The sequence below is a fragment of the Neolamprologus brichardi genome, chromosome 2 (assembly GCF_056152115.1).
Source record: "Neolamprologus brichardi isolate AB-2024 chromosome 2, ASM5615211v1, whole genome shotgun sequence".
NCBI classification, from domain to species: Eukaryota; Metazoa; Chordata; class Actinopteri; order Cichliformes; family Cichlidae; genus Neolamprologus; species Neolamprologus brichardi.
In genome coordinates, this window is record NC_142105.1 from 6,521,657 (window position 1) to 6,593,745 (window position 72,089).

Genomic DNA, 72,089 nt, shown 5'->3' on the forward strand with positions numbered 1-72,089 from the left:
TTCTAGTTCCTAAAGACCCCAAAGCGCTATACACAACCTGTCATCCACCCATTCACACACTGGAGATGGCAAGCTACATTGTAGCCACAGCCACCCTGGGGCGCACTGACAGAGGCGAGGCTGCCGGACACTGGCGCCACCGGGCCCTCTGACCACCACCAGTAGGCAACGGTGACCGAGACTATCCAAGCTGGGGCTCACACCCGCAACCTTCCGATTACAAGGCAAACTCCCAACTCTTGAGCCACGATCGCCCCAGCCATCAACTAGCAATTAGATAGATGGCGTACTCAGAAATTAATTTTCAAAAAATGTAAAAACCAGAAATAATAAGCTTCTTGCTCATTTTCAACTTCCATATTCTTCCAATTTCCTAAAATATTTTCTAACTTATGGTTTTATTCACTTTCTTAATGAAATACTGGCTGTAAACCTTTGAAATTAATGATATTGTGGTTGAGCTCAGATGAGAATAACACAGAGCAGACACACACAATACATATGCAGTCCATACCTCTACTGTAGTATAGGTTGTGCAAAAATGAATGCCATATTGTCTGTACTTTTATTTTACTCAAGAGTAAGTGTCCCCAGTATATGACCAAAATCTGATGAGCTTTTGTAAGCAGTTCAAAACCTAAACCATATAAGAAATAGATGAAAACAAGGTTATTTTGATATCTACACATACCAGAATATAAGCAATAACAATCTATGGTCAGACATTATCCCATGAAATGCCACTCAGCAAAGATGCCTTCAGTATCTGTCAGTTCCCAGTGGTGTGACAGCTTCAAGACAAATAATGGCTGATGTTCAAATGTCAGTAAGATGTCAAATCAGTCGATCTGATGCGGTTTGGGAGTCACCATCGATAAGGCTGGTGTTAAGAAATTCTGGACAATTTCAGCTTCAGAGGACAGTGACACAAAGTGAACTGAACACTCTGGCAGGCCGTGTCGACTGCAATGGCCCAAGTTCTGCCTGAATTCATACATTCTTTATGAATTTGTTATTGAAAAGTCTCATTATGTTCATCACAGATATATTGGGACCAATGTTTCTTTACCCAATATTGCGTACAGTACAAGAGAGATTATTTAAGAAGGCGCTTCATTAGATTACATCCACACACAGCAATGAGTTGTTTTATTAGCTTTCTGCTGTTGTTTACAGCATAAATAGGTTAGGTGCGCAATTGTGTGAAAATGTGATGTGGATCATCTTGATAGGGCTGTTGAGTGGTGTTATTGCAGTCTGCAGTCTCTGGGAACACTCGGGAAATGATGCTCCTTCTGTCAGGACTGCAAAACCCCTCTGCCTTTGGATCATGGGTAATTACGGAAACTCTGCTGACTCAGGAGACACACAAACCTATATGAGCCCTACACACGAGAAAACCGCTCACGTATCGGCACAGGCACACAGACGAGCTCGTGTTAAATTTCAAAGACTTACTATAGATTGATTGCGTTGCTCCTGCACAGACTGGAGATGGGAGTTTCAGCTCAACCAAGATTTCTTGGATAGAAAAAAACTTTGTGGATACTTGATCATAACCACACGGTGTCACATTTTACTAGAGCAGGTACCCCTTTAGTGTCACTTAATCATCATAGTCCTGCAAGTGAATCCTTTGCAGCATCTGAAATGTTTGTATCGTCTCTGGAAGAGGGGCTTCTAGATCTTCTTTAAAAAATGAGTTTTGATGGCTTAACCTAACCAAACATTCATTCAAAATAGCAAAAATAATAGTCTTTAAGCACCTGAACACATGTACTATGGTGAAAGCACTGCAATTTATGCCACTTCCTCCCACTCTTCCATCCTAATGTATACTTTTGTGCACTTTTATATTCTTCCTCTGTTGCAAGTTTAGTATTCTGAAGCACTAACTTACACACTGAAACTTGAAATGTGATAAGAATAACCACAAGCCACATGTAGGTATGTGATTTGAGTGTTTGAATCTGTTGAAACGATCTTTAATTTCAGATGTATAGCAGTTGAAAACACCTCACTCATAAGTTTTGTCTGGCTGCTTAAACAACAGCTTTGGATTTTATAGTTAATGCTGATGAACTTCTATGTACGTGATACTTGCTCTTGGTTGGTAAAACTGTGCCAGTGATCATTAAAAAAAATGGCCAACTATTTTCTCTGCAAAAACAGACTACAGCATTTGAGCTGAGGCTCATTTGTCGCTCGAGCAGCAGGAATTACTGTAAGACTTTTCAGTGTTACACACTGTATAAGAAAAAAAATCTCCTTTTGTTTCCCAGAGTGAGTTTGACTCGCTGAAGATATTCGTATTATATATAAAAAAGGGGGAAAGATAAATAGTATCAACCTATTTTGTTATCTAGCTAGCCAGTGCTGCTTTTTTCCATTAAATGTATAATATATATATATTATTTACACGTGAAATCATCTTTGAGGAGCCAAATATATCCTCACAAAAGTATAATTGTTCTTCAGTATTTCTTGTTGCCTTTTGCTTTGGGTTCATGTGAGTAGTAACCCCTTTCTTTGAATCTGCCTATTAGCTTTTACAGTAACTCAGATAACATTTAGTTTAAGTCCTTGCCTGCTCAATATGCTAGAAATACTAACTATTGGGCAAATTTAAGATAAAGGACTGTTTGTCTTCGCTGACAGCCACCCATGGATCTCATAATGTTTCAGAGAGGAAAAAAAGAAAAATGCTTTCTCTGAGATAAAATAATTCCCAGGTTTATTAGCCTCTGGAAATTGGCTTCAGTGGGAGGTGGGAAAACAAATCATTTCAATATATACCCGGGTGTCCTAATGTTCATTTCAATGCTGTCACTTAGAAGGGAGGAGGGACAGATAGCAGGCATTGTGCTGCTGACAGGATTGGCTTTGTGTGTGATGAATGGGGCTGTCACAGACGGTGACAGGTTTGTGTTCAATACATGTGGATGTACAATACGCTCTGCATCCCATGACAAGCTGGGAGGCTTTTTGTCCCGATAATCTCCATATCGCTTCATTTCTGGCTGCTTATGGCGGATGTGGTCACTGAGGGGTGTGTCATGGCTGCTGCACACAGACTGTCGATTCTCTGGAAGCAAAAATGGGACACCAAGTTGACTGATGTGTTAAAGTGTTTTGGTGGGTTTTTTTCATTGTTCTTTCCTTTTATTTTTTAAGGCAAGGAGATTATATGGAAAATGCAGATTAAAATTTTGGGGTCTACAAACCTTTCTAAGGTCCTATTCATGATTGACACTAACATTTTTAAGGCGAACTAGTCATAAATGTGCAGCCTGTAAGTGCGGGTCTAAATACACCCAAGGAAATTACAAGATAAGCCTTTTTTGGAGGTTGAAAATGAGCAATGAAATATCTCACTTAAACACAGAGATCCCATCACATGTATTTAAAAGCATCATTTGCAAAACGAAATTTGAGGATACATATTTCCATCTCTTAAATATATTTGCCTTGACTCTATAACATGTAGAAACTGATTTATGAATTTTATATAAGTCAGTGTTTACAGGCAGTATTTTACATTTGCAAATTTGAACAGAAAAATACTGCCTAAACTACTGTTTAAAATACTAAAACTGAAGTAAGGTTTGATGACTTCATCACGATTGCAATTTATTGTGATATAGCACATACTGCAACCTGTCATCCAGGTTTGCATCCATGAGGCAAAAAGTTATCGGTAATACGCAGCCCACATGTGGCTTATAAACATCTCTTAGAGGTGAGACATTCTAAGGCAGAGCACACCGGCCATAAATCACAGGTCAAACTAAAGTTTAGAAGCCAAATCCCATCACAGGTTTCCATTTGAGACTCATGCATCTACATCTGGACACCTTTGTGTAAGCATAGTAATTACTGAGATTTCTTAGCACTTTACTCGTTAACATATAAAAAGCAAAATAGCAATAGAATAAACCTCAGTTATATTGCTTTATTTTTAATTATCTACTCATTGTTTAAGGGCAGTATCATTCCAAAGGCAGGTAGTGGTGGTCTGACCCCTTTTTTTAACAAGAGAATAAGGGCTGATAACAATTTCAGAGCTTACTCTTCCTTCCACCTGGCTTCTCTACTGGATTCAGATTCATAATAAAGTTGCGTTTCTTTTGCTGATCTTGGAGCTGCTCATCCTCCTCTTCCTCACAAGAAATATTTAATCTGTTATACTAAAAATATTTGAAAAAAGAAAGAAATTGTATTTGGAAATGTTTACCATAGATATCAGCTGTATGTGAGAGATGTTTAATTTGTTTTTAGTTGGTTAACTGTACAGTAATCGGGAATTGTTAATCAGAAAAAACGGCCCAAAACCAAATCGTTTTATGAAGTGAGTCAAAAAAGAGCCTGCAACAACCACAAAGCTAATGGAATCAGTTATCCTGTAGCCGGGCATAAGACTCAAGGTGACGACAGTGACAACATGGAAAATGTGGTAAGACTTTAATAACAGACATAAAATAAAGCAGAGAAATTTATTAAAATGGCTCTACTGCAGGAAATAAAATCATAGAGGAAATGAGTGGGTGTGAGTGGGAGGGTGAATGCATGCATTTCTGTCTACCTACAATTTGTTATCGTTCAGACAGACAGTGTTGGGGTAATGAGGAGGTGAGTGAACTTTTGGCTGAACGTCATGCTGAAAACACTTAAGACTTCAAGCCTGAAACTCTGTGTGAAAATGTATTGTTTTATATTGTAAATTGTTATTTAAAAGTCAAACTAAACTTTCACTTCAGCTGTTCATGTTGGGCGTGAGATTGTGGTCCACACGCTCATTGCCTAAAATATACCAGACAATGGTTTAGCTTTTCAGAGTTAAGCCCCTCTTGGTTGTGCTTTTGAAAAGAGAACTGAAGCACAGATGTGAGACAGTTCTTTTTCCTTTCCATGTATTCGTTTCTCATAGTTTGCAAGTGACTGTGAGCCCTTTTCTTAATATTTATGAACATCTCTGACAGAGTAAATTATGGGCACAGATTGGGCCAAGACCTCGCTTAGAGTTTTCACTCCCTTAATATTTATCCTTCCCAACATTTTTTTTTCCTATTGCTATTTTTCCTGTTTTCCTGTCCATTACAATACCTCAGCTTCAGGAAAAACGTAAGCCAAAGAGTTCTATGAAACAAAAATTATGGAAAACAGCAATGGACAATTAATTTTCCCAAGTGGCCACATGAGAATCTGGGACCGTTGTGGAGAACCACACCAATAAGCTTATAAAGAGATAAACTCTGCTTATGTATGATTTGCTGTGAAGCTTAGTTTTGTTTAATATTCATAAAAAGATCAACTTTTCTCTCAAATCATTATAATATCCAACAGTGTTTTACTTATTTATTTACTTTTGTTACTGTGCTGCATTTTTCCATTAACCATAGTAATTAGTCATTATCAGTACAGGAGCTCCAGTGAGCTGTAGAGCTGAGGCTTTCCCCAGAGTGGCTGATGTCAGCATAGCTCTAACTAAAGACAGGTTTTATCACTTAGTCGTTGGGTTTGCTTTTCAACTTCTTATACATTATCATGATTTAAATATCTCGGGGAATAAAAGGAATGTCTTCCAAGAGAAGCAGCTTCAATTTAAATCTTCTATGAAAAATAGGAAGCAATAATAATGATTTAACAGCTGGCTGGAAACATCCAGGCATGTTCCAGTGGTGCTCCTCTGTACATTTTAATAGCTTATAATTCACTTATCTGGACACATTCATGATTCTATGAAGCGCATCACAATTGAGCCAGACAACAACGTGCTTGGTAATAATTCTCAGAGTTTGTTTTATCTTGCTGTGTGAGAGGTAGTTTTTGCATCAAGACAATTCATATTTCACATTAGGTCTTAATCACAGGCATTGAGGCTATACGTTCTTCTTTTAAAAGAACTAAAGTTTCTGGCAGTCAGATTACCCTTTGGCAGTATCTTAATCCTCGTGGTTCTCCAGGTAGGTAAAGCAAACATGAAATGTAAGAAAAAAGATCTTTTACACATGTTGCCTTCTCGTGTAAGTCTAATCTAAGATCAGAAAATGAATTACAACCTGGTTTTGTGTGCTTTTTAAATCACTGCAACTGCACTTCAAATGCATCATATTGTATAGGACATGATTTTACAAGTAGGGAAATGTATGATATAAGAAGTCAATCAGCAAACAAAGGTTGCACTGACTTTTTGTTCTACATTTATATATTTATATATGTTTCTCAGACCATCAATGACAACACAACATGCCAAAGCTTTATTTAAGTACATAGTACAACAAAGTGTGCAAAAGAAAACCAGTGAGGAAAAAGTACTGGACTTTGCCTTATTCATGCAATGAGGCAATGTTGAGAGGTAAAAGCATGCTGATATTAACACAATTGGGTGTTTTTGATGTAGAGACAAATTTAATTTACTTCAAATATACTCCACCTACTGTATTTTATTTGAGAATGCCCACCAACACTAATTTAATACCAGAAATATTTAATTTCTGAACACTTCCCATCATATCCCTGACATCTGAATATTGATACTGTATGTGTAAATAAGCCGTTTCACCTTTAACCTTAATTTTAAACATAGGATAACACAAACTCAGTCTAATGTGACGATTGATGATGTGGCTGGGACCGCATTCATATCTATCATGTACACTGGAAATGATCTCACATTCTGATAAGAAGCCAAATTAGATTTTATACATACATACATATATATATATATATATATATATATATATATATATATATATATATATATATATATATATATATATATATATATATATACAAATAGCTGGACAATCGGGTACTCTGGAAGTTTGAGAGCCTTCGACTGTAAACTGATACAACAGTGACTTCAAGAATCACTGGTAAATGTTACTGTGGTTTTGTAGGCCAATACTGATTGATGGTTTGGGATTATAGCTCCCTTTATCCAGTGTTTCTTGCCACCAGTATATTTACTATCTTTGGATCCATTTCACATTCAAAGTGTTTATTCTCATTAAAGTAGAAAATCAATGGAAGTAACAACTACTCACATGTACAGTATTTGACATGACACAGGATGATCCAGAAAAACACGTTTTTGTTTTTGCAGGTATGTTCAAGAAAAGACCTTCAACACTGAAATATGTGAAAACAAATGTAAAAATAATACTTATAGAATATCAGATCAGAGTTCTGACTGATAACGTTTTTTTTCAGCAAACATATTCAACTTTCTTCTAACCCCTGCATTTTTTTAGGTTCAGATACAACAGTCTGGCGTCAGATTATTAATGTGGTTTTAAGTGAAAGCACTCATTGTGTTTTTCATGCAATCCAATTAAGTATCATAAGTCTTAAATGTGCAAGTTGTATCCGATGTGCACATTTTTTACTTTACTTCCCAACACCTAATGCACAGAAACTTGAGACACAGCGCATGTCTCTACAAAGTTTCCCTCTCAGCACTGGATATGTACTTATCCTAAATATTGTTTGACCTTCCCGGTGCCCAGCTATTACTCTCTTGTGAGTCCTCGTCACCCCTCCCAGCCCTTTCCATCCCCTCCTTTTTTTTCCACAGTTGGATTTTTTGTTGCATTAATCCCACAGATCAGGTGGGTTTTGTCAACGTGTTAAACTTTAATACCTTGGGTCATTTATCTTTACGGCCAAACTCGAGGTCTGTCAGCGACCAGACGAGCTATTTCCTCATTTGGTTCGGGAGCAAAGTGGCGCTGGAGAGAGCAAAGGAGGGGGAGAAGGGGTGGCAGTGGTGATGGAGTGAAGTGTATTGGGGGGGGGGTTGTAGCTCACCACTTAATGAAATCCTCATGTGAGGAGGGAGAGGAAGACTTGTGGTGGGGTAAAGGGGTGATCTTGGAGGTCGAGGCGCCACGCCATATCGAGAAAATGACGCCCCTCCAGAGAGGTGGCGTCACTTATTCATTTATTTTTTTCTTGTTTTGAGGAGCAACTCTGGCTTGTAAAGAGCACTGGACGATGTGCCCCTCATTACAGACTGGGCGCTGCATCAGGGACCCGCCAGGCGCCCAAGTGGACATGGATAGAATTGCAAGTGATTAATTTGCCGAAGGTTCCCCTGGAACTTGGTGTACTCACACAAGTATTTGTCTTCATTTGCCAAGATATGTACAGTGACATGAGAAGATAGGCCTTCAGAGTCCTGGATGCCATGTTTTGTTTTGGGTTTTTTTTCTTTCATAATGGAATACAAAAGTTCAAGGCCAAAAAAAAAAGGGGAAAAAGGAAAGGAAAAAAAAACACAGGCACACACTGTATGATCATTTGTTGCTTGTTCTTTGCTTAACTGTCAGTCGTGTTCATGAGCTACAGAAAAACCAACCCTTTTCTTGGTCCATTTAACAGCTAAAACGATGGAACTAATGGACTAATAATGAGTGTCATTATGCTAAAACACACATTTTGTTTTGTGGTCTGTGCAGATGCAAATGAAATGTCAGTGCCATATTTCACTTCTGTAATTGAACAGGTAATTACAAAACCTGCAGATACAAAATACTGAGAAAAACATGAACATGTATGCATGTCTGTTATTCTTGTTGCTACTGAATGTCAGTTACAGGAAGAGGCTTAGGACAATACTTGGATTTCTGCTTTGATTACCTTGGAAATGTGGTCTGACCTTCATCTGAGTGACAATTATAGACAACGACATTCTGAATTAATTAACAGCATACATACAGTTTTATTCAAAAAAAAAAACAAAAAAAAACCCTCTTCTGAAACTATGTCCAATTAAGAAGATGAGATTAGAAGTGTGGGTTGTATACTGCCCATCCATACAAAGACATACAAAGTCTGCTCTTCTGAAGACAGCATGGATAATGTGACCCATGCCATGTCGTGACCTCCGACCAATTGCGGCACATTTCTGCTTCTCCCTCAGCCTTGTTCTGCTGGAGGTTTTTTCCTGCTAAAGTGGAGTTGTTCCTTCCCACTGTCACCAAGTGCTTGCTCAAAGGGTCTCTTTGATAGTTGGGTTTTCACTGTATTGTTTTAGGGAATTTACCTTACAGTGTAAAGTGCCTTGAGGTGACTGTAGTTGTGATTTGGCATTACATAAATAAATTCAGAATGCTTTGATCAAATCAACATTCACACAACCTTTAAAGAGGCATTGTAGACATGCAGAAATCTGGAAAAGACTGCAGATGCACTTCTGAAGATCTCGATGTGCTAACCACAAAAGGACACCTTGTCTAGAAATGCTACTCTCCCTAAGAGAGGCCAATCTTCAAAGAATATACCAAACACAATTCTAAATAGGGGTTAAAAAAAACCCAAAGTGTAACAAGAAAACATCTACAGATAGCTCTGCAATTTATTAAACTATCCATATTGTATGTCCACTAAGGAAAACACTGAATAAAAATGGTGGTATTGGAAAGAAACCTGTTCAAACACACAAACACAGACAGCGAGAGAGAAAGTATGTAAAAATACATGACATTATGTTTGCAGGAAAATAAAAATAAATAAATAAAAAACACTGCACACCTATCCCAAGTCACATTTCAGCTGTGAAGCATAATAAATGTGAGCACTTGCTCTGATACATTGAGGTCTTGACACTTTGCGGCAGTGAACGATGAATTAAAAACATCATGGCAGCCCTGGCTGGCTGATGCATCATGAGAATAACCAAGTAAATCAAGAACAGAGTTGCTGAAAACACACACACAAAAACGTGCTTTAGAAATGTCCCAGTCAGTCCTGACCTTAACCCGATGCTGCGGGATGACCCCAAGAGGGCTGTTTAATCAAGACATCCCACAAATATTGATAATACTGAAAAATGTCTGCTGAACAAATGATCCTGCAACGTTCCCTCTGTGTTGGGAAAGTATTTTGAACAGCTACAGGAAATGCCTTATGTAGGTTGTTACTGCTAAAGTTACAGCATTTAAGAGTTCACTTATTTTTTTTGTAGCCTGCACTGTGAATGATTACTCTGTGTATTCTGCAATGGCATGGAAAGTACAAGAGTTTGTGTGTTATTGGTTTTAAATCAGGGTCCGATAGCACTTTGTCAGTAATCAATACTGGAATTCTGGCAGTTCTGGATTCACAGTTCTTTTCTGTTTGTGTGTTTTAATCTTGTTTTAATGAGCTACTCTTAATTTTGAAAACAAATTTTAAAAAATGAAAAGATTATTTTAAATTCTCACATTAACTGAAAGATGCTGTTAGTCTTACTTTTGCAAAATGTATGCATAATTTAAAATAAACAAAGAATATTACACTGTTACTCTCAAATAAAATGTTGTAGGTTGCAATGAAGCAATTGTCAAATTAGAGTCATCTTACCCAGCTTCCCAGAAGAGAGCCACCTTACTTTTCAGGAGGTCATTAATCATCATGAGGCAAATTTATAGCAAACATGAAGAGGTTTCAATGACAGCAAGTTCAATGACTGATGCAATTCTGAGCTGATTTTGTTAAGAACGTATGTGATTTTCACTTTTTTTGCATGGTGCCAAGCTGCAGTTTAAACTGTTCTGTATACCAAAGGTTATGAAGGTCTTAACTCTGCTATCCTCTTGGCTTGTTTAGCGTTCATGCTGTGGTCGCTCCTGATCACAGAGCAACTGAGTGGCAGAATCTCATCACCGTCTATAAATAGATCTGGCCACGTGAACCATGTGAGTGTCTGTATGTGTGTTGACAAAATACTGAATTACTCTACAACATATCCAGTAACTTTTATCTGATAATTTCCTGGAAAACATTTTCAGATTACATTAAAAATAGATTGCTGGTTATAATATGCTTAAATGCAAGATTTCCTGAACAAAACTGTAAAAGTAATATTTGTATATTTGTATAAGTGTGATTTAAAAATTCTGCAATAAACATGAACAATTAATGAGAATAAGCAGCTTTCATATATAAATGTAAACCCACATTTGACACTATTAAAACTGCAATAATCATAATTATAATAATAATAGTAATATAGTTTGTATCACTGGCAGTTCTAAGTGCTCATCCGTGGGCGACATATCAAAACATCAACAATGTAAATCTCATGTTTCATATCAGATTGCATGCTCTGTACTTCCAGTCAGCAGGCTAATTACACAGTAATGAAGCTAGTCAAACAGGACAAACATTCACCCGTAATGCTGTAATCCTGCCTGAACCTTCTTGTCATCCTTCTTTATGATCTTAAATGGGCCCCAGTGGGCCATTAGAGGGCAACTAGGACGACCACAGTCAACTCCCATGAGAGGGTTGGGGGCGGAGAGGGGGGGCGGCGGGCTCAGGCCATGAAGTAGCTTTGTGTTTAAATGTGTTGGAGAGCTTGGAAATGCTTATGTTTATTTGAAAATCTCAGCAGCCTGCAGGGAATGTCAGTGATGCTACCATATAATGCATAACAGTCACGGGAGGTGACTTGTTGATGGTAGATCAACACAACATGCTCAGCAGAAACCAACTTCAATCACTTAATCCATCTATGATGAAAGCAGGTGTTTTATGTTCATGGTGTGAGGACTGTGATCTCTTCATCAATCATTGCAATAACAGCAGCATCTTGTTCACGGTGTCTGTGACTCAGTTATTACCCATTAATGTTACCAGTTAGAGATTAGTGGAATTTATTATGTTTAATTTAAAAGGATGTTCTAATTTTATTCTACCTGAGCTTGATGTCTGGGCCACCTCACAATTCAGAAGTTGTCCCCACTATAATTCATCGCATTTATTGCATACTTCAACTACTTTTTAAGAAAAAAGGGCAAACATTTTCTACTTGGATAGGTACTAAGTTCTGGTCAAAACAAGAATTTTGTTTTTGTTTTGGGGAATTATAATAATATTAAATATTAATATTAAATGATGTTTGTGACATTTCAAAAGCAAATCATGAAAAAAAAAGAAAATTGAATAAATGATGATGAAAACAGTAATTATTTTCATCATCTTTGCCAGATGGCATAAGTAGGAGACGTTTAAGGCAATAATATCAAACAGTTTGAAGCAAAATTGCTGTTGAAAATGTTTAAAGTTAGCAAAGAAGTCATGAAACCAATACAACGATCTAAAATCTGCCAGCAGTGGGTGCTTCATTGTGTACAAACTGTTACCTGCAGACTGATTCTTATCATAAGAGTCAAAACTGCTCTGTCACCAGTTATTGTTCCAATGTCTCTCTTCAGAAATACAACCAACAGCTTTCAAAATAATATATTAAGACACAACCCTGAGGATAAAAGCTTTAATGTATGGTCTTGGATTGAGACTGCTGACCAATGAGAACTGACAACGTCACAGCGCAAAAGGACGCGTCACTTCCAAACAGAGTGAAGCTGCTGTGAAGGTGAACACCTGTGCGTCTCCGCTGCCGATTGAGTTGTCAGACCGTAACGGTGCGTTCAAGGACAGCTTAGAAAGCAGACACTCCTGCACTGACACCATAACAACACCGTCACCCACGAGTTGGCCTGATACTTGATGTTTTGGGCGAGAGCGAGGCAGGTGCACGACACCATCGTCACTACGCAAATAAAAATAAGTAAAAACTAATAATTAAAAAATAAATAATCCAATAATAAATAAAATAAATAAAAAATGTAATTCATTATTATCCATTTGCATTGGTGTTTTTATTATTTTGCATTCTGCCCACGCATCGTTTAAAACAGCCAACGAAGATATTTTCCTTTCTGACCAGAAGCTATTAGTATGGCTGTGGGTGGGAGAAAACTGAATCTATAAAAGGTGCCACACATGATCCACTTAATTTGGTATCACACCGACGTAACGTGGAAACTCATCAACACGCGCCTTCATCAGGCTTTTCAGTCAGCCGCACAGTGTGTTTTACAGTGGAAACAGTCCAGTTAAGAATGGAAACAAACACACCCACAGCGCCCCGAGCAGCCTTCTCCTGTATCATGTTATACTGAGAGGCGTTTACAGCTGTTTTGTTTCCTAATACAGGACGACATGCTGCGCTGTAAGAGCTGCCTCTTTACGACAACATTAAAGCCTCCACGGCCTTTGCAAATAGAAATTATTACTATTTTAATTTCTTCAAGGAACAGATTTACCGCAGTTATCGACAGTGACCTTAAAAACATCAGAATGGGTTTGAAATGTCTGTTTGGTTCTGTGTTTATAGTGTTTATAGTGACATTAAACTAAGTTGTTATTTTTATCAACAATAAAAAGATATTTTATAACATTTCTGTGGATTAGTGGGGTGGGCATAAATCGTTTTAAAATTATTAGTTTGATAGTTAACAAAATTAACTTAACGATAATAAATTTTTACTTTAAAAATATTTTAATTAGAATGCAATAAAGAAACAAACGTGTCTTTGGAACCTGTGCATGTTAAACGTGAATATCTACTTCAAAATTAGTTTTTCTTGTAAATGTTTATTATTTAATTCTAGAATGAGCAAAATGTGCTTTACTCCATAATTAACAGTGTTTTCGAAATCGAAAGAAGTGCATTCATATTTATCCTTTGCTTCGAGACTTTTTTTTATTCCTTTTGTGAAACACCTGAGTTGCAGCGCTGAAGATGCACGGCCTCTTGCAAGGGGAGAAAAGACTGTCGGTAACGCGTTACAGCACTGTAACAAATTACATTGTCGCTATTATTTTTTGCAGTTGTTGCATTTGTCATCGCCTTCTTTGAGTCTCCAGTGGAGCCTGAATTGCATCCCCTGATATTCGCCCTGGACCGCAGTGAATTAATTTGGTGATTAATGACAGAAAGGTTGGCCTTTACCGGGAGGGAGTTCTCACACTGCTTTGAATTTATCGAGTTAATGGGTGACACAAACACGCTTGGCCCTTCTGATAGTACATCTGTGATTCCTAAAGATAAGAAGAAAAAACGAAATGTGACGCAGTACTACCATTCAGTAAACAGCTCCTCACAAAAAGAAGCTTCTTAAATGATTTTTTTAAAGCATTTAACGCGCAATATTTTAGAGAGCGATAACCTAGGAGGCAAAAATCGAAGCGAATCATCCAATTAAATCCCTCAAGAGCTGATGATTGATGGTGTCAGCTGTTCTGCTTCTAATTAACGTTTAAATTAAGCCAGAGGAGGGGAATATGTTTCGGACCAACTTCACTTGAGAACTGAAAGCCAACTGAACCAATAGTGGAAAGGTCTCAGGGTTATTTAGGCTTAAACCCAATTTAAGGTTAATCATGTACAGAAGTCCGGATCTGAGCGGAGCTCAGAGGAGGTCCATCTTTGTGAAGAGCATATAACTACACCTCAAGTAGATTTTTTTGCCCCTTTTATAACTATGTTTAATAGATGATAGGACTAATAAATATGATACAATGCCGAGATGTTTTTAAATGATTTTGAATATTAAAAATGTAAAGAGAGTTTTGCTAAAACAAAACATATATTTAAAAGTACTCGCCCATTGCTATAAAATTAAACCTTTTTTTCTTTTTCTTTTTTGCACAGCAAAATAAAACAAGGTTAGCTTCTAACTTCCTTAAATATCAACCTAATTTTGAATTCAAGTCTGAAGTGTCAGGTTAAATCGCCTTCTTTGTGATATTAATATCTTTTCAGGTACCAGCACTTTCTCCAAAACCGTGCACATTTCTGTCCAAATTCCCTAACTGAATTTATCCCCACCAACTCCTGCTCGTTATGGAGAAATATGTATTCAAAGCAGTCACAAAGGGTGGACCTCCAAGGCAGATAATAGAATTTCCTGCTGTTTTATAGCTCTGTCCCTAAACCAATGTCACCATATGCTCCTGTTGGCACACGATTCTCCGCAGTGGCTTCCTGGGCGGCAGGCTTTACCCAGTGGGGTCACAAAAATATGACTGTATTGTAAAAATGTTTCTCCAGCGCTTGTAATATTCAGCCCCCGGCCGCTTTCAGCAGGTGGTGCTCGAATTCTAATACAACTGCTAAAATATGGTCTGCATTGTTTATTTATCATGAGAAGCTTTTGTTGCGTTTTGCATAAAGAAATGCCCATTAAAGTTGCGCTTGATTCAAGGTGGTATAGTTTTAATGTAAGATACACAATTCTGTATCTTAATATCTGAAAAATGCTAATTTAATTCAGCCGACAAGTCTCATGTAATTCATCTAAACGAATATATTATCCAAATCATGACAAAGACCACCGAACCTTAAATAAAACAAGGTGTGTCCCTCTGATCAGACGTACCTGCTGCTCTCCCATGCGTCCCACGCGTCCTCCTTTCTCTCTCTTTTCTCTCTTTACATCCTAAGCCTCCTTCAGTGAAATTCACATTCTCCGTCCTCAGACTCTGAGCCACAGCACGGCGTCACCTTTATTATTCGCTTGTTTCACGGTACAGCATTAAATTACACTGGAACTCTGGGTTTTACCTGCAGGGAAATACCGGAGCACGTGTGGCATTACCAAAGAGAAACAAAAGAACTTAATCGACAAAACCGAATAAACAACTGAGTCCAGAAATGAAGCTGACTTTCTCTGTTCTTTCATCCTCGAATCTGTCCACAAAATGAAAAGATTTTGTAGCAGACGTGTTTTCCCCAGAGACTTCAGCACATTACTATTTTTACATTTATTTTTAAAATATAATGACAATATTTACTCTCAGATTCCTTATTTCCTGTCGTTAAAAATAATGAATAAAATAAAAATCCAAAAAATATTCTATCGTGGTTCTGTTGCATTTTAATATATCCCATAACCGAGTCCCTCAATGTGCTCATTGTGTCTATTTTTAACTCAAATTTCAGTCCAACAAGGCGTCTGTATAACACATTACGCAAAACGTTATATGCGTAATTACGCACAAAAGTGACAGAACGACTAAATTCACATGACGGCAAGAGATTGTTGCTGGTTCTTTCTTCCTCCAGACTTTTCAATAATGCAGAAATGCTGGTGGCTCTATTCTAATGGCTTTTAACTCTCCCTTTTTTAGGAGAATACTCCAGCAGAGGGAAACAGATGCATAAACATTTCAGGGCATCTTTCTCCTCGGCAGCAACAGACTCCTCCTATTCCCCACGTCCAATTAGTTATTATGGTCCGGCCCTTTAAGACGCAGCAGCGGGTCAGCAAGTAGTGTAGTGTTTCTCTAATTGAACTTCGCCCAATCAACAATAACTCGTTAGCAGTCGCTTTCTTTTTCTCTCTGCCTGTGAAAGCTTTCTTGCCTTGCAGGGTTTCACCCCCTCCAGCCGGTTACTTCCAAAAGATCTACATGGAACTTGGCAGAGGAACTGGGACTCTGAAGGGAATATAGTCCGGCTGCCTTTACAACTACGCCCGAAGCATGGTTATTTTGGAGGAAGGCTCTTACACGAGCTAAGTTGCAGCATTCGTTTCAAAATATTGTGGAGGTCTACGAGAGCACCAGAGGTAAACTTGTGGACGCTTAAATCTGCCATTTGAATGAAATAATCAACTTTCCTGAAAGCAGCACTTCTTCGGGACTGCGATGACCTCCAGTAAAGACATGAAAGCAGGTTCTGTGTTGCAGTCCGGCGGCGAGGAGAGGAGGCGGGCTCCATTGGACCAGCTGCCGCCGCCGGCCAACTCCAACAAACCGTTAACGCCTTTCAGTATTGAGGATATCCTTAACAAACCCTCCGTGAAGAAGTCGGTCGCAAGTATCTGTCCGCCCAGAGTGCTTGAAAAAGTGACGGGCTCCAACTCAGCGAGGAACGGGATCACCACTCCGTCCTCGCCGCTGTGCGCGCTGGAGGAGCTGGCCAGCAAAACGTTTAAGGGTCTGGAAGTCAGCGTTATCCAGGCAGCGGAAGGTAAAAACTTTCTTGACCCAATTTTGAATTTTCGGGAAGGCAGGATAAGCATTCAAACTAGGTTTTAAGGGGCACGAGTACAGTAAATGCGGGATTCAGAACTAAGGTCACTGCTAGCTGGGTTTGTTTTGACTTTTTAATACAGACATGCTAGGACAGCTGTATGGGAATGCGTGTAGAATTCAAGATAAGGAAAATGACACGGAACATTTACGCATGCAAATATGCGTGCATATCATACATAAACTGATGTAAGTGGGTAATCTTTTGAATATGCTCGTGTGTGTTGTCAAAACATCAAGTAGCCACTATGGCCTGCTGCATGCAGCGCTGCGTTGGATTAAATAAACAGATTTTTTTTTCTTTTTACAACTGACGCTATTTTACATCCTGATTCCTGATGTAGGCCTGCAGCAGAAATACGTAAGCATAGCCATTCTTAGTCAACTCACTTATTTTTTTGCTTGGCTAATAATATGGTGGGAATTGAAAGATTAATTTCCAGTGCAAATTTACTTCTTTTTTTTTTACACAGTATTTAAACCACTCCAAAATGATCGCATCAGTGGTTACTTTGACTCTGCAGGGTAAAATTTAAATGTCCTCGTTAGAAATTAAGTGTGATAAATAGTTTGCTACAAGGAAAATGTCAAAAGCAAGCCCGCAGAGCGTGGTCAGGCCTGTTCTGCACTGCCCTCTGTTGCTGTTGGAGTTTAAGGGTAAGTGACTCTTGCGGCTATTTCATCCCTCTTGTTTTTCTTCTCCCACTCACCCAAGGTCGTGAGCATGTAAATGCTTTTGGACAGAGGCAGACGTCTAAGAAGAGGAGAAAGTCGCGGACAGCCTTCACGAACCACCAGATTTACGAATTGGAGAAGAGGTTTTTGTACCAGAAGTACCTTTCTCCGGCCGACCGTGACCAAATCGCGCAGCAGTTGGGACTCTCCAACGCGCAGGTCATCACCTGGTTTCAGAATCGCAGAGCTAAACTCAAGAGGGATCTGGAGGAGATGAAAGCAGATGTCGAGTCGCTCAAGAAAATCACCCCACAGACCCTGCAGAAGCTTGTCACCATGGACAACATCGAGGACGCCCAGAGTGGGGGCCCCGGGGCCAGATCGCCCAGTATCTCCCCGACTTCTCAAGGACACCGGGCCTTCCCACAGTCCCCCTCCTCGTCAAGAGACCAAACCACGGATGAATTCTCGGAGGATGACGAGGAAATCGAGGTGGACGATTGACAGTCAGGGGGGTCTGTGATTCATAAGCAGCAACAACAACAAAATTTCAAAAGGGGACATTTTTCTTGCCAAACTTTTGCACGGATATTGACAAGAGGAGAATACACACATATATAAACATTTCGGGAAAGTTTTTCCTCCCCCATTTTTCTTTTCCTCTTCATGTTAATTTATTATTGGAACTTGTAAAGCCTTCCGGGTCTGTCATTTAAGTTTCACCACAAAAAAATCTGAGGAATCCCTGCTATTCTTTCAGACAGACCAAATTGTTATGGTACAGGAAGACTGATAATTGTATAGACTAAACATTTAAGTATACATTTTATTATTTCGTGATTCAAGGGGGTGGAAAAGTTGTGCAATTATTTTTGCCATTTATTCGCCTTTTTTAATAAAATTAATCGGACGTGACAAATATTTAAATCACACCCCCTATGATTTTTTTAAGCAAATAAACCCCAACTTGTAGGTTCATCCTACCTTAAGAATAGACTTATTTTTTTGTCCTGAGAGAAAAGTGTGTCTGCAAGCTTGGAGGCCTATTCGCAGCGCAAAGAAGGCGTCCATCGCTATCGACTGCAAACTTTTACACGCTCTGAATTCTGTATATAGATCAAACATCCTATGCGATAATTTTATTGTAACATTCTATTTAATCAGCATCTATGTAAATAAAGGTTATATGGTATTTCAAGAAGCTTTCGGCGCTGTTGGATGTGTGATTGTGCACATGAGCCCAAATTTAAAAAATAAACCAGAGCGTTAACTGAAATAAACGGGGTTTGATTTTACATTTTAGAGGGAGGAAAATGGGCCATAATCCCTGTTTTCTATAAAGAAATCTTCTATCATAAAGACGCACTAAATAGAATTGAAACAGCCTCTGGATTTGCTTTGAGAGTTTAAGAAGACACATAAAACATTCACCCTAGAATTTGCTTCGCTTGGTAAAAACGGGACTTTCTGAATAATTGACCTCTGCTTTCAAGCCTGAAGTGCCATGACTTCAATTAGCAGCCGTCCACCGCCTTTATTCTCATTCTCTCCACCGGCTTTGAATACATCTTGTCGCAAGAAGGTCCCGGTCTGGCTGCGGTGTTAAGAAAAGCTTGCCTCCACCCCTGCGCCATATGTTTTCTTCCTCCTTCTATGAATCGTCTTTAACACAACTAGTGGACATGATTGATTAGGTTAACCCGCCTTTGCCTTGCATAAAACAGCTTCCACCGAGCCGTGGGCAATAATGGCACGCATCTGCCACTCTTGACTCGGGTTTGTTTGGAGAAAAGGAGAAGAAGGCACCAATGAATAGCAAATGGGTTAGTGTGAGGATCCTAATGAATAAACCTCAATGGGAGGCAGTGGAAATGCGACGTGCTGCTGCTGCTGCCAGCCGACCATTTGCAACAGTTTTGTAGCCACACCAAAAGTTTGGTGAATGTGCGTTAGTGAGGGAGGGGAGGTGGCTGCTGCTGTAGTTTATATAATGACAGAACGTAATTTATCTTAAACTGAGTTTTCCTTAAGCTTATGTTCAACATAAAAACCGTCCTGCAGGATTTTTAAAATCGCTTTTCCGCGCTTCCCTTTAAAATATTTTCGAGTTTGTTTTTTTTTTCAATTTAGAAACCTAATCAGATAAGCGTATTCAAATGTATGATTTTTAACCGAAATTAATTTAAAATGCTCTTAATAATTCAGAAGAAAAATCTGATAATTCGCATTCAGTTTATCGAACATGAAATAAGGAAAATAAAAATGAATTTAACAACCTTTAAAATTAAATTTTAAAGAATAAAACATTTTACAAAATAAACGTAAAAGGTATCACATCGTTTATTTATTTATTTAATTTATTGCTAAGAAGAACAGACTGAAAAATGTTTTCTTATTTGAGACAATTGTCTTTTATTTTTAATTGTCCGTTATTAGAAAAACTCACTTCAATCAAAAAAAAGTGAAACTGAGGGAAAACTAAAGGGCTTGTTAGGACCGAGTTTTTTCTTCTCTTCTTTTGGGCGGGCAGATAAACACAGCAGACTGGCAAACACAATAGAAGTAATCGGCTGGAATCGTGGAGGTTGAAAAGTCAAGTAGGCCTTTTGTTATAAAGACACTCTGGACTGGCAGCAGGAACAACGCAGGGGATGGAGCCTTAAATAAAAGTCAGTGTAAAATGGATAAAGCTCCCAATAGGATTAACCTCCTGATAAAGCTACAACATTTTCTTTATAAATAACTCCCATTTTTGAAAACTTCAATTTATTGTGATTTTTACTGAGCTTATAACAACCGCTTTAATTATTAATCAGATAAATCTCTACAATCCTTTATTTTTTTGTTACAAAGTATCAATTTCATTAATTAAAACTTGGTTTAGAAATAATAATTAACATGTTTAATTGAATTGCTGTATGAATAGCTGTTTTTCTTTGTATGATAACGTATACCATCTATTTGACTCTTTTCTTCAAAATGACTTTAAAACACAGATGGTCCTGTGCATCAAGAGACAGCAGGCACTTGGCTTTCAAAGTCACTGGGTCACGTTTAGATGCACATTTATAATTTAGTATAAAGAGGACCAAAAAACCCAGAGACAACCTGTAATGTGGTTAAAAGCTCCAACAGAGAACTGGAAACATATATTTTGGCGGTATGGTCACAGCTTTAGAAGATTATCGTTTTGTTTGCAACATAAGAGTACCCTGAAGAGACATCCTCACGGGTGGAAAATCACGTGTGTGTGTGTTTGTTGGGGAGGGGGATTTTTTTTTTTTTTTTATAGTAACGTTTAGATGTTATCAAGCTTAATGTAAAAAACATGCAAAATACTTTTTTCCCTCAAGCTCCACCATGAGAAATTCCAGTGATTCTTTACTCAACAGCTGCCTTACTACAGGTTACTGACCTCCACACTTGGAAAATTGTTCTCCCCTTGATGAAGATGAGGATTTCTTCAATATGAACTCTAAAGTTATTTCCAACCTTTGCCCTTTAAGACACGTGAACGCTGATGTCTGTCCACATCTAGCACAGAACAAAAATATCCTAGATGTTATCTATGCAATATTACTGTTATTTTTTTTCTTAATATAAATGTCCAAACAAGATCTTTACGAAACCCCATCGAGCAGCCCAGCAAACTGTTGCTTAAATGGTTTGGCAGCAACACCACAGCGTACTTAGAAAGAGTAGAGACAGAAGGCTTGTATGTATTATCAGATCATGTCAGGTTATCAGAGACTTTGCTTTCACTCAGGACAAGATCACACACATCAAAGCTAGTCCGATGCCTGAAAAGCACCAAGTGTGCCATCTAGTGCCCATCTGGGAGGATTCGCTTTGCAAGAAGGGCAAAACAGCCACAGAATGTGACAGAGATAAAACTCAGTGCAAAGATAAAACTCCCTCAGTTTTCCCCAAAAGCCACGTGGAAAAATATCCATGTGTTATAGAAAGAAGTGGAAAAAAGAGGAAGTGGTTTTACATTCTGTTATACCGAAGAGAAAATTCACTGGACTCACTGAACATATGAAGGTCACCATAAGAAGCGCTGCAGTGACTCTGAAAACAGCAGTTTGATTGAAACGGGGGAGCTTTCTAAAGCACTTATCTCCAGTTTGGGATGTGAACCACAGATTTGTAACAGAGTGTGGGAGCATGGTGCTTCATAGATAGGGGCATTTATCAGGTATGCAGGACCTAACGAAAGCTTTTGCTGGTTTCAGGGATTGTTTGAGACCATATAATCTCAGGATGCGTCGCCACAAATTTCATGATTTTTAAAAATCCGTATATTGCAGGAATCCTAACTTATGAGTTGAAATGTTTAACTGCTAAGAAAAAACAACAACAACAAAAAGTTGTAACTAAGTGACTTTGAGGACAAACACTTTAAGGTTCAGACTTTTCATATTACTGAATTACTTCATAATTTTCCTGACCTGCTTCGTAAATAAAAGCAAACAATTCATGTGGATGACTGGAAAACACACACGCACACACACACACACACACACACACACACACACACACAAACAGTTGCATAAGCAGTGAGCTTAAATGTGCATGTAGGGATAATCCTGAGTAATCTACACACTGACATGTTTACAGAGAACTACCATGCAGGGGAGGGATAGTAGTTGTTTCCAAGGCGCTGAATATCGCTCAGATTACAGTAAGGTCAATTATAAAAATGGAAAAGACATGGCATGGCTGTAAATCTAGCCTGAGCAGGCCTGTGAGAGAGGAAACCAAGTGGTCTGTGTCAACACAGAAGCAGCTACATGGCTGAGATAGGAGACGCATATTCACACTTCCTAATATTAGGAGTCACAGGTTTCTGACTCGACAAAAAAACTACTGCTGTAGGGCGTGAGCGACTATTAAAAACACGATCTTTGAAACAATCATACACCCAACTTTTCTGTGAGAGGCCCTAGAAAAACTGAAAATGCAAAAACCAGTGCGAAATGTGCTGCGCTCTGCAAACAAACTTAGAAGATGTTTTATTTCAGAGATAAACTACCTGCAGAAGCATGAACAGTTTTCTCATGGAAGATGGGGAAATAGTCCAGATGTGTAAAGCATGGCAGACGTATTCGGGGCTGTATCTGCAGCCAAAACAGATTTTACTTTAATCACGAAAGTGGGGGAAAAAGCTAAGGAATCTGATTTTGTTTTTCACATTTGCTCTTTATATCTTCTGCACATCATTTATTTTGCTAGTAGTCATTTAAAGTTTAAAACTTAGACTAAAAAAAATAAATAAATCATGAAAAACATCCAATAACTTCATGGCAAAACAAGTAATGATTATATATATTTTTAATGTAAACATAGGGAAATAATTTGTGTTCAATTTTGAAATTAAACGAAACACTGCACTCACTGTGCCAACACATGGCTGCAGTTAAGCTATTTGTTGACAAGTTTTAATAATAAGGCACACAACGCCGCCCCCCCCCCCCCCCCCCCCCCCCCCCACCAAACTGGATCATAACTCACACGTAGCTTATTGAATAATTTCTTGCAGCTTTTATCAAGATATTAAATAAACCTGCAATGAGCACCAATGTCTTTGTATTCTGTCCACTACCCTCCATTCAGCCTGTCAGGTGATGTGTACAATAAATAATGAATTAGACACCGAGAACCTTTTGTGTATGCAGGCCTTATGCTGATGGAAACATCTACCCAGTCATTAACACAAGCTCATTTTTCCATTTAAAATTTTATTTTCAAAAATACAAAACAAGGAAAATAAGTATATGTACACAAACACTATTAAAATAGAATATGTATTGTACAAAATATGTACAGCTTTTGTCCAACTGAAAAACAAGTCCTATCTGGTTCTTTTGTCCTTGATGGTGTAGTGAAGAACTAATGGCTGGGCCTAAAGGGAAAAGATATTGCAGTATTTAAAGTGAGATATACATAATCATACACATCTTGCACAGATAACGCAAAACCTATCCCACTACTTCCAGACTGAGTGTTTTATTCAATTGAAACAGATTGTTATTTTTCAAGCTATGACTGGAATTTTTTATTATACATCTTAAAATTGTCTCCTTATTTACCAACTGAATTCTAGTACAAAGGAATTGTTCGGGTGTAAAGAAATGTGTGGCATTTATCTGTGCTAGCTGACAGTGGGTGCACTGTACCTTGCCAAACCAGTGTGAGAGCCATAACCGCTTCATGGTCATGTGATCTGGCAGAAACTCGTTATTGAACAGCATCTGGACCTGTAGGGAGGCCATACAAACAGATGTGAAGAAAAACTTGATATAGACTTCTATTACTTCTTTCTTCACTGAAAACATGATTGGGCAGCTTTGTGTTAATGACACTGCCACTGTCATGGACTAAACTACATAATAATAAACATAATAGCACATTTGTTTGACATTAAATTCAATTAATAATGTTGATACTATAATAATACAATAATGTCGCTGCACAATAGCCTGCTTCCTGTAAATTGCCTATAGTTGATATATTGGTTTAATATGATTCGTTTCACAGAAAAAGCACTTTCAAGCTGAAGAAGCACTATGACTGACAAAGTGCACACACAAATCCAGCATCGGCAAATGCCTTTAGTAGTGCAAAGTGTGTCCAGGCTTTATTAAGTCTATATGTGATGGAAAGAATACAAATCTATTTTGATCCTTCTGCAGCACACATGAGGAAAATACAGCCTGAGAGCTGGAACTGACAGAGCAAGTCAGCTAAGGTCCTAACAGTAAAACACTATATTAATGTTATTATTACTGCATATAATACAGCCCTCTTTGGAAGATTAACCAACATTTTAATTAGCTCTTTTTTTCTGTCTGAGAATCTAAAACCTATCTCAGTGAAACACAAGAAAACAAAATGGGCAAGAAAGAACGGACAAAGATAAACACAGAAATGTTATGAATGCACCACAATGACACCCACAAACAAAACATTCAAGTAAGGACGAGCAGAAACATTAATAGGTAGAGTGGTGATTTATAATGTAAAGATAAAATGATCTTAATGGAAATTAAATTAAGTCTGACTTAACCATTTTGACACAAATAAAGGTAAACAGTAAGTTCTTTACTTCTTAAACAAGGATGCAGCTTTGTTGTGTCTGTTGGGTTTACCAAGATGTGACACAGTTTGACACATTTAAACTGAAACATGTGGTATGTCGTTAATTATTAGTAGCGCAAATGCAAACAGGAAAAAAGCCCTTAAAGGCAGCGGTCCCCAACCCCCGAGCCTCGGACCGGTACCGGTCCGTGAGTCGTTTGGTACCGGGCCGCAAGAGTTGAGGCTCAGGTGTGAAATGTATAGTTTTCAGGGTTTTTATCGGTTTTCAGCGTTATTTTGTTATCGTTTTTCCTGGGTCTTTTCACGTGTGTTATGAATAAATTTTCTTTTTTTCGGTACCGGTACTAGTTTTATTTTGTTGTATTTATCCGCGACACCTTAAAGGCTGGTCCGTGAAAATATTGTCGGGCATAAACCGGCCTGTGGCGCAAAAAAGGTTGGGGACCGCTGCTTTAAGGTATGTAGTCCTGGGGTGAAATTCTAGCTATTCTTAGAGAAATTCACTGAATTTTTTTAGTCTGAAATTGACAAACGTGTCTAATAAAGATTAAAAATTAATTGTAATTAAGGGCCAGGATAAGTTGACCCTGTAAAAAAATCATGAGGGATCAAGAGTGGGGTTGGTTAGACAGATCAATTATTTTACACAGTAATTAAAACAAATATTTTTTTTGTATCAGGGAAGAACAAAAATGCTGGGAAATAATATTGTAATGTTCCAGTTTGATGAAATAAAAGAGTATGGCTGACTTACCTGGTGTTTTTCTACGTTTAATCGATGACAAAGCACTTTCCGTAGGTGCCTCACTTCTGCTCGAACAGAACAGCGAACAAACTTCTGCTGCGGAGATAAAGTCAAACAGTGCACTGTAAAACTTCAGACAAGCAATATAATGAGTCATTAACATGTTCAAACTGAAAATAATTCAAATAAATTATGGCCAGCTGCACATTTATTTTACTGCATAGCCTCCTATAACCCCAGGGGAGATGTTCAGTTCTTGTTTATTCTGACGGTAAATATGTCAAATTTATACCTTTTTCTTAAAAAACAAACAAACTGTAAAACTGATAAACTGGGCTCAGTTAAACTTCTGGACTTCAACACTCACACTTTGTATTGATGGAGGAACTGTTGCAGGGTTGAGTCAAAGTTTTATACCAATAGTTATAAAAAGTATTTATAGTTTTGTCTGTAAAGCTAGAAAAGCATGCCTCTGTCTTAACAGTGGTCTTAAATTCTGTCCTTAAAATAATAAAATGTTTATAATATCAACATTTGTACAGTATCACCCACTCTAACAGTGTTTTGTTACAAAAGCACATTTCAAGTATTAAGGAAATATAAACTAAGATAAATTAGATGGGAGTGAAACACCAGGGTGTGGCTTATTCGTGTTACAATTAGATTTACAGTGAAGAAAAATTCTGCTTCCTGCTCGACATTTTCCAGTCCCGACTGACTTATTCGACACTCTTAAGCCACGGTGCTAAACTTACTTATCCCCACGAAAGCAGGGTGAGTTTTACTGTTCTTTTTGTAGAACTCCGAAATTTGCTTGAATTATTTCACGTCTCAGTAAAAAAAACCAAAAAACAACGCAGACTACGACTGCAAATGCAGAGTAGTGAGAAAGTGGTCAGGGTGAAGTACAACTGAATATAGTCACTAATTTTTTAAATACTAAAAGTTGAGATGAAATGCCTAAACAACAAAGCCCAAATTTGCCTTATTATGAAATTGAACCCATGCAAAATCAAAATTAACTTTCCCAATCAAACTCCTCTTAAGTGGAAGAGTTTAGGAAATGGGCATGGCTTTGGTATCACATGAACGTCTGTGACACAATGGTGCCCTCTGCTGGAGAAACAAATCATTGCACTTTTGATGATTTACAGCAGCGGTCCCCAACCCCTGGGCCAGGAGAGTTGAGGCTCGGGTGTGAAATTTATGGGTTTCAGGGGTTTTGTCGGTTTTTGCCATAATTTTTTATCGTTAACTCGGTTTACCCGGGTCTTTTCCTGTGTGTTATGAATAAATCTTTTTTTTGTACCAGTACTGGTTTTATTTTCTTATATTTATCTGCGACACCTGAAAGGCCGGCCCGTGACATAAACCGATCCGTGGCACAAAAAAGGTTGGGGACCGATGATGTACAGCATGTTTGGATTAAATGGATTCCCTAACAATCCTTATACCCAACCTGAACTGGACAAGTTCCATTTTACTTTTTACTTATCTGTCCTTCAATAAATTTGTCAATCAAAATTAATCCATTAAACCAAAATATGGAAATGTTTAGTAGGCAACATTTCCACCAATATATTTTTCTTTTTTCCATGTTTCATATTGTCGAAATACTGTACAATAGACATTTGGCTGCTACATTTCGTTAATAAGTATATTTCATTGCTTATTTATATATTCTGTATTTATATATGTATAATAATAATAATACATTTTATTTAAGAAAGTGCCTTTCAAAACACTCAAGGACACTGTACACAACCAAAAACAACAACAAACATAACAATTATGTATGTATAAATTTAAATATATATATGTATATATGTAAAATTTGTTGTTGTAATGTACAGAAGCAAAAGTAGAAAAAAAAACCTGTCTGTCCAAATATATATGGACCTGTCTATATACAGTACGCTTAGTACAAGTTTTGGCTTTCCAACAAAAGGAAATCCCCTGAAATGAAATAAGAACATTTCACCATTTCTGTAAGTGTGGGTTTCAATTTACTGCATAAAATAATCGTTTTTTTGCTTGTAAAGTTGAGCATTCCAGGTTTGAGAAACACTGTCCGAAATATATAGAGCAAAGATCCATTGAAGCCATTCTAGTAGCAGCCTTCATTTTCCATGAATCCAAACGGTTTGGCCCAAAGAATAGATGACATAACGACGGGTAAGTGGTTGTGCACTTAGAGAGCGAAAACTTGACAAGTATACATTAATAGATCTGGTCCCCAAAGCAATTTAAAACAATGTATTAGTTCCAACTATTTAATGATACACTTCTTTGTGATGTTTGAGTTAACACAGCTTGTTTGACATAAGGACCTCAACACTAACCACTGCAAACATTACCCAACAGCTTAAGCCTCCGCTTTCAATACGTGGGCCAAAGATACTACGAAAATCCACTTATTGAGAAAGAAGCAGTTTGGTTGGGAAATAAAGAATGATTATATGCCTCACTGGTGTATTTCTCCCACTTATCCCTGTCTCTCTGTGAGTGTGATGTTTCATCAGCAGCCAGACAAACCAGACCTTCTATGTCCGCACTTGTCACTGTGCCATGTATTTGCTGTACAGTTAAGTGTGGAAATAACTTGTAAAAGCTTAAAAAATAAATGTGCCCCAGAGACATGCTTGAAAGAGGCCACTTTAAAAACAATAATAAACACTTAACAATCTCACAAAGTAAAAAGACTTGCTGGTGTACGTTTATGGTACTCTATCAGGGCTTATTAGTGACTTACCTGAAGAGTAAGCTTTGTTTTATCTTTTTTTTCAGCTAGTGATGAACTGAAACACAAGAAATAAAGAGCTTTGAAACATGCATGCTTTGTTAAAACAGGTTTATCTTGAACCTCATAGCTTACAACATGCAGACTAATATAATCACCTTCATATTTACATTCTATCAGCCTTATCTCAAATAAATATTTTATAAAAGTACACACAGATCACTTTAAGATAATCCATTACAGGCAAAAGTACAGCCTACCTTAACCTTTCTAAACACAGCGAAACCTGCTCGTCGTATCTGTAGAAGTGAGCTTTTGAGTGGTCAAAGCTTGTGTAAGGTACTGTAGCATCTGGTACACCATCTAGACAGAAAAGACAATCACAGCAAAAATTGGAGTGTTAAAATGTGCTGCAGTAAATGTCTCAGAGTTGATTTTAAGCCTCAAAGTGTGATTTAAACATTTTCTGACTTAAATTGCACTCAATGTTGGAGTTATTTGACAAAATGTATTCCATCATTGTTGATTTAACTCTTAAAAGAGAAAATTCCAAATTCTGAAACTCTGCACAGAGGTTGGTTAAAAATGTTAACTCTGTCATCGGTTAACTTAATAGCTTTAACTCTGTATAGAGTTAATTTTGAACTCAAGTTAAGCCCAGCCCTCCCAGACACCCCCAGTGCGGGCATTTTTCTTCATCAGTTGGAGCCTCATGGAAGAACAGTACTGATTTTGCACCTGCATGCAGTTCTACAGGGTAAGTAGAATTAAGTCAAACTTACAAAGATAGTTAGAAACTGGTGCTATAAAATGTATTTTGTGCATTTAAAAGATTTAAACAAAGAAAATATGCTAAGTATTGGCGCTGGCAATAAACAGGTAATGCAAACTGTTAATAGCCTCTAACTATCAATGTTACAGATCACATTCAAGCTGTTAGTGATGAAAAAAAAACAAAGTAAACTGTTCAGGCTGGCATTAATGCCCCTCTATTGTTTGATGTTTTGTGGAACTGCAGTTGCAATGCAGTTTGACATCAAAAGAACTGCAAAAAAATAAAAATAAAGGCAACATGCTGTTAACAGTATTCACCGATCATGGTGAGATACACTAAAAAGTATAATCAAGCACTTTATATTCAATTGAACAAATGATTTGACATTTTCCTTTTCTTTAGTGTTTCCTGACCTGTCTTCTGCTTCTGAGTTGCCTGACTCCAACTCAAGCTTCAGCTCACGTGCCTCAACTATAATCGTAGATGAGGTCCCATGCAAGAGATGCAGAATTAACAATACTGCTGCAGTATCTGCTAAACAGGTTGCTACAAAGCTTGACACTTGTGCTTTGTTTTTTCCTCTCAAGTTCCTAGAAAGATTCCTTATTGCCAGGTTTTTCCTCAATGTTCATTTTTCTCTTTTTGTTTGTTTTTTCATTTTTAATAGTTAATTGAAACTGTCTTAGGAAGCAAGTTTGGTGGTGACGAAGTAAATACAGGAATACCAACAACAACAAACACCATGAAGGATGCCACAAGATGACAAATGGTTAACATACTTGTGGCTCACATGATTGATAGTCATGGGTATGTATTCAGTGTATGTTGTGTTCTTTATAGTTGTGCCAAATAAATGCATACTAACTGACTAAATTTAAAAAACTTTAAAACTTCTTGTGTATCTCTAAAAATTGATCTACTTTTTACAACTTTCAACTTTAACTTTCCCTGTTTTCATTGTAAAACAGATCAGTACATTTGATGAAATTGTATTAATTTTGTGTCTTTTCATCTTCAGCCTTTGAACAAGAAATGTTATCGCTGTTGTTGTTGTTGTTACATCTCCTTCCACCACCAGGAGGACAAAGGTCCAAAAATCAGCGCAAGTGATGTAAGTCAGAGACTTGTAGTCTTTCATGAGGTAATTATATCATGAAATTTCAATAATATGTCTTTGAGCAATCTCTTCTACATTTATTGATTTATTTCTGTATTTGGACATCATTTCTGCGAATAATTTTCAGTTTCCTTATGTCAACCCAAGTCATGCTGCAGTCTGGAAGAGCATCTCTGCAATCAACGAGGTTGTCAACCATACCCCCTCGCTGTCAGGCATCAGAAGAGCAAGACTGACACCTTCTACATCACAATGGATAAGCATCTCATTCCATGCCAGGCAGCCACTCACTCGGAGCATTTGATGAACTTTTCAAAGCACATTTTGTGTTTAATTTGTCCCAAGATAATATGAAGCTGGACTTGTTATTTCCAGTGCAGTGGAAGAAGACATGCCTGTCTTTTGCCAAACAAGTGATTTACTTTTGGTTGAGATGACATCTTTTTATGTGAAACAAGTTGTTTACAGAGTGTTTTGATAACCATCTATATGCATTCAGAGTTGTACATACCGAGGAGAGATGCATAGTGAAAATGTCAGATATAAAGTTTTATAAACCTTTTGATATGCAAAGGTCATACAATGTTTCATATTATACAGTGCACATTGTACCCTCTTAACAATTTTTTGACGACAAAATAAATGTCCTGTTTGGGAAAATTTATTGTGTGCAATATAATTTTTTCTCAGAATTTAATTTTAACACAAACAGAAAGCCTGACACTATAGGGAGTGAAGCCAACACTAACCAGAAGGTTAAAAATTGTATCTCAGCAGAGTCACTTATTCACTCTCTAAAGTGTTACTTTAATTCTGTTTTGAGAGTTAAAACATGAACTCTGGCACAGTGTTAAATATTTTAACTATTTCAAAAATGTTGATTTAACTCTAAAGAGTGTGGAGCTATATAAACCCTGAAAAAGTGTTGAAAATGACTCTGTGAGAGTTCATTTAACACTGGTCTTTTTGCTGTGTGCAGTTTGACTCAGGGCAGACAATCACCACCTCTGTCACTAACTGACTATGGTGCTCAGGACTTGCAAAAAAGCATAACTGCTTGAAATGTGATGATAACCTTGAAAAAGAATTTGCAGCTGTGGCCAGTGTGGCATAATTCTGTCCAGTACATCAGTCAAAAGGTAAGATTTGTGTTATTAAGATAAACATCAGTCTCATAGTCACTCATTAACTAATTCAAAACCACTGCATTATTTGATAACAGCTGGGTCAATATGGCATGATTTGCATTCAACCAATCAATGCACTGGATTCCAGATAGTGTCTTTTTGTATAATGCAGACAGATGCAAGAATAAAATGAAGACTTACCATCTCCAGCAGGCTGAATGACTCTCTCTAATCCACGCGACTGATAAAATTCCTTTATTCTTTTGTCTTCACCTAAGCAAAAACAAAGGATTTTACTAAGAAAATCATTCAAATGTGAAAGGCAGCAACTCATAAGAACAGCCTACATCTGTTAAAAACTTCATTCTGTTAAAGGATGCTTTCATTTGGTTATTACTCCAGCATTCACTTGCTTGGCAGGTGCAAAACAAGCACACGTGCCTTGCAAAACTAACCGACTCCAACTATAACTAACAAATAGTAGAGAGCAGTTTTGTTTACATACTTTCTTGTAATCCAGGCACCAGTTTGTAGACAATGTCTTGCATCACTCGATCCAATTTGAGGTTGAGTAACGGCTGTGTTTCATGAATTTTGATGTTGCACATTGGACAATATTTGCTTGTTTGCAAATACTTTACGATACAACTTTTACAGACTGTAGAGGAAAAAAAGAAACAGAGATATTTGCTTCACATTATGCTGATAACAGACAGTTTAATAGTGCCTGTGAAACGGCATTAAGGCTGTTGGCAGCAAATGATATTAGAATAAATGATCATTTGGCTCTGTTAACACTCACAGGTGTGTAAACACTCTGTTATTGTTGTGGCATCTATGAAGTAGCCTGCACAAAGGTAGCAGACAATGTGTTCGTTCAGGTCCTTGATCTTCAACTTCACTTCCTCCTGTGGAGACAAAAAGAAAGTGTTTTGACAAGCTGGCTACTTTGTAGAGGTGGGAATCACCATACATCCCACGATACGATATTATTGCAATTTTTTAAAATATTTTGCGATATTCAGATTCTGTACATAAAGGTAAACTTTATCAATATTCATTTTATCTAATAACAAAGTCTCACACTCAGTCTTTCTCTCATTTCAGTCAGTTTTATTGTTGACAAACTGAACAGTTTGTATTACAGTCTAGTCCAACTTAACTGAACGCAACCATCTGGTACAATTATAGCTATTCTGAACTATGCAGTTTATGAAAACTATGCAGCCCCTTCAGCAACTGAAGAATTTGAAAGTAAATTAAAACAAAATATAATTTTACATTAAATAAAAAAGTTTTAAACTTAATTAAAATAAAACATGTCTTAAATTAAAATAAGTAAACTGTCATGTTTATTGCTGCCAAAAAAAAAGTTAAACACATTTGGACAGTGAAGGAATGTCAGGATTCTTGCTCTGAAAAAGGATCAACATGCTCTGAAGTCAGAGCACAAAAACCTTTTTTGTAACAAAATATCAATTTCTGCTGGTCTAGCAGGTCATATGGCAGCAACACGACATTTAGGCATGCAGACATGGTCAACAGAGTCTGCTAAATTTAAACCCCAGTATCAGAATGGAGGGGGAAAATGACTTAAAGTGATTTTCAATATGGCATGCTTCTTGGTGCCAAAAGGACTGGACTGAGTATTTTGCTACTCTATTGGGATTTTCACACACAAACATCTCTAGGGTTTATAGACAATGTTCCGAAAAAGAGAAAATGCCTCAGACTGCTTTGACAATGAATCACTCATGAAACCAAGGTATGCAGAAGAGCATCTCTGAACATGTCAAACCTTGAAGCAGATAGGCTACACCAACAGATGGCCACACTGGTGCCACTATTTTCAGCTAAGAGCAGGATATAAAACTGGACATTGTGTAACTAACACAAAAGTATGAATCCATCCTGCCTGTATCAATGGTTTAGGCTGGATGTGGTCCAGTAGGAAAAGGCCCTATGTCACAAAGTACAAATCTTTGCTTATTATGTATGTATGAATTATTATGTATGTATGAATTGTGTCATTTATGGGAAATATTTAAAGTCAAAATACAAGTACATAAAACTGTAAAGATTCTTACAAAAACACTGCTTTTATGCATTTATGTCACAACATTGATGTCTAATTTCTTTGAATGTAATAGTTATTGTGATACCCGTAGTAGAATTATACTTACAAAACAGTAAGGGTATAATTCCAGTGAAAACACTGCTGTGAAATATAGCCAAAGGGCACATGGCCAGTGTTTAACAAAACAAATAAACCACAGATTCATTTGAGTTGTTGGTCTGATGAAGGCTGTTCCATAGTTTAGGCACTACATGTACAAAAATCAAAATTATGATTGCCTCTGGATTTAAACTAAGAACATGGAAAAATAGGGAACAGCTTAGAAGCCTTGATGAGATGAGAGAAGGACTGCTGGCAAAAGCAAGCAAAAGGCCATAAAAAGAAACTCTGCATTTAAATAACAAGAGCTATGGATGATGGATGGATGAAGGCACTATCAAACTAGAAAGCTTATTTAAAAATCTGAATGAGCTGGGATTTTCACAAGATAAGGGTAACAGACTATTAAGGACAACTTTGTAGTGCAGTGTATTCCCCTCTTTCTAAAGGAACAACAGAAACCAAATGAAAATGTCCCCTACAGCACAATTCCTGTGGAGTCATAGTATGCGGTCACTGCAGAGGTCGAGCATTCAGACTTGTACTGTTTTTATATCCATGCGCACAATGGGCCTTTGAATGGTGATTCTGCACTTAAACCCAGTTGATCTACATACAGTTTTTGTGGGTTTTGCTATATTTTTAGCAGACATTTTTTTAAAGTTTCAGTAAATTTAATATTTAAAAAAAATCTTAGAAAGGTGCAGTACTGAAGATTTTCTTTGGCTTTCTAAAGGCTCTTTAGTGGGTGCCATTTTTTTAAATGTATGAAAACTCGGAGTTTAAAGCTGAATTTAACAAGAACTTTTTTACAACTCATCCCTGTAGACAAGTGTCTGTGTTTTGCTCAAGTAGTCAAACATGAAAACGGGTTTGTCCAGCTCAGAGAGGTGCTGCGCTAAGCTGACCCTGACCTTTGACCTCTGTGGGAAAGACCCACGAACCGAACAAAAACAAAATAAAGTTTTCCTACTAGTGGCGCCGGTGAATATTGATACAAAACATGGGTTAAACTCAAACAATGGGGGACATTTTGATAGAAAAGTGGAATGATGTTTGTCACATTTTTGCACAGATTTGGTGGAAACTACGGGCAGCATCGCGATGAAACATTGAAAATCGAGTAAAAGCAACGAAGCGTTCTCTTACTAACAACTGCGTGCGATCAAATCAACCACAAACCAACGGCAGTTCGAAACAAGAGAGCCGTTACTTCGTTACACAACGAGAAAGAACCCACGGAGTGCAACGATCGTTACCGCCCCACTTCACTCACAGGAGGCTTGAATTAAATGTAAAAAAAAAAAACAACTTGAACTGAGAATAAGTGCTAAATGTGTGCTCTGGAAAAAGCAAAATATCAGTTAGTTGACAAGGTTTCAGCACGCTGCTCTACAAAACAACACGATCGCACTCATGCCCTCTACGCATGCTCAAGCACGTCTCTCCTCGCAGCGCTTCAGCAGCATCGCTCTCCTCTCTCTCCATCAGCGCCGCGGAGGCGACAACGATCTGCCGCTAATACGTGGGATTAAGTCCCCCCTGCTACACTTCGACGCTCGGTACCTTCCCCCCTCTGTGAGGGTGAGCTCAAGTAACACCATTACTCACCTCGTTTCGCAGTGGGTCCAGTTTGTAAACGGACTGTAGCTGATTTCGTAGCCGCATCGCTATGGCCATCGGACCTTGCTCCGCCATCTTTGGGACTTATGCTAAGTTCCGGGTAAACCGGAAGTGGCTGTGGTGGTGTTAAGTTGAGGCGCGGAGCTGCGAAATGAAAAAAAAAAGGAATAGGAGAAAAACGAATTTTAAATAAGGACAATAAAAGAATAATGACTTATAGAACGAGTGGGAGCAAACTCCGATTTTTTTCCCAATGGAAACGTAAAAAAACCACAATTGTTATGAAAAAATGTTATTTAAATAAGGGCGTGAGAGTGTGGGAAAAGGCTTAAAAAACTAAAGAATAATACTAAATAGATAATAAAATGGTGAAATACGTGGCTGAAAGTAAACTAGTCATCTGAAAGTAATAGATTAAATGGTCACCAAATGTTAGCTAAACTGTCAGAAAGATGTGTACACTCACTGGCAACTTTATTAAGTACACTTTTTAGTACTAAATTGGACTCCCTTTAACCTTCGGAACGGCCTTAACTCTTTTTGTCACAGTCAAAATGCTACCGGAAACATTAGAGATTAGAGATCTTAGAGACTGTTGTACATACTGACATAATAACATCTGAGAGTTGCCGCAGATTTGTGAGCTGCACATTCTTAGTGTTACTCTCCCATTCCACCTAATCTGAATAGTGCTTTTGGATTAAGATTTAGTAATAGTGGAGTCCATATGGGTACAGTTACAGCAACAGTATTCAGGAAGGCTGGGGCAATTATATTGTGTTTAATTGGTATTAAGGAGGTTAAGGTTTGCCTAGAAAATATCCCTCACAGCATTACACCACTACTACCAGCCTGAACCATTGATACAATGGCAGATCAATGCTTTCATGTTGTTTATGCCAAATTCTGACTCTACCATCTCAATTGAGACTTAATTTCTCAGTTGAGTTCAATTCACCTCATCAGGCCAGACAACATTATTCCAGTCTTCTGTTGTCCAGTTTTGGTGAGTCCATGCATATTGTAGCCTCAGTTTCCTGTTCTTAGCTAACAGGGGTGACACCTGGTGTGGTGTTCTGGTGCTGTAGCCTAACTGCTTCAAGTTTTGATGTGCTGTACATTCAGAGATACATACCTTTGTTGTAGCAAATGGTTATTTGAGTCACTGTTTCCTTCCCATCAACTCAGCATTCTGCCCATTCTCCTTTGGCCTCTGACATTTTCACCCAGAGAATTCCAACTCACTGGATATTTTCTCTTTTTTAGACCATCCATCCATTCGCTTCCACTTATCCTTTTCAGGGTTGCGGGGGGCGCTGGAGCCTATCCCAGCTGTCATAGGGCGAGAGGCGGGGTACACCCTGGACAGGTCGCCAGTCTGTCGCAGGGCTACAGACTTTTTTTCTTTTTCTTTTTTTGGCCATTGTGTAAGAAAATCTCAGTTGACTGGCAGCTTCTGAAATACTCACACTAGACTGTCAAATTTAAATAATCTTTCTTCCCCTTTCTTATGTTCTGTTTGAACTAATGTAGGTGAGCTTGACCATCTCTACATCTCTAAATGCATTGAAATTCATTGAAATTCAAATATCTAACCAGTTGGCTGATTAGATATGTGTACCTAATGAAGTGACCAGTGAGTATTTGTGTTATTATGAAGTTAAAGGTTACAGAAAATGGTTGTAATTATGATTAATTAAAATGAGTTGAAATAGTCAAGCAATGGACACATGGTAATGGAAAAAGAGGCTAGTAACATTTTTAGCTAAACATAAGCGATACATGTCTAGAACATCCAGGATCTGTCTCTAAATGGTAGTAGGAGTGTAATGTTTAGTAAACTTTGTCACCAAGATAACAGAAATGGACGTTCATGTTAAAATCCTCACAGATCATTTTAAGTCAAACCCACCTGTAGCGAGGGTCTTTGTCCACTAACTGTAGAGGTGCTCGAAGGCTCTTGATCCCAGACTGAGTGGCTCAAAACTCGACAGACCTCCCTTAATTGAGGGAAACTGCCATAAGCAAGCATTAAATAAAGCATATAAAGAGTAGTTAAAGTAAAACTCTCCTGTATGCATTGTGTTTGACTTAATGGTCAAACACAGTACACCAAAAACCATCTTTAAAATGACACTAGTCTCTCTGGTGATTTAAAATGTGTGTATGGCTAAGTCAAATTTTTACTTAAAGATTCTGATCAGTTGTCACTAGAATCGCAAAATATTTAACATTAAAAGTGTATTAACAGCGTAAAAATTTCCACCAACTAAGATCAGTTACAAAGGGAGCTGCTGTTAACCAAAGCGGTTCTAGATATGCTTGGGTTTGGCCAGTAAGGATACTTAAAGAAAGATAGAAATGGAGGAGTAATTACCCTCAACTCAGCTTATTTTGCACTATTGCCTCACAGCAAAAAGATCCTCTGGGTTTGAATCCACCAACTAGCTGAAGCCTTTCTGTGTGGAGTTTGCATGCACTCTCCTGTATCTCTGTATGGGTTGTCTCAGGGTACTCAGGCTTCTTCCCACAGTCCAAAGACATGTGGGGATTAGGTTAACTGATGATTCTAAATTGTCAATAAGTGTGAACGACAGTGTGAATGTTTGTCTGTCTTTCTGTGTTAGCACTGTGACAGACTGGCGACCTGTCCAGGGATAGTCTTCGAGCTCAGTCTATTCATTCATAAGTTAGTCTCCACTTTTGGCAATAGAGGGTGCTGCAGTCACACAATTGATTTAGTTGTCTGCAGGCTTTCAGGTCTTCTGATTTGCTGCTGATTAAATAGATCTCTGTCTATTTAACATCACATATGTAAATGTCATTTATACATTCAGAGTTATTGAAGCTTCTGAAAAGATGTCTTTGTATCTGGCAGATTGACTTAGGGGGTCCTGACTCTTGAGTTGGTCTATATAAAGTATTGACACAAACAGCCTTGGTAACTTAGTCAAGTTAGTACATTAAATTACTGTGTTTTCTGAGTTAGTGTTTTATTGATTGGACACGGGAATGTACTTGATAACAGAATCACGAAGACTGCAGTTTTTTATGCAGCCATGTATCGTATGTAGTTAGTAGTTGGGACATTTCAAGCCTGCCTTTGGATTGACATGGGGGAAAGTTTGATATGGTGGTACAATACCTTAAGGCGTCCCAGGAGAAAAGTTGAAGTGTGGGGAAAACACCACAGTCTCATGTGTTAAACCACAATCAACAGCTACATGCAGAACACGGTAGGTCTTGTAACCTGAATCCTCTGACTGCAGTACTCAGGCATCGTGGAGGGTGGGCTGATACCACCACTGCAGACAAAAATTTGTACTTAATGCTCACTGAGGAAATTAGTTTGGAAACCTTTATGCCATGAACTTACACAACAGCTAAAGTGAGTGTAATTGGCTTTACTTGTCTGATATTTCTAGTGGTAACCCTTTTATTTGGGAGAGCTTGTGAGTGAAGTGCTTGAACTCCTAGACAGTTAGGGGGCTGAATGGGTATTTCTCTTCCCTTGCTGAACAACATTCATCAAGGGTCTCTTGAGAAAAGAAGTGAACCATCAGCTCAGTGCCCCAGCGGCAGAGAACTGTGGTTGCCCTGGGCAGCTCCCAGACCTAAATGTGTGTGAATATGAAGCAGAGTATTGAAATGAATGAGTATAGGCTCAGCAAACATTTTCAAAGATTATCGTGTGGCTTATGTATTTGTTATTTAAATCAATAGATTATATTGTGTTATGGTGTATTTTTGGTATTTCTCTTGGGTTTCACAGTGGAGAGACATTGCATGCTTGTATATATGTAATGAAGCTGAGGTTTTGTTAGTCAGACATTGGCTAAAACCAGATTGTTTTTCCAAAAATCACTTACAATTATTTACTTATGGTTAAAAGCAAAGTAATAGCTTTGTGGAAAAAATAATTTTCAAACAAAAATGAACTCTGGGCTGTGGCAAAGATGCCTTTAAATTAGTGTGTACCCTTTAAAAATAACAGTCGTCTTCTTGGCATTATACGTGGAGGTCTGCCTGATCCCTCCCAGAGGGCTTCCAACCTGTGGACCACCCAAAGCTGCGGTCCTAGACAAAGACTTGCCCCTCATTCATCCTTTTGTAATTTCTCAGTGCAATGGAATGAGTGGCAAGTTTGTGTTATTCCTTACAAACTCAGTGACTCCATGGCAGTTGAAATGGCTATGTGCAAGTCATTTATTTTGACTATCGGGACTGTGTTTTTTGTAGCTGTTTAAAAATACTCGGATTTGATGTAACCCATTTAAAATTTTGGTATTTTAAAAGATGGTACAAAAAAATTTAATGGCTAATGATCACAATCCCATAATATTGGTCTTTAATATAAAATTCTACAAGGCTGTTTCCTTTTCCAGTCATTGTTTTCTTAGTCAAACTTGTAGTACCTTGCAGGGATTTTATTCAACAGATAATAAGACAAGCACTTGTCAGCAAGGTCCAAATCAGATCAGTCACTATAAATTGGAAATTACAAAAGGCACAAGTAATATATTTTCATTCTTGTACAGAACAGCTGTGATCAGTGTCGCTTCACTGAACATTCATAGTCGAGCCTTGTGTCCCATGCTGGCTGCCATTTCCTCTTGCCATGTAACGTCTTATCTGCTAGGTCTGCAAGGTCACTGCTTATCTGATTGACAAAGCTCTGACTCCACACAATATCCAAATAACCCGAGGGCCTGGAGGCACAGTAAGATCACAGCATGGCCAAATCTACTAGTCGGAAGAGTGAAAGCAAGTCAGAGAAGAGGCAGAAAAACCAACAAGGAGGAAGAGGATCAAGATAAATCAAAGGCTTTAATTTAATGTCATTACTTCATGTCAGAATCATGGAAAATGAATCCCCCTTTTTCATGGTGTGTCCATAATCTGACAGTTATTTCAATAGTCCTTCACTTGTGTTGGAAATGATTAGTTTATCTGAGGGATCAAACACCTGCCAAGAATACAAAGGCGCTGCTATTATGAAGAATTTGAGGATTATTTGCAATTAAATAAATCAGACAGATAACAGGAAACCTCTTTGTCTGTCCTTGAGTCTGATGTTAACTGTCACTCCTCCTAATTCAATCATCCTTGAGGATACTCCTTTAAACCACAGAGCTCTAAATCAAATGAAAACCCACAGAGAAGCTCGAGATTCTGTTTACCTCTGTCCAGGACACACTGTGCTAAAACTACTCTGCAGTAGGAATCTGTGTTCTACCAGGCCAAAAGGAGGCCCCCATCTTTCCTCTACCCCTCGTTCTCTCTGTCTCCCCCCCCTCTCTCTCCCTCAGAGCAATCAGAGCATGCAGGGGTGGACTTCAGCTTTTGTCTCCTTTGCTCTAGCAATTGGCCACCAAGTGGCAAGCTAATGATGAGAGCCCTTTTGGAATTACTCCAGAGCAGTACTGCTTGTGCTGCTTGATGGGCGAGGGCATAATGAATGATGTAGGGCAAGCCCTTAGGCCTCCCCCTGGCACAAAACCTGCAATATCACAATTTGAATCATTTTAAACACTGAAAAAAAAGAAATACATGCACAGGAATGTGGCTCAGTGTGAAAAATGTTATGATGTCACAGAAATGTGCAGCAGGCACTGTGGCCTAAAGTATGTGTGTGCATTTGATTGTAAAATTATTTGATTTCATCTAAGTTGTGGATACTTTTCATAAATTTTATTTATATTTGTCTGCCTCTACAGTCAGTTTATCTAACTCTAAGATCTGTCTAAGATAAAAAGCGAAACTGGCTTTTAACCAAGCATGTAAAACAGCATAAAAGGGAATTAGATAGAAAAAAATGAAGGTAGAAGATATAATAAACATGCAATTCATAAAGCAAGGAAAATAATCTTTAAATTCTATCTATCTATCTATCTATCTATCTATCTATCTATCTATCTATCTATCTATCTATCTATCTATCTATCTATCTATCTATCTATCTATCTATCTATCTATCTATCTGTCTATCTATCTATCTATCTATCTATCTATCTATCTATCTATCTGTCTATCTATCTATCTATCTATCTATCTATCTATCTGTCTATCTATCTATCTATCTATCTATCTATCTATCTATCTGTCTATCTATCTATCTATCTATCTATCTATCTATCTATCTATCTATCTGTCTATCTATCTATCTATCTATCTATCTAATGGAAGGACAGGCCCCTGCACGGTATGTACCACCGGCAGATAGAGGAGGTGGCTGATATCCACAAATCCTACCAGTGGCTGGACAAAGCTGGACTGAAAGACAGCACAGAGGCACTAATCATGGCAGCACAAGAACAAGCTCTGAGTACAAGATCTATAGAGGTCAAAATGGGAGACGCCCCCAAGGGTGGTGGAGAATGACCGAGCTAAGATCCTGTGGGACTTCCAGATACAGACGGACAAAATGGTGGTGGCTAACCAACCGGACATAGTGGTGGTAGACAAACATGAGAAGACGGCCGTAGTGATGGATGTAGCGGTTCCGATTGACAGCAACATCAGGAAGAAGGAACACGAGAAGCTGGAGAAATACCAAGGGCTCAGAGAAGAGCTCGAGAACATGTGGAGGGTGAAGGTGACGGTGGTCCCCGTGGTAATCGGAGCACTAGGTGCGGTGACTCCCAAGCTAGGCGAGTGGCTCCAGCAGATCCCGGGAACAACAGCGGAGATCTCTGTCCAGAAGCGCGCAGTCCTAGGAACAGCTAAGATACTGCGCAGGACCCTCAAGCTCCCAGGCCTCTGGTAGAGGACCCGAGCGTGAAGGATTGACCGCCCACAGGGGCGAGTGGGGATTTTTTTTATTTTTTTTAGATATTGTGTATGTGTTACAGAAGATATAAGAACAATAATTTGACAAAAGCAGTCTGGAATGATCCAAAGTAAACAAGAAGCACTTAACTGACATGTAAAGAAACAAATGTAGAGAGAGTAAAGGCAGTAAAAACAAAACAAAACTCAGAATGTAAGCAGAGAGGACGACATACCAAAAAAATACACTGAGTTAAGAGGTGCTGACAAGCTAAGTTTCGAGAATACACCACATCGTCACGGTGTGTGACAAAGCAGTGCAAAATATGTTCACATCCCGTATTGTTTTAAATGTCCTGCAAATTTTACCCGAGCCAAGTGAAGTTACTCTATCTCTGTATGGTTATCTATCAGAAGCTGGTGGATGCATGTGTTATATCTAACTGTCATGCCGGTAATTGCGGAATTATTGCAAACTTCCAAGATACATTCTTTGACATCAGCTGTTGATGATGATGTCTGTAACAGCCCATGCACACAAACATTTCGCTTTGATCATTCCTCTTTTTGTGCTGTCGTAGTTACTTTGCTGTGATAAGATAGAAGAGAAAAAAAATAGAGCTTCTACATTTTACCAAGTGTGTAATGGTGCTTTGAAAACTGTAGTCCACAGTATAAATAAGCTAGAGGCAAACTAATGAATGACATGATTGGAAGATACTGAGATAAGATTAGTTTGCCAATAAGAACAAGTTATCCTGCCAGTGTCGGAAGAAAAGAAAGCCCCGTATTAAATCTTATTAATGTGGCACAATAGAGCTTTGTCTGTCATCTATTGAATTTTCATTACTCGGGTGTGTTTATGTGTGTATGTGTTTGTGTGTGCAGCTTTTTGAATTATGCGTGTCTGCTTTGGCCTGTGCTCATCAAGAGCACACAAATACTCACACAGGCTGTAGTAAGCCATGGTTGCACTCACTTATTAGTTATTCTAGGATTATATAATGAGTCTGACGTTTCTCCACATGTGGTAGAGCACATGACCCTTTTACTTGTAAAATCTTACAAATATATTGTAAAATTCACTGAAAACATAAATAGATAAGGTTTTCTGTGTCACTGGAATTTAATTGAATACTATGAAACCCTAAGGACTCACACCGTCAAACATAGAAATCCACAGTTAGGGTCAGGGTTAGAAGGCAGTTTGTGGAGTGAAATGGCATGCAAAAAGAAAGCGTTAAGATAACGTGAAAATACGTGATGTCTTATTTAAATGCTATTACATGATACCAGCCTGGTCCAAATTCTAAGATTGGGTAATTCTTTCCACCTCCTTAAAAGTAAAAAGGATAAAATACTGTTCTGTCTTTATCTCTCACTCTCTGATACCCACACACACACACACACACACACACACACACACACACACACACACACACACACACACACACACACACACAAAGGAAGACTCATGTTAAGATAAGGTGATTTGTTACTTGTGTTCATAATCCACACACTCATAACAAGGAGCAAATCTTGTTATTTATGGATATGGGTATGTTGCATAACACCAAATTTCAGATGCTTTTGTGAAAATATAAATTCCAATCAACCATCTACTTCTCAACATTGTTATATCTCACGTGATGTTACGGAAATGTTTGACGGCATGCTGAGTCATTCGTGTAGGATTGCCAGCTTCCTCTGCCCACTCTGTTCTCCTTTTGAAATTTAAGCCCCACAAATGGCTAAGGCACACTTCCTCCTGTTGTTTTCTACTGTATCTCCTCTGTCCAGGTACATGCTTACTTATCATAGGCATCTTATCTTCACGGACATTTAAGAGAATAAGGGTAAAGGAATAACATGCGCTGCAGAAAGGAAGCGTCATCTAAATCCCAATGAAGGATGCAGGCTAGCCAAGTGCCACCCTTAGAGTCAGTCTACAGCAGACTAGAGCGATATCTTAGGTGTTACTGTTTTGTTAAGTTTTAGATGTTTGCCAGTCATATAGTATTTTGCTTGTATCATTTGCTCTTCGTGAATAAGTATGCACATGTAATTACACAAGCACAGACGTTCATCTATCCATTAAAAAAAAAAAGAACAGCTTATCTGACACAGGGTTGATGGGGTGACACAGGGTGAGAGGGGGTGACACAGGGTGAGAGGGGGGCACACCCTGCACCCTGAACAGTTTGTTGCAGGGCTACACAAAGAGACAGACAACCATTCACACTCACATTCACACATATGGGCAATTTATAATCACCAACTAACATGACATGCGTGCATTTGGACAATGCAAACCACTACACTACTGTGCTGAGCACCGAGGTCGTAAAACAAAATCCTGCAAAAGGTTATACTGACTACAAAAGGAAGACATGTGGAAATCCGTCAGCCACAAAATAAACTAAAGGCTGATATGAAAAAACTGTGCTAAATAAAAAAGATGACCCAGACAAGCAATGGTAATTGGAAGCAAGGACAAAAGCTGGTCAAGTTCTTTAAATGCTGAGAAAAGCTGCTTCCCCTTGTGGGACTAATAAAGGTATATCAAATCAAATCAAATCAAATACATCCTGTCTTTCTTCCTTTACCATATGATCTTCTGGGCCTATGACAGTATAAAAGGAAATAATCCCATAATTCTTTGTGGCAGAAGCAGACCTTTACAAATTTTGTTTATCTTGCACAAATGTACAGTTATTTTCATACAATAATATCACTTATGATTATTGTCAATAAATATGACTTGAGAGGAGGGTGAGTAGAGCACTTTCAAAGTGACAGTCTTTTGTTTGACATTGTTGACTGATAGCCTATATTCCCTTTTTAATATTTCGACTCCAAATTTGGTAATTAAGTGATCCAGATCACCAGATTGTGCATGGAATACCAGTTTTGGTCAACACAAAGCAAAGTTTGAGAAACTGAAAATTTGATAGCTAGCTCCTTTGAGTGTCTTTCACTTTGAACAAGATGAAACAGCATCTTCCACTCATTCAAAGGGGCCATGACCTTTATCATGCACAACTTTAAGCTGTAATACAACCTTTTTTGAGCCACAGACCGGTTTATGTCCGACAATATTTTCACGGACAGGCATTTAAGGTGTCGCGAATAAATACAACAAAACAAAACCAGTACCGGTACCAAAAAAAGAAGATTTATTCATAACACACGGGAATGATAAATGATGATAAAAATGATAAAAACGATAAAAAATAACGTTAAAAACCGATAAAAACCCTGAGAACCATCAATTTCACACCTGAGCCTCAACTCTTGTGGCCTGGTACCAAACGACTCACGCACCGCTACCAGTCCGTGGCCTGGGGGTTGGGGACTGCTGACTTAAATAGATGAATTTACACAGTTGTCATCAGAGAATAAATTAGCTATCTAGCCCAAAATCATTGCAACAGCATTTATATTTATGCTGAAATGTTGGACATTTTACCATGGGAGCTTATGGACTTACTCACTACTCACTACTGTGTTGGTTTCACTTTTCAGACCCACAACCTTAGCAGTGCTAATACAATGATGAAACAATGCAAAAGCAATACAAAAAAAGTTCTTGGTTTCACGACCAAGAATAACAGCCTTTGAAATCTGTAAGTCTTACCTTTACCTTATGCCATCTATGCAAATTTTCACCAAGCATCATTTTCAACCAACTGTAGTTCAATTTCCTAAATTTCCTAAACCACGGTGGTCTTCTAACACCAGCTTGTAACATTCAGATAGATGAACATCAAAGCATTACTCTGCTCCAAGATGCCTTTGAGAATATTTGTGTGTGCGTGCATGTGAATTTGTGTGAGATAATGGCAATCCTTTGATCCCCAAGAGTGATTTGGTTGAAGCTTTCTGGTGCATTATTTCCCTTTTGGCCTCCTGTAAAGAACTTTGATGAGGACCCAGAAGAGAAGACCCTTATTGCCTGCACTTACTGTGTCAATAATGGAACTGTTTTGGAGACTTTACCCTCATCTAATCTTCTTCTCTTCCAGTCATACATGCAGGCAGTCTTTCATCTATCTTTACCATCTCCTTCCGTAGCATGCAACTTCTGAGATCGTCAACCCGCTCCACCACCACTTCTCGCTGCAGGAAGAAGCACTCTATCTACAAGGGCCGTCTTAATGACGCTCACTGCTCACTCTCACTAACACATACAGGATGAGATTATGAGTGTTGTGTTTACAAAACACATTACATGTATATGATATCATTCAAAGGTACTCATAAGTGAAAAGAGAGCAGCCACTACATACTTAGATGGGATTTTTTTGGACATACAACAGATTTTAAAACAAAAAGTACTGGACATTTCCAATATAAAGCCATAATATTTTGACATGTTTATATAAAGCTTAGTCAAAGTTGGTCCATAGCATTTAATTACTCTATATATGACTTTGAGATATATTTTATTGCATTTTTACAGAAGTTTTAAGCCTACGCTGTATTTAATACACATGAAAGAAAATCAGCATTTTCTGGTTCATGTTCTGTCTTAATTTCTGGTTTAGTTCAGTCATTTTATATATTTGTAGTGTTGATCTTTTTTACACTTAACAATCAGATGAATAAATGTATCAAAAGATTTCCCTAAGGATCATATAAAAGGTGCTTTAGCCATTTTTAAATTTTAATCTCATAGTGAAGAGTCAGGTAATCACCAGGTGATGGCCAAACCCGTGGCCACACTCTAAAGTTGGTAACTTTTGTATTTTCATTCTTCATTTGAACATAGTAATACATTTTAGTTACCAATAACTTTATTGATTGGTTTGGATACATTTGTCCTATTTGTAAGCGCGCACATTTAGTTTACTTATGTATTCATACTGCTTCATTTCTTTGATTTTTGACTAACCTTTGTCTTTTTATTTCTTACTTGCCATCATCCCTGGGAGTTGCTGGACAAAAGATGGTAGCCAGGGTTTGAAACCATTAAATGCAAAGAAGATAATTGGACCACACCACCACTTTCTGCTGAAGGGGAGAATGTGTGTTTTCTTTAATTTAAAAACAAAGTATTTGTATTTAATTAAATATTTGAGTTTATAATAATTGATTGGATTTATATAGCGCTTTTCAAGGCACCCAAAGCGCTTTACAATGCCACTATTCATTCACTCTCGCATTCACACACTGGTGGAGGCAGCTACAGTTGTAGCCACAGCTGCCCTGGGGCAGACTGACAGAAGCGAGGCTGCCATATCACGCCATCGGCCCCTCTGGCCAACACCAGTAGGCGGTAGGGTAAAATGTCTTGCCCAAGGACACAACGACCAGGACAGAGAGCCCAGGGATCGAACCGGCGACCTTCCGGTTACAGATACGCTTCCCAAACCCCTGAGCCACGGTCGCCCAAAGTTTAGGGTTTAATGGGTTTTGATTTTCTTCTTTAGTGTTTAGTTTATTAACAAACTAGATTTTACTGCATCGTTTGTGATTTATGATTGTGTTTGTTTGTTACCCCTCATGTGTCACAATGGTCTGATCAGCCATTATATATACCCTTGTATGTCATTTCATGTTTAGGTCAGTTAATGGACATGTTTCAGTCTCTCTATAAAGAAACTTAAAATCAAGGAAAATAAAATGTTTTGGTTAAATGTCTCCCTAGTTACTGGTTACCAATCTGTATAACCCACCCACCTCAGAGAGCCCAGACCTCATAAAATTAAGAAATTGTTAAAGGCCATGCATCATTTTTTAGGTCATGTCAAAGACAGCGGCTGCTTGGAGTAATTACAGGGAATCAAAGAGTAAGTGGTGCAAGATCAAAGGAAGGCATTCTTCTGTAATCCTAGGGTGTTGCAAATCTTTTGTAATCTGGTTGCTGTGTTCCACCACTGTTTGACATCTATTTACTGTATTAAAAGGAACGGTGTCATCAATTATGGGCCTGCTAGTGCTGTTGTTTACTTTTGCCAAGCCCTGAGTGCCGGGGCCACTTTGTGAAATATAGATTTCCCCTCTCCCCTGTTTACTCTCTGCAGTCAAAGGTGTGCTGTCTCGCTTGTCCTCGGCTTTGGGTTGGGGGTTGTCTGGTTGTTTCATGGTCTGTGATGTAGGGTCAGAGATTACCGGGGATAAAGTTTTGGCGGCTTGCAGGTTTTGCATGTTTGCTTAGCATTGACATGTGGAAACTTACATGTCCTTAGCAATGAATTGGCTGCAGTCATTTCATGTTTGGCTATGTGGCTGCATGAATATTCAGATGAAGTCTTCTTAAGATGTCTTCTTTCTAATTTTTAGCTTTATCGGTTGATTTTCACTGAGGATTTAAGGCCTTTAAACATCTCTTTAAATCTGTGCTATGTATGCTATGTTCCCATGAAAAAAATTCTGTACTGCTGACTCTAAAACTGACAAAACATAAAAATTAACCTGCTGAAAAGGACTTTTATATTTTCTGTGGTTCACTATGAAACTAATTCAAAATCTCATTGTCTGAATTACAGTTAATCTGTGCATAGGCCTAAGGGCAATCTGGGAAAGCAACACCTATCGTCTGATGACTTAGCCTCTGGGAATGTCATCCAATGCTTTGGAGCGGATATACGGGCCAAGACTTCCTGTTTTTCCATGTGTGGGGGTCATTCCTTGCCTACAGATTTTTCTTTTTTTATATAGATCTTTCTACAGAAATTAGTTTGCACTAGCAAAATCAAGCAGCTATGTGGAAAATTTAATTTTCCATCAAACAAAGAAGTCATAATTAGTAATAATAGCACACTCCAGACGGTGGTCCCCAGCCATTGCTTCATCTCTGGTTTTATATCTTTGGCAACTGAAACTGCTTAACCAAAATTATAGATTGTCTTGAAATACATGTATGTATGTATGTATCTATGTATGTATGTATGTATTTTTTTCTTCTCCATTCATTATCTTACAATGGCTCTGAGGATTTTTCTTACATTTCATTCCTATCTCAGAAATATAACAACGATCTTAACTTGAATGCGATTGGCTCTGTTGACAGAATTGTAATCATATAATCACAACATGCTTGATTTAGCCCTTGTCTCTGTTATCTGTGTCTCTTTAAATGCCCCTTCAAACCATTTCTTCCTGCCACAAACACAGTTTTGTGTTTGTGGCAGGAAGACACAAAGATCAGGGATATCTGATTTTTAACTCAGCCTCTTCCCTGCACTCAGACCGGATACACCTATTGTCTGATCTGATCATATCCCTCTCCTGTGAGGCTTCGTCACAGTTACTCAATGTGAAGGATATGGAGGTCTGAAAAGGACAACCAGTCTAGTGCACACATTTCCCAACTAATGGAGATTGTATATGAGTAAGAGGCTTTAAGGTGGGTGGATCAAAGATATGATATGATTAAAGGAGAACTACATGTGGTTCCCTGAGAAATAAATGAACAATGGACTTTTTCAGAAGCTTCTGATACTATTTTTTTCTTTGTAACATATAAAATAAAACAAGAAGGTGAGCATAATTTGTTCTTACTTGAATTAAAACATTATTCATTTACATCTTCTCAGCTTGATGTTTATAGCTTTAAACATATTACTGGACATCCAGTTCAGAATTCTCAGACTGAAAAGAAAAATCTAATTTAGACTTTGTGCCTCTTCCTTACACTTTAAATCATCTTGGCAAACTCAAGCTTCATCAAGCTCATGCTTTGATGAAGAGTCACTCTGGTCTGATTAAAAGCTCGGTATAGCCATCTATCATATTCCAAATACCTGGAGTTGTATTCACAAAATAACCTAAGGCTAAAAGTAGCTCATAACTTGCTTAGGTAGAAGAAAATATAATGGGTGTGTAACTCCGAGTGTTACACACTCCTAAGTGATTCATAAAGCATTAAATAGCTCATTAGTCTGACGGAGGTTAGCGGTAGTCCAGAGGACTCAGGTGTCACTAAGATCTGCTCACAATCAGATGTAGCTGCTGCTGATCATCTGCACCCCTGCACACATATTGTTTGGTTGGTAAAATGATGATGAAAAGTTGCGCCTTTGCAGTAAGAATATAGATCATGACGAATTAAAACACTGTTCTCACACAGGGGATGGTGGTTTTCTCAACCCTCTTTGACTTTACCTTGATGCAGTTACAGAAATTTCTCGACAGTGACAGTATTGTTTAGATTTATAAACCTCCATAATAGCAACTGATATGCGATCAAAACACATGCTTTACTTTTTTTTTAAAAGAGGTTAACCAATATTGTTTGATTAACTAATTACAGGAATCTGTATACACAATATTTCAGCTTTCAGGGGCTCAAATGTCGTCAGTTACCACTCAAAGCTGGTAACAGGTCTGCTGATTCCATACATCCTGCATCAAGTTTGCGAAAAGGTTTTAAAAAGAAAAGTGCCATACAGAGAGACTACCAGTGGTAAGATAAGACCCTTTGTGGATATGACCCGTGGTCTTTACAGACAGTAAGAATGATGTCTACATTAGCTCATCCTTAATCAACTAAACTAAAAATTGAGCTACATTCTCGTTTAATCAAAGATCTCTAATCAGTGCTTCTCCACTTTGATAAGACAGAGAAGCGAGACTGTTGAAAATCAACTCTCTTAAACTTGGTGCTGAATTACGTGTAGGTGGTCTAATCATCTAAGCTCCCCATCAGGACTCATCCTCACTAACTTTTTCCCCCTTGTGACTTCACTTGACTCAGTGACACACACACACACACACACATACACCTAGGTATACACAGCCCACATTTGTATTGCTGCTGACCAAAGAAGACAAATCAGAAAAGCCTCAGGGCTCGGCCTATGCGACCAAAGAGATGAGGTCATCCGACAGAACCTCATTTTCCCTCAAATTGCACCTCTGATCAGTGCAGTGTTTCCTGCAACAATTACACTCACCCTCATTAGCAAATAGTGTGGAGAAGAAAAAAAGGACCACTTGGTTTATGAAGAGCAGGATGTTTAGTCCAGAGAGGATTGCTGTGTTTTTCTACCCCCCCTTCATCTACCATCATGTCTTGAGGCTTCTTCTCAACATCACCTTTTGATTAGTGAATTCTGGTTTCTAAATCTTGCGCTTGAAGTCTGAACACGAGAGCGCTTACTTAATGTGAAGTCCATGATTTGACATTTCTTACAAGAAGTCAGTCTGAGTAAATGACAAATGCACAGACTTATTCCAAAAAGAATTTAAAAGAACAGTCCCTTTAGGAATGTATTTATAGACATGAAAGCCAAACTTTTTAAAGTACCGTATTTAAGTTATTAGCTATTTTCCGTCTCACAAAGGCTGAATCACCTACAGCATCTCTTCCTTTTAGTTGTTTTCCTTCGATATGGGGCACTTGAGGAAAACATGCTGCAGACATTTTACATCCAATTAGGAGAGTCACATTTCTCTTTAATAGAGAAACACTCAAACACAGATACACACATAAACACACACAGACAGTCTCTTTTAAAAGACAGCATACACCTGGCATCTTGAAGGTCAGATACAGGACAACTGTAGTACCAAGTGTTTATTAGAAGTGGTTCTAGAAATGGCAAAGTTGGTCTATCTGGTTAGTTTAAACCATATTAAGGATAGATATTTGCAGTCCCCATTGGATGACTACTGATGACTTTGGGGTCCCTTTCTCTATCAGTAGTCACAGTTTGTCCCCATTGAGCATTTTTTTTAAATGTATTGGTTGGAAACAGCATACAGTTTACAACATGTTTGTTGTAAACAAACTACAACAAACACAATGACATGACTTTTCATCAAGCTCCTTGATCAGACTGTTTGTTACATTTTTCCAATCTTTGCTTTATGAGCACCGACATGCAAAGTATCAAAGGTGTCATCCCACTCATTTCTTGGGTATCTTGAATCTTGCTCACTCCATGTTTGCAGAAATATATTGGATCTGGGCTGAGTGCAAGGTGATTTCTTAAGATGGACACTTTGGCAGTGTAGGACCTTGATTCATCCCCAGAACACGGGGGCCCTCCAAAAGCTGGAAACTGTTATAATTCATTCATGCTGCTCTAGGCCAAACGGCTCCCACTTGAGTCAGTATGATCTACGAGTGACCATGAGCCCCAGACACATGTAAATGTACACCACTAATTGGTCCAGCAACAGACAAGGCTTTTAAATCAGCAGTTATAGCACCTGTTAGTTCAAACAAGATGGGATAGCGATTGTTTTATGATTTGTTTCAATATTTCTTGATTTCAGATATGTTACATGGTTTTATTCGCTTGGCTTGTAACTTTTTGTTTTGTTTTTCCTCTCAGTTTGCTCTTTTTTGTGATGTTAGTACATTATTTTTCAAATAATGATAATGGTTACCAGGTTAATGTACTTTTTAAATCCAGTGTAAGCAAACATTTATGACTATTTAAAAGGAGAACGTGCAATAAAATAATGACTATGAAATGATAAGTAGTTGTGCCTATTTTACTCCAGAGACATCTAATGATGTTTGCATGCTAACTAGCTAGCACCAGCCCCTATACCCTCACAAGATACAATGTTGTACGTCAAGATGAGATAGTGAGTCACTGTAGTGTACAATCTACCCTAACTCCAATATGGGAGGAAGTAGAAATAGGGCCCAGAGATTGCATTTTTCTCAATGCTGATGAAGGACAGGCAGTTAACTAAAAACAAAACAAACAAACAAAAAAAAAACCCCAGTTATGGCTGAAGCTGTTTGAAAGCAGTCATTGAACGGCAGAATTAAGGGTAGAGTCAACTGGCTAGAGTTTCTTTTTGGCCTAGCAACCATTATTCTTCCTCTCATACTGCTTATGTCCCGTCCCCAAGGCCTCAAACTATGCCGAGGACTGAAGGCCTGGTACCCTCAGCAAGCCAGGATTTTCTAGCATATCTGGGATAATGACTGGATTCCATATGTTACTGCCAAACAACAACTGTCCCTCCAGGATTAAAAATTCTATGTCTTTATATAATAGTAGTTACAATAATTGCATAGGAGATCAAAACAGTTCTCAGAACAGCACAACTTGTTAGGTTTCATTTTGAAACATCCAGATGAAATGGGTAATATAAAATAATGAAAAAAAAGTTGCACATGCAATGCCAAATATATGCTCATCAGTTTAACTGCCAATTTTATATTGGTTGTAGTTAGAATAAATGGTTGTCTGTCTCAGTTATTCCTGTAATAGACTGGTGAGCTGTCTAGGGTATGCCCCACCTCTCGCCTATGTCGTCAACACAGTGAGAGTTTATCAACTGTCAACCAGTGATGAAGGTAGTGGATAGACTACTCACCTAAGACCACGAGTTAAACACACCCTTGACCCTCTGCAGTTTCCATACAGACCAAGTGGGAGTGGATGATGCAATCATCTACATGCTGCAGAGAGCTTACTCCCATCTAGATAGTAATGGCTGCATGGTGAGGATCACCTTCTTCCCTTCTTTGATTTCTCAAGTCCAACACAATTCAGCTGCTGCTACTGAGAGAGAAGTTAAAGGAAATGCTACTAAACACATCCACCATCTCATGGATCACCAATATGATGGTGTAGTTCAGTACAGGAGTTCCACAGGGGACTACATTGTCTCAATTACTGTTCACTTTGTACACTGCAGAGTTTTAGTTCAACTCCCGGTCATGGCACATCCAGAAATACTCTGACGTGGCATGCAGTGGTTGGATGTATTAGTGATGGGCAGGAGGAGGAGTACAGAGTACTAGTGGATGATTTTCTGAAGTGGTCAGGGCAGAAAAATCTACTTCTGAATGTAAATAATACCAGAGAAATGGTGATCAACCCCAGAAGCAAGATGAAAGCTCTTTGTCCTGTCTCTGCATTGATGCGGTGGAGGAACACAAGTAGCCGGGCGTCCACACGTCGACAACAGGCTGAATTGGGAGGCAGAGGAAAAAAGGGGATGAGCAACATTTATTTTCTGACAGAACCAAAGAAGCTGACATCATTCAGTGTGTGGCAGCAAAATGGAGAGATTTTCTATCACTCATTTGTGGTGAGCGCAGATTTTGACACTTTTGAAGCTGTGGTGGAGAGGAAGATTGCAACAAACTGTTATCCATCACGGATAATCCTATCTACTTTCTACACCATATTGCACCATACTGATTATTGAAGCACTCTATCAGTAAAAGATTTGCATTAGATTCTTGCCAGCAAAGAGTTTATGTAGGGATTTAGACCTTGCATTAAAGCAGGAGGCTGTACTGTACAGGAGGCTGTACGGAAACATGTTGACAATAAATTGCGAGCAAGGAAGTCCAGCTGATGCAACAGATTTTACATTTAACGGCTTATCAGATTCAGAAATGCCATACAGCCATCTTTCTTCTTCATCTTCTTTAGCTGATACCTTTGGGGTTTGCCACAGTGGATCAACTTGGTGGACAACTTTTTTGTCTTCTTTCAGTTCTATCTTTACCATCGTCTGTCCAATATATTTAATATCCCTTCTCTCCACATTTCTCGGCCTTATCTCAAAACTGTTCAACCTGAGCTGTCCCTCTGATGTATTCATTTCTAATCTTGTCCATTCTGGTTCTCCCAATGGAAACCTTAGCATCTTCAACTCTGCCACCTCCAACTTGGCCTCCTGTCTCATTGTCAATGCCACTGTTTCCAAATCATACATCATAGCAAGACTCACTACCATCTTGTAAACTTCCCCCTTTACTCTTCCTTTTATCCCTCTGTCATAAATCACCCCTGGTACTTGTGTCCATCCATTTCATCCTGCCTGAACATTCTTTACCTGCACTGTGCACCTTCCATTGCTTTGAATGACTGACCCCGGGTACTTAAACTTAACTACCTTCACTATGACTGCTCCTTGCATGTTCAGTGTTACCCTTGTCTCCCTCTCATTTATATAGCCATTGTAAAAATAAATGTAGGCATTGTCAGTTCTAAGGTTTTATTTATCAGGATATAGTAAAAAAAAAAAAAAATCTAATGGTGCTTATTAAATTCTAAAAGTCTGTAAAGCAGTTCAAATGATGCACAATAGACCAGTTAATTTCATTATTTATTTAGAAGAAGAAGTTTGTGAAAAGAAATTAAAATAAAAGTACACCTTATAATTCAGTAGCTCGTAAAATCAAATTTAGCATCATTAACTTGAGGTTATCACTTTCTGTATGACTTTGCAGATCTCTCATATTGTTGTGGTGAAGTTTTAGCCCATTCTTCTCTACAGTGATCTGTCATTTCATTAAGTTTTATTGATCCATAGCTCTGTCAAGGTCCTACCTCAGCACTTCAATCTGGTTGAGGTCTGGACTTTGACTGCCATGCCTTGATTTCTTTTTTCACCCATTCTGTTGTAGATTTACTGGTGTGCTTGGGATCATTGCCCTGTAACATGACACACTTGGGCCAAGCTTTAGTTGTTGGACTAACTACGTCAAGTTGGATCCAACTCAACTCGTTGGCTCTAAGATGCCCAGATTCCATGGCTGAAAAAACAGTCCAAATCCCCACCTTTCCACCTTTCTGTCATTTGACATGAGCTTTTTGTGGTGATATGCTGTGTTTGTTTTTTTGTTTTTATTTCTTGCCAAATGTGGTGCTGTGCATTATGGCCAAATACCTCTCCTTTTGCTAGTCTTGTGGTTTCTTCAGATGAATGACCTGAATTGCATCCAAACTTTCAAAACCTCTGCTTTTATATACATGCTCACACTTGCTCAGAATCAGTTAATCAAGTGTATTTGATTAGCAGGACCTGGCTCCTTCTCACTTTCCGATTCCTGTAGAAGCAATAAGGGTGTACTTAGTTTTTCACAGAACTGCATTAGTACTAGAGATGGCACAATACCACTTTTTTATGTCCGATACCGATACCGATATCATAAATTTGGATATCTGCCGATACCGATATGAATCCGATATAGTGTGTTTTTTAATCAATAAAACGTTTTTTTAATATCTTGCTGCATTTTGTATAAGTTTATACTCAAGTTTAAATAAACAACAACACTAAAGCTATTCTGTTATACCTGTATGTAAAAAATACACTGCGCCCAAAATATTTCATAGTTCAGCAACACTGATCAATCTAATAAACTTAAACCTGCTCCATCCTCCCTATTCTGGTATTTTAAAGAGTACTTAGCAGAAATATTAAGCAACCTAACTAATAGGGTTACAAACTCCCAGAAAAAAAAAAAAACACCCTCCACCTCATGATGCTTAATCGATGTAATCAAATTTAATTTGATGCAGGGGGGGAAATGCACAGAAATTTTTCAAGAATAATTAAATAGATTCAACATCTTTCTTCAACAGAATTGCAGACTGCACAGATGGTATCTTCCCAAAGGAAAAAGTACTACAGCTTACTAGGGTATATTAGACTTAACAGTTACTATATACAGTAATGGACTTCTATACATTTTACATCAGATTAAAACTTTGGGTGTAAGATTCAGATAATTATTAAATAATTAAAAGCTAGACATTTTAAATGAGAATAAGAAAGAAAAGTATGTCTTTGTGCCCCCTTTTCCCTGTCCATGCCCTATCGGCCCCCCTGGCTAAACTTTGCTAGATCCGCCCCTGCACAGTTACCAGCCGTCAGCTGCGTAGAAAAAGATCCTGGTGTAGAAAGTAATATTAAATAAATTCTAACAACAGCTTAACAAGCTTAATAGTGCTGCTGTTGTTCAGCCTGGTTTCCTCTTTCTGGTGAGAAGTGGGCCAAAAACTCAGAAAAGAGACGACTTGCGACAGAAAAGCCGATCAGCTGATCATTAAGCAGTTTCACGATTGAAGTAGCAACAGGAGAGAGAGAGAGAGCGAGAGAGGCAGTTGCTCCTAATATCTGTTGTTAAGCTTAACGCAGGAATGCTTTACAGACATTCAGAGATGAACTTACACACTTGCTTTACTTCTCTCTTGGAAAACTTCCTCGGAGATGAAATGTTTGCTAGCAGGCTACAAATACACACAGCCGCTCTATGCATACTGCTGCAACGTGCTACGGTTATGAGCCGAGTTATGCCGTGTAGCAAGTTTTGTGAGGTGCTTTTTTGATATTTAATGGATCGGATTACATTTTTTATTTCTCACCGATATCCGATCCAGTAATTTGGGTCAGTATCGGACCGATACCGATACGTAATATCGGATCGGTCCATCTCTAATTAGTACTAGTGTTTCGTCCTGGCAGCTGTCCACCTCTTCAGATCATTGTCTTTTTCCTGTCTTCATCTGGTTCCTTTTGTTCTTCAGCACAACATATTTTGTGAACTCTATATCCTTAGCTCAGAATTGTCCATTCAATTTTGCAAGGCAGCATCTAGAGCTGATAAAACAGCTTTGACATTCAAAATATTTTTGCTTTCCTCATTGCTGCTCTATTGTTCATATCTTACAGCATCGCAGTGTCAAGAATGTTCTCTTGACATAATTTGACCCACAATGTACAAGCCTGTCAAACATAGTATGCTTTCAGTTATCCTCAGTGTCAAAACTGAAAATGTTAATTGTCACATCAAAATTGGGTGGGAATAGATCAAATACTTGACCTCCGCTAAGGAAAATATTAACATATTTTTGTAGTGATCTTGTGCAGGCTTCCACGCTCATCAATGAAAAAATAGAGACTCTCATCATTTGTTTAGATGACGTTGTCCTAGCAATGCTCTTTGATGTCCAAAGTTTGTATTCACTTGCAGAAACGGCTAATGTAACCCATACTGTACCTGCAGACAAACAGGGTTAAATGCTCCAGACTGAAGTGATCTGAAAGAACATGACAGAAGATGTGGTTTTCATTGGTTTTGGAGCTGTTACAATAAGTTTAAATCTAGTGAATATGTTTGAATAAGTAATAAAAAGAGACAAATGAAGTCACTTATTTTGTAGACCTTTTTAATGTCCATAGTATTTTAAGTAATTAGACAGACTGTAAGCACTGTTGCCTCACAGCAAAAAGATCCTGGATTCAATTCCACTTCCCGAGTCTGGCCTTTCTGTGTGGTTTGCATGTTCTCTCCATGCTTGAAAGGGGAAAATGGCTTCCTCTGACAGTCCAAAGTCATGCATGGTGTTGGGTTATATGGTAATCCTAATTGTCCAAAAGTTGATTCTGTTCATCTGGACGTAGCGTTTTCTGGGAGAAAACGCTACGTCCAGATGAACAGTCACTCATCCAAGTGACTTCTTCTTCTGAAGAAGTCACTTGGATGAGTGACGAATCGTTTCTCCCAGAAAACGCTACGTCCAGATGAACAGAATCAACTTTTGGAGATTTATTTTCCTGGATGATTGAGATTGCATTAAGACGTAATCCTAATTGGTGATATTGATCATAGATGTCATAGGCAGATAGTCAGTGCAAGTGATTTGGCAACATAGCATAGCAATTCTTGGTGTTTCAAGTTCACATATTCTGTTTTTTAAGTTATACAACTAAGAATATACAGGATAATTAAAATAGGCATTATCCATTCAAGAATACATTTACATTACTGTATTTAAAGACACAGAAATTATTCAGTGCTAATGAGCACACAGGTATTTTTTTTAACTAGAATTAGTTTGAAGATGCACATTAAATAGCTAATTTTGGTATAATTCTGAAAATAAACACCAATAAACCATGCAGCCATGCAATAAACACTTTGTAAAGTAACTTCTAGAGCAATCAGCATGAGTCTAGTGTGGGTATTTGAGTATATCATTGTCTTTTTTCATCATCTTCAAAGAACCAGTAAAATTCAGTATCAGTTAATGCTGCTAAAAATACACCCAAAGTCACCAGTGCCACATGGTAAGTGCTTTATTGTTGAAGTAGTGTTAGTGTTCAAGTAGTTGAGGTGAAGACTAGTAGAAAGTTAGAGACACTTGTGTAAACATTCACATGTCGTTCAAAGCAGCCAAACCCGAAAATGCATAACCTTAAGAAAATTACCCATAGAGAGCAAAACAGGGTTTTGGCTTTACCAGCCTGGCTACTTATGGAAGGGAACTTTATGGCATCTCAACACTGACTTCATTTTTCAGAAAACATTGCACCTTGTTAGAGCAAAGGAGAAGGTGAGGAGGAGGAGAAGTCTTCTGTTACTCACCTTGTTTTTACAAGCACCTTTGCTTGGTGAAACAAACCTGGCTTAAAACATAAGCTGGCAAAGGCTTGACAACTCTGAGTAAGTTTCCTGTTGGTGCGTTGTCAGAACAAACGGTTTCTGCCTCAAACAATTCAAATGTCCAAATGGCTTGTCATAGTCAAATGGATATGCCATGTTTCAGTCAGTCATGTGGCCCAACAGGTAAACTTAGTCCTACTTTGCAAGCTGACACCACTTTTGTGTTCATTCAAATTGTTTTTATCCTTTTCTATACAAATGACACATCAGTTGACTGGTACGGTGATCAGGTGCCTCCCACATGCTTGTGCTTGCTCCCTGACACATGTTGAAGCCTTGTTGTTTGCCAGTGGTGCTGTCAAGGGGGGTGGGGGGATGTGTCCTTATAAAAGGTGATACACAAATACAAGAAGAAAAATGCAAATGCAATTGCAAATGTAGTTGTCTTTGCATATTTATGTTCAGATGCAAATTACAATTACAACCTCTGATGTGTCTAAGATGCATTTGCATTTAAGACACATCAGACAATTATTAAACAAAGTTGAATAATTTTGTTTATGTAGATGCTCATTTTGATAAGCAAACATATTTTTTGGTATTTCATGGATGTAGTTTAGGCTCATTTGCATGTCCCATAAAGGTACAGGTGAAATGAGGGGGAAAAAAATCCATGTGCATTACTTATCAACCACTTTTATCATCCCAGTCTTTCAGCGCATATGATCAGAAATGTAAGTGCATGTAAGATGGGCAAAAATATTTGGTTCTGTCTCTCAGAATTCCTTTAATTGGAGTTACGCAAACTATTAATCTGTATAGTTACTGTTTGGGCTAGCTGTGCAAGTGAATTACTCAAGCTCTGTCTTTAGTGCCATGTCAGCATTCTGTTTGATCACTTTACTGATTAATTACAGCACTGGCTGCCAGTGCACAAGAGACAATGTTTTCTCTGTCACGACTATGCTGTTTTAATTATTAAAAGAGCTCTGTAACAGGTGTCCCTACTTTCCAAAAATGTTTAGAATCTATCTTGATGCCAATTACAGGTGCAATGGTGCCCAAATCAGGGTTGGATATGCCCTTGGGTTTGAAGTCATTACCAGGATTGAAGCCAGGAGAGACAAAAAAAAAAAGGTTACGTTAAAAAAAATTCTCATTTGTTCAAATAGGGAGCCACAAACCATAATTCTTCTTGTAATAAGGAAGCATTTGATTTGACCTGCTTTAAGTATTTTTTGCTGAGATCTGTCTCTTTGTGAGACAGACAGTTGATTTGTCTTACAAAGAGCTATACATGTTTTTTCTAATACTTAATTTCCATGATTATTCTCTAAGTGCTTAACATTTTTGGAAAGCAAAGCCACTTTTGGTTGCTCCCTTGGGGCTTCCACACCAGGTAGCTCCACATGATTGCTTTGGCAGCTTTTTTATACTGGATGCCCTCCCTGATACAACCCTCAAGAATTCATGTCTATTCCTTGAACTGAACTAGAGCTCTTTCACTTGTTAGGCAAATATGTAAACCGCTACACTATGGAGTCACATTTTTTAAAGCTTAGGACTAGCATATTTAATTACTTATACTGTTTACATGCAATGGCCTAAGATCCTTTTTAGAAAAATTTCTAGGAAGTTGTATATCACTTAATGAGTCTGAGATCTCGGATATAAAGTCTCCTGTGTGGTAGGTTAATGCCTCACTGGATTTACTCAGGATTTTTAATTAAGCTTTCTACTTTCTGTTGAATGTTTTAGGTGTATAGATAAAGAAAATCCTTTCAATGCCACTGTTGTTTGAAATAACAGACACTGAACAATTGTTTCCCAGCTCTGTTGTGACTACGGCTATCCTGTTGCTCTTCACTCATATGGGAAAAAATCAGTTGTCTGTTTTGGGGAGGATCAGACTCCTGCAACCTAGCAGAGAATAATGAAGGGTAATGGTCAGATATTTATCGCTGTTCCAGAGAACAAGCACTCGCAGGACACTGAGGAAGATGATATCCAATGCCACCCAAAGACCGTAACAAATGACTCAGTATTTCTGAGCATCAAAGCTGCTGAGTGCAATGTGGCGGCTGACCTGCGAGGTCGCTGGACTCCATGACATCAGACACAGCATTATGTCATGGTCAACCTCAGCCCCCGAGTGCTAATTAACACCAGACAGAGGAATTATGGACAAAGCTCAGGGCATTACCATTCATCACTGAGCAGCTTAGTTTGTTTATTTGCAGATGTAGACGAGAGAATAATAACAGATTGTGTAGATTAGAGGAAAGAAAACCCAAGGGATATATAAATTAACAAATATAATGGTAGGCAAACTTTGTCGTCTGCTACACCGCTGCTGATTAGACTGCAGCGCTACAATGTTTCCCATGTGACTTAGCACTCCTTAAAGTGGACCTATTATGCTTATCTGTATTTTTGTTTTTAATACTTATAAAGTATTGTGCAAAAATCTTGAGCTACCCCTCATTTCTTCATATTTTACCAGGAAAGTATAATATATAATAGAAATATAGTATATAAGGCAAAAACAGAGTTTGTATAACAAGCTTGAAAATCAATATTTAGCATGGTCACCCCATTCTTCAACAAAGCCTGAACTCTCTTAGGCAGCTTGTTGTAAAATCTTTAAGTATTCATCAGGTATAGTTTACCTGGTATTTCAAGGACATCCAAATATGTATCTTTGGGTACTCGCTGCCTTTTGTTTTGCTCTCTACAAAGATGATTCCACACTGCTTCAAAATGTTGAGACTCTGGTGAGGCCAGAGTCTGAACGGTTCCACTTCCATTTTTTGGCAGGATTTTGGGGACCAGTTAAGCTATTTCCAGTAATGCTTTTCTGATGGTATTGTATAGCAGATCAAAATATAACAATACCTTTTTGCATTATAATGTTATTAATTTTGACAGGATCCCTAATGGCCCTGGCTGAAATGCTGCCCCAAGCAATGACAGAGCCTCCACCATGTTTTACTGATGGTAACTGACACTCGCATTTCTCCTAACCTTTGCTGCACATATGGCTATTTATATTAAAATAAAATAATCAACATTCTTCACTCTAAGGCCTATTCTCTGTCCAGTTCTTGTGTAATTTGGCACACCTCAGCCTTTTGTCCGTCTTTCTCTTCCTTAGAAATGGCTTCTCGACAGTCACCCATCCACTAAGGTCATTTCTGATGAGGCTTTGGCAAACAGTAGATGGATCAACTGCAGGGCCAGATGCATCTCTTAGGTCCTGAGTCAGGTCTTTGGTGGATTTTTCCTATTTCTTAATGTCTTGACTTTCAGATACTGTTCGTGTGCTGTAGATAGTTTTTTTTTGGCCTGCCACTGCTTCTTTTGTCCTCCACTTGTTCAGTTTCTTCAATTTTTCAGAGCACAGCACACACCAATCTGAAATAGACCCACTTTTCAGTGAATAGCTCTTTTGAAAGCATTTTGTTTGTGCAAAATCGATCGCTTCATACCTATCAAACAATATTATCTTTTTAATCTTTGAAGAAATTTCAACAATTTAAATGCTTTTGTGACAGACAAGTAACAAAGTCCTAAGGATACAATTTAAAATGGATTCTTTAGGTTGTTGGTTCTTTGTCTGTTTTGTCTTTTGTCTTTGAGTTAGGTGCCTTCTTTATGCTTGATATAGTCAGCTGCAAAAAAACCAATACTAGATCAATACTATCACAGTGGTGTACGCTCATGTTAAAAATGGTGAATATTTTGAAATAATAAACAGTATGTGTATGTAATACTTGTGAGTATTACTTGCACCGAAAGCTTAGGCTTCAGGCTACTCAGACAGTTCTTCCTGCTTTATATGATTGCTCTGTATGAGGTCAAAGAGAGGGGATATCTTTAATATGATCCTCTCAGGCACAAATAAAACCCTTTGTTTACAAAAGACAACGAATCACAGCAAAATTTGTTTAAAGGCAGGATGGCCTTAAAGGGGGAGAAGCAAAAACAGCTTGTTTCACAAAGTAAAATAGCCAAACTAGGTGCTGCACTAAAGGTCCAATATAAGATAAAAATGAATTATTTTAAACTGCAAATCAAGCAAGGCACTCAAGTGAAGCCCAAAGAAAAAAATAAAGGTGGAAATTAGCATAATAGGTCCACTTTAATGTGTCATCAAAGTTTATGAGATTGAGAGGCCCAGGGCAGCGGCTTAAAAGCTTGTACATAAAAGAAACAATGTTTGCTTTGCTGCCTTTAAATTGCTCACCAAAGAGAATTGGAGAGCTGAAGAAAGAAGGAGAAAGAAATGGGGAAAAACAGATGTAACTGATTCGTGGAAGATCTTTCTCTAAACAGTGAACAACAAGTCCTCCCTTTGCTTTTACACATGAATTAATGTAGATTCCAGGCGTATTTTAAGTCCATCTGAGGCACCCCGACTCACCGGTGTGGTGGAATTTCGTAGGGGTGTGAGAATCTTGTTGTAATGGGCATTCCAATGCAGCAACATTACCACTATTTCCCAACAATCAATCAGAGTTGTTTATGAAGAGAAGAGGCTACCAGACCTTGCATATGCAGTTGTTTTTGTGTGTATAAGGCATGTGTTCCTGTGCATTTTTACATTTGTATTAAACATACAGGAACATCGTGAGGCCAGGTAATAGACAAATCTAAAATTATGTTTTTTTTCCTTCAAATATCAGCCATCTATTCTTACTGTTGTCCAAACTAAATTCTGTCCAAGGCCAGCCCAAGAAGCTGAGTATGCTTTTTTTTTCTCTCTTTTTCAACAGATAACCAAATCAGATCTACAGTAGAGCCCCAAACCATGAGAAGTTATCTCAAGCTGTATGTCATGTAGGACTCCCTGAGGGGGAGCTGACATGTTGTGGAGGAATGAGCACCCGACTGCAAAAAAAGCTGAGATGTAGAATTAAAATAGCAAAAAGGTGAGTTGTTCATTTTTAGACCTTTGTATCACAAATTCTAACAAGAGAAGGCCCACAAAATTCCCATAAAAGTCTATAAGAAATCAAATCCAAGAAACACACAAGAAAACACAAAAGGTAAGCAAGTGGGCAGAACAGAGTAAAATGCATCAATCAATCAATCAATCAATCAAGAACATGGCTTTTTATACTACAAACACTGAGGGGTAATGAGGAGAGTGGAAACAACTGGGTTATATGAAACAGGTGAAGACCCAGAAGACAAACATATAACAAAATAAAACAGAATGTAATAGATCCTAAAGAATGAGAAAACCAAATATAAACAAAAAAAACCCCCCAAACTATGAATAAAACACAACACCAAATAATGTACAAGAATTCAGTCCAAGACTCAAAACTCTAGGTCCACAACCCAGGATCATGAATAGAGCATAACACTGCCAAGGTTTGGGATTTAGCTCACTATTGGTCTGGCTACTTTAAAAAGTAAATGGTACGGTTGTTAGCAAGATCAACAAAAGTTATAGCTGTAAACCTGCTGGTCAGTTTTGTTTTGTTTTTGTTCATGTTCTTCCTGTACCTGCTTGGTTTTCTCTGCATCTCCAGTGAAAGGTATGTTAGGTTCGCTAGTGATTCTCAATGAGACGATGAAGTGAACCCAAAAGTCTATCTGTCTGAATCTGTTAGCTTTCTGATTAACCAGTGAGCTTTTTCCGTTCAAGGTTTACACTGCCTTTCTCTATGTCGGTAATGGTTAAAGAAAAAAAGAAAGAAAAAAGAAAAAATGTATTTCCGTAACCATAAAAGCAGCCACACAGGAGTGAATCATTCCAACATTTTATTTGGTAATACATGAACTTTCTGCTCTCACTAGCAAACTGAGTCATCTCTGTGATGTAAAGGTGAGATTGAGTCATGCACAAACCATCTCAAACAGTGAGACCTGTTGATATTTTGCAGCATACTGATAAAGATATCTAAAAAAAGAATAGTAATAAACATAACCTAATGTTTTCCCCATGTTTAATAAAGCACATAGCAATGCAGTGCTGTCATATTTTTTTCCTCTTCTGCTCTTCATCATTACCAAATCCAGCTAATATTTATACATATATTGGTTTGTCTTTGCAGTAAATTTACACATTTCCAAGTAATTGTGGTTTTTCACTTTTTTAAACTGTAAAACTGTGTATATGTCAAACTAATTCTATAGCTACGTCTTTTCCAGCTAGACATTGTTATTATTGGGCAGACAACTAAAGAAACCTTGCTGTATTTTTACTTGCACTTGAATATGTTTTAAGTGTTTAATTTACTTCATAAAAAAACAAACAAGAAAACAATTTTGATATTTATGCAAAGGCATTTTGCATGTAAAAAGATAACTGGGGGTGCACATAACCCTCTTATATTTTAAAGCAGTATTTAATGTTAGTCACCTTGTTCTAGATTTCTTTCTGAACTGTGTTGACCTCTGCTTAAACTGCATCTTAAAGCAGTTACAGCCATACAAAATATAATATTACTTAATTATATGCTGAACAGACAATTACATGACAAGTTTTTGAGGACTTGTTTTGTTTTTAAAGTCTTCATTCTTTCTTAGTGTATTTGATTATGGCTGAATTTTGAGGTCCTGGGCAGCGCCTGACTCACTGACATTGACATTGCACATGTGGATCTTCTGACGACAGACACATGCATTACTTTCCATCAGAACGAGTTCAGCCCAAATTAAAAAGGGAGGTGGATGACGTTGTGTGACAAAACAAGAGGGCGTTCCCCTCTGTCTTCCACACATTCTCAACTAATCAGGAACTGCCCTGCTTGGAGACACAGCGTCCACTGAATAACAGCATGCAGTGACAAGGTCACCAAATTAAGTAAAGCTGGAATCAAGAATCTGAAGCCTTTTATAATCCATGACTAACAAGATTAGAAGGTCTCCACTCAGCATACAGGTCACTGGAAGAATTATTTGGAGCACAGAGAGACACTCAAATTTCATAACCTTTACCCTAAAATGAAACATCCATCTTAGTTAACTGTGCTGCAATTGCAAGATTTGTGGTTTGATCTTCAGCCTAGGACAGAGTGTCTTTGAGGTACCGCTCATGTTCCTGATGAGCAGACCGAAGCCTTGCAGTTACAGTACCAATAGAAAAGACGGTCTGTGCTTGGCATAAAACTTATACCAGATGATGATCCTTGTCTTGTCCTAAGAAAATTTATCATGCAGATGTAATTAATTTCTTAAAACATACACTCAACAAAAAAAGAAGTGTTAAAAGAATTTGAATTTTTAGGCCGTGGGTGTTTTTTTCTTTGAGAATAACACCCTATCCTAGCTGTCCCTTGGCTTATGACTCTTGGGATAGTTACAAAAAGTAAGAACAGTAACAAATTTGCACGCATTAATTCTTTGTATTATTAATTCTAATTGATATATATTTTTTTACATTTGTACCTCACCTGAGCAACTTAAACTGAGGATCGACATGAAATATGTGAGAAACTTTTTCTAAAGAACTTTCATGCAAACATGAAACACTTTGGTTGTAATTATTCGTATGCTTGCAAATATAGCAGTCAATTTCTGGGAATTTGTTTTATCTTGCATCAGTGGACGTTTTTAGTTCAGAATACTCAATAACTTACTGAACTGTTAAAATTATTTATTTTGCGAGCAGAAAAATAAAAAAAATAAAGGGATCTTATAGTTCTGGGAAAACAAACAAACAAACAAAAAAGTTTTATCTTCACTGTGATGATTTTGAAGGTGAATTAAGATTGAAGCTTTTTTTTTTTGTAAATCTTTCAGGAATTTGAAACATTCAGTGCCCTCCAAACAACATAAAGCACAAGGAGACAGAAAAGAATTTGAGTCTGGAAAAAGCAGACCAATATGCAAAACAACTCTGTGTCTTTCCCAAAGAAAGGGGAGCCTCGTCTCTGAAAAGATTCCATACATGAGGTAGCGAGGAGAATGCCACACAGGCTAAAAAGACAGACTGGGGAGAGGAGAGAATACACTTTCTACCTCCCTCTCCATGCTCAGTGATCCAGCACAGTGAACACAAAAGCGACTTCAACCAGTTACCTCAATGAGAAAAAAGCCCCAAAAGTGCTCCAAATTGAAAGCACCCATATAAGAATATAACCAGTCCAAAAGAAAACAAAAATGCAAGGTATGTCTCAGAAAACCGGCGAATAAGTTATTTGACATAAAAAAATAAGACTGAAAACTGAATAGTAAAAAAGTTGTGACAAACTGACAAGACAATCTTAACTGAGGATCTTGCTCCAGTTACGAATCTCTCATTCAGACTAGACTCGACAGAGTAGACAGGCCCATTCAGAATATTTGCAAAATGATTGTTTTCACATAAGCTGAGTGTTTTTACAAGTACAAATCCTTTTCAACGGCATATGCACTATTTTGGAAAGTAGTGATGATCTGAAAATTTTTAAATTAATCTTTTTGAAAAAGAACTGAGGCCAATGAAGAGAAAAAAAATTATGAAAGAGGGAAAATTAAAACTGGGGAAAAATAAAAGAAAACATTATTCTTGATGTTCTATTTACTTCATCATCATGTAAATGCAATATAAACAGTCCCATTTATAAGTATAGATGGATTTTCTATTGTTTATTATTAATATTATCATGATTGTTATTGTTATTAATGAATAACAGTCTTACCCCACAACATGGTTTTTGTAGAAATCTGCATCTATATTTGTTAAAATGACATTTCTTTACACACTGAATGAAAAGTCTTAAATAAACATTCTGCACAGTAAATAGTGTCTTACCAGATGAGCAATTGTAATCAGCTAAGCCCAGATTTCTTTCCTCAAGTTCTCTATGTGACTTTTGAGAACCACACGCAATCCATGATAAATCCTGAGTGCTTTATGCTGCTTTTAGAGAAGCATAATTCTTGCAGGCTGCTCTTTTTTTTATCACCCAGTGTTTATCCTGGGAACACATCTTCTCTAGAGAAATTTCACACAGGACTCGTGAATAACATTTATCTTCACTGGAAGGAGACCACTCTGTAGATTTGTGCCTTTTATGAATGTTTCACTCTGAGGGAAAACGAAGCACTTAGAAATAATAATCAAACCATCAGCCAAAGATTATTTTCTGTGAACAAAGTTTGATGATTGATAATATGTGCAGTTACATTTTGGGTTTAGATATTAGGTATGATTACGCTATATAAGATTTATCCAACTCTGTTAGAATGCATGCACTTTACTGAGCAATAAAAGGTGAACTACATCCTGAGTATCAGTAGAATTAGACAACTAATATCAGTGTTGAAGTTGCTGAATTTTCAGAAAGTATTCTTAATGATGCTCCTAACTATAAAAACATTTCATTATAATAATGTCTCTCTGTAGCTGCTGGAAGTAATTTAAGGATATAATTCCTTAACTGTTACCTTCTTCAGTACCATCTGCCAACACAGTGCAGAGCAGCTGCCTGAACTCTACTTGAACAGAAGTTGATTATCTGATTAAAAGTGTTACACCCTCACTGCACTAGACTCTGGGTCCTGTTGTTCGTCTGAAAAAGAAAGTCTCAAATCAGAAGTACTGAACTCCCTAGTATAACTCACAAATGTGTGTCTTAAAGCAGATGACTCATAAGGTAAGAGGTAATAGCATCCCACTAATTTAGAATGTCTTCATTTAGGCAGGACCTAAATAAAAAAAGACCTCCATAAAGCTAGAACATCTTACTATCCAAAATAAGAACCATCCCATATTCAGCTTCAGCAGTTTTAACCTTAACTAGAAATTACTTCATGAATTTCTTCACAAAAAAAAATTAAGCATGAGAAAAAAGTATTTCTAACTATCTCACAGATGTATCATTACATACAGCTACTTTCGATACTAATGGTATTTGTTTAGAGTCTTCCTCTCCCATGAATCTTTCTGCATTCACTTCAACAATCACTTCCTAAGCCATCTACCTCTATTAATGGGCTACATACCCCAGGTCTTTAATGTTAGAACCACCATGGGGTCATTTTGACCCTATGTCATTTTAAAAATCCTGTAACTCTGTTATATTAAAAACCCACCATCTCATATTTCTCAACTTTCCCTAAAATGAGGTTATTCATCAAACACTGAATTTTGTTGTGTGTGCGATCAAAAAAAGGAAAATTCTGACCACCTGTGCCCAGAACTGCCAAGAACGTCATTTGAACCCCATAGAAATGAATGTAAAACCACTACTCAAGCACACGATTATTTACACATATTTCGACGTGAAGACCGCTATAACATGACCCGGAGCCATGTATGGACTGTAACTGCATTTAATCATAAGTTAATCATTATTCAATCAATCATTAATCTCTAGCTCTCTTCCACTATGTGGCACCAGTTGACTGCTCATCCCAGAGCTCGGTTCTGCCAGAAGTGTTTTCCTGTTAAAACTGAGTTTTTCCTTCTCACTGTTGCCAAGTGTTGCACAAAAGGGGTCATTTGAACGTTTGGGTTTCCTCTCTGTTATTGGTAGGTCTTACAATTTAAAGCACCCTTGAGGGCACTGTTGTTGTGATTTGGTGCTATATAAATGAATTAAAATTGAACCTAATTATGACTGGTAAAGAGAAAGAGTTGTGTGACATGATGAAAAGACGACAAATATATAGTGTGTGCAGGAGATTATGGGTAAAGGAAGCAATGGCAGGAGCACTAGAGGTGGATTCAAACTCTTCTGCCAGAAGTAGAGTAGTGGTAATCTTGAAGGAAGAGTAAGTGAATATGTTTGTGGCCGTGAAGATTGTGTTCTATATTATATTGAAAATTGCAGATCTAATAACCTAGATTAAACTGGTAGCGACTGTCCCTAGCATGTAGAGATTAGTATTTGGAGCAGACTTTAAAGGAAATGTAGGTGAAGGGAAAGGTGACAAGGAGGTGTTGTGTAGGTATGATGTTAAGAAGAAAAAAAAACAGAAGGAAAGACAGTAGTGCATTTTATCAAAAGGAATGGAAAAGGCTGTAGTCTGTCGGATGATTGTGGACATCGAGAAGAGGAAGTAAGTGAAGGCAGAGACAAGAATTAAGTGATGGAAGTTGAAGAAAGAAAAATGTTGCACAGATCTCGGGACGGACTTGATGCAGACTCTGGCTTGTAGGAAGGAGCTAACAAGTGACTGAAGAAGCACAGCTGTAGTGCTTTGGGAAACTGCCAAGAAAGTATTTGGTGTGTCCTCTGGCAGAATGAGGAAATGCAGCAAAGTCTTCGAAGGAAGAGGTTAGCAAAGAAAAAGTGTTTTAGTCAGGGAAATGAGGAAAGCAAATAAGAGTGGAAAGTCTGGAGAAGTGGAGGTATGCACAGGGGAAATGAAGAATAAAACTATTTGAAACACACCCAGATCCATGTGTGTAAACTGGAGGGAGACAGGTGGAAAAGTGAACATGTATGGAAGGGAGGAGAAGGAGAATGCAGATTAGTTTGGTCAACCATCCAAAGGAATGGACGGTGAATAGAGAGGTGAACAAGGGAGATAAGATAAGATAAGAAAACTTTATTAATCCCTCGGGTGGGTTCCTCTGGGAAATTCGGTTGTGTGTGTGGAGTATGTGGGCAGGGTGAAGTAGCTGGACAAGAGTGTTACAGGTGATTTGTGATATAGTTTGGAGACTGTAGCACTTACAAAAAGACAGGAGACCAAGTTACAGGTGGTAGTGTGGAAGATGCTAAGACTTTAATTGGGAGTGATCCGAATAAACAGGAGTAGAAATAAGTATATAAGGGACAGGTCAGGTTGAATAGTTTGGAGACAAAGTTAGAGGCAAGGTTAAGAAGGTTTGGGTGTGCCGAGGAAGGCTATTGAACTGCAAGGCTGGGGAAAAAACAACCTCAGTGGAGGTTAATGGATGTACTGAACTTGGATATGGTTAATTTAACTGAAGAGGATGCTAGGGTGAGATGGAGGCAGATGATCTGCTATGGCAGCTACCGAAGGAAGTAACCAAAAGAAGAAGAAGAAGGAGCAACTATTTCCTCCGGCTTTATTTAAACACGCATTCCAACTAAACCACATTTTGAGAAAAATGTATCATACCTGTCATACCTGCAGAGCTATTTACCTACTTAATGAAGCCTAATATGCTTGGTCACATTCTCAGGATGAGACCACACAGATTCCTCTTAATAGATAGTTGCTGCCAAGCTACCCGATTGCTTCAGTTATGTTTTCCAGTCGTAATGCTAATCCCACAATCCTCTAAATACATGTTTAAAAAATGGGGATGGCTTCAATATTAAGTCACGTTAGTAACTAGACAAAGAGAATTTGTCTTTCTTTCTCTGCCATGGCAGTCTCATATTTCTAATTTATTCAGAGTGACTGTTCAAACACCCCCCAAAAAGAAAGAAATGTCACAGTTACACAGAAAGTAGCCCAACATTAAAAATCGCCTGGGTTTTATTACTATAATAAAGAATGTGAGTAGTGGGATGGCCTGTGCCTATCAGCACTCAGCTCAAAGATCTCTTTTTTCCCACTGGACTAATCTGTCATACTTATCACTTTTCTTGTTTTGAAACATCAGGACCACCTCATCATCACTGAATGTCGACTATACTTTTTTAAATAGTGTTTATTGTTGCAAAATTGCAAATCTTTCAGTGTGTATTTACATTACATATAAAAGTTTTCATTAACACAGGTGGGACACCAAGAAACTCAGATAGGAACAAATCGGGAATTACGACACAACAAAACTTAAGCAAGATATAAAAACACAACAGGAAGTAACAAAAAAAAAAGAATCTTAAAGACATGTAAGCTTAACAAAGGATGGGGAACACAGGTGAAACATGCTAACCAAAGCAGGTAATAAATGGTAAATGGCCTGTATTTGTATAGCGCTTTTACTAGTCCCTAAGGACCCCAAAGCGCTTTACACAACCAGTCATCCACCCATTCACACACACATTCACACACTGGTGATGGCAAGCTACATTGTAGCCACAGCCACCCTGGGGTGCACTGACAGAGGTGAATAGAATAGAATTCACTCTCATAAACTACAACAGAAACTGGATAACTCTAACACAGAGAGAAGACTGAGGAGAGCCAGAGCAAAGAGCTAAACACTGAGGAATTACAACTGACTTGACACAAGAGGATAAAAGAGGAAAACACAGACAGGACTAGACCAGACATGGGAGCGTAATTGACTCAAGGAATACAAAATAAACTTTAACCCAAAACAGAACTAGATGTGAAACTAAACCTTAGAATATCAATATACAAGGAAACCAGGAAATACTGAAGGTAAACACCGGGTCCTAA

At 38.0% G+C, this 72,089-nt stretch overlaps 2 protein-coding genes across 3 annotated transcripts; one reads left to right on the top strand and one right to left on the bottom strand.

Moving 5' to 3' along the window:
• Positions 1 to 16,070: 16,070 nt before the first annotated feature.
• lbx2 (ladybird homeobox 2) lies at positions 16,071 to 18,740 on the top strand. Its single transcript, XM_006798889.3, has 2 exons — positions 16,071 to 16,807; positions 17,585 to 18,740. The coding sequence occupies exons 1-2, from the start codon at positions 16,483 to 16,485 to the stop codon at positions 18,046 to 18,048; spliced, it is 789 nt and encodes a 262-aa protein (XP_006798952.1). The 5' UTR covers positions 16,071 to 16,482; the 3' UTR covers positions 18,049 to 18,740.
• A 4,534-nt stretch (positions 18,741 to 23,274) lies between these two features.
• On the bottom strand, positions 23,275 to 35,043 carry pcgf1 (polycomb group ring finger 1). 2 transcript variants are annotated; one of them, XM_006798891.3, is made up of 9 exons: positions 34,937 to 35,043; positions 31,952 to 32,057; positions 31,655 to 31,807; positions 31,351 to 31,422; positions 28,391 to 28,493; positions 28,143 to 28,188; positions 25,400 to 25,483; positions 23,724 to 23,804; positions 23,275 to 23,449 (listed from the first exon to the last, which is right to left on the bottom strand). In XM_006798891.3, the coding sequence occupies exons 1-9, from the start codon at positions 35,021 to 35,023 to the stop codon at positions 23,399 to 23,401; spliced, it is 783 nt and encodes a 260-aa protein (XP_006798954.1). In that variant the 5' UTR covers positions 35,024 to 35,043; the 3' UTR covers positions 23,275 to 23,398. The 2 variants fall into 2 exon arrangements, with proteins under 2 accessions (XP_006798954.1, XP_006798953.1); XM_006798890.3 differs by having other exon boundaries at positions 25,400 to 25,486.
• Between the last annotated feature and the right edge of the window lie 37,046 nt (positions 35,044 to 72,089).

Coding starts and splice junctions, on each gene's coding strand:
- pcgf1 (XM_006798890.3), bottom strand. CDS start 35,023: ATGGCGGAGCAAGGTCCGATGGCCATAGCGATGCGGCTACGAAATCAG. Junction 25,487..28,142: donor AAACAAAGCTTACTCTTCAG/GTAAGTCACTAA, acceptor TTATCTCCGCAG/CAGAAGTTTGTTCGCTGTTC. Junction 23,805..25,399: donor TAAACGTAGAAAAACACCAG/GTAAGTCAGCCA, acceptor GCCTCCCTACAG/GTCCAGATGCTGTTCAATAA.
- lbx2 (XM_006798889.3), top strand. CDS start 16,483: ATGACCTCCAGTAAAGACATGAAAGCAGGTTCTGTGTTGCAGTCCGGC. Junction 16,808..17,584: donor CGTTATCCAGGCAGCGGAAG/GTAAAAACTTTC, acceptor CACTCACCCAAG/GTCGTGAGCATGTAAATGCT.